The sequence below is a fragment of the Mytilus galloprovincialis genome, chromosome 11, assembly GCF_965363235.1.
Source record: "Mytilus galloprovincialis chromosome 11, xbMytGall1.hap1.1, whole genome shotgun sequence".
NCBI lineage: Eukaryota > Metazoa > Mollusca > Bivalvia > Mytilida > Mytilidae > Mytilus > Mytilus galloprovincialis.
In genome coordinates this window covers 9,577,423-9,649,511 of record NC_134848.1, presented here as the reverse complement: position 1 = coordinate 9,649,511, position 72,089 = coordinate 9,577,423, and the positions used below count along the sequence as shown (strand labels likewise).

At 33.1% G+C, this 72,089-nt stretch overlaps 1 protein-coding gene and 1 long non-coding RNA gene across 2 annotated transcripts; both read left to right on the top strand.

The window, feature by feature from the left end:
* Window positions 1–30,793: 30,793 nt before the first annotated feature.
* Window positions 30,794–44,057, top strand: LOC143050977 (uncharacterized). Its single transcript, XR_012970520.1, has 4 exons — window positions 30,794–30,933; window positions 41,219–41,288; window positions 42,678–42,752; window positions 43,640–44,057. It is a non-coding gene; the product is annotated as an uncharacterized LOC143050977 (long non-coding RNA).
* A 25,023-nt stretch (window positions 44,058–69,080) lies between these two features.
* Window positions 69,081–71,164, top strand: LOC143051613 (zinc finger protein 862-like). Its single transcript, XM_076224511.1, has 3 exons — window positions 69,081–69,780; window positions 70,530–70,680; window positions 70,956–71,164. Exons 1-3 carry the CDS (start codon window positions 69,126–69,128, stop codon window positions 71,023–71,025), a joined length of 876 nt encoding a protein of 291 aa, XP_076080626.1. The 5' UTR covers window positions 69,081–69,125; the 3' UTR covers window positions 71,026–71,164.
* Window positions 71,165–72,089: the final 925 nt, after the last annotated feature.

The window sequence follows — 72,089 nt, the reverse complement described above, 5'->3', positions numbered from 1 at the left end:
GGGTTAAAAATCATATGATGTGGAGCTTATTTTTCATGGACACTGTCAAATTCAGAACCCATTACGGGTATGGCTGATTTGCAGCAACAACAAAACGATTCGTACGGGTTATGTAAAAGGTTAAAGAGATTTGTAAAGCAAATGAAAAGGTTTTTAATGACTTTATCTGACAAATTCATGCTGTGCAACATGCATCTTTCGAGTCTGAATAGAAACCGGAAACGCGGATGTATCAATTTGATTGTAATATACGAAATGAATTCGGAATTACGATACGATATTTTTTTACAGGAAATATTTATAAGTTTTTACTTTTAAACTTTTAAAGTAATTCTAAATTATCGTTACAGCAGTACTCAAGTTATTTGCGATGAAATAATATTTAATGTTTTGCGTCTTATTTTGTACTTCTTAAAAAAGGGGGATGCTGATTGCGTAAGTCAAAATAAAGCACGTGTTCGACTTGTTAAACTGTTTTCTTTGTAACTGGATTATTAATTAATTTATTTAATCTAAATTATCATAATCATTTGCTGAAACTTAGTTGATTAATTCGACAAATGGATCGTCTATCCTCAGATAGTATTCTCCTGTCTGGTTTGTTGATCTACCTGTACAAGCTCAGGTACAAGTGATTATCGATCTTAATCCGAATATCCCTCAGGCGTTAGAACTGTGTTGGATTATAACATAAAAAGCCTAAGGGTTATGCAATTACATGCATTTGATTATAATTGATAAAAAAAAAAATGGCGTCGGGCTACAAAAAATGATGAAGTTTTGAACGATGGCGGAAGACAATTTAACGATGGCGCAAGACAATTTAACGATGGGGCAAGTCATTTGACGATGGCGCAAGACATTTGAACGATGGCGGGGCGCCATCGTTAAACAGGCCATGGAGATCCCTGCATATATGTATATACAAATCAAAATAAATTAAAAAGGTTAACTCATATACATGTTCAAGGTGGCCAGGTGTATTTACATCCTTGGTTTAACCCATACCACTACTAAAGAATGAATAGGTCCATAGGGAAACGTAGTGGTTTGGGAAGAAATGATGATTTAATGATTGACAAATGATAGTGACATTGAGTCAGAGAACACAGTCTTGCAAAAAAACTTTCATTCTGAAATAATGAAATGTATTTTGATGTGGTATTCATATAACATTACAAAATGCTCCTTTTATTAGGTACAATCAAAGCCCAAGTGTTATTATTGTGTGTGTGCCATAAATCATCAATATGTTAGATTTTCAGTTATGAATTCGGACAAGTGAGTTCAGAGTTCGGACAAGCTGATTTTCTTGCCACTTGTCCAAAGGGACAAGTTAGAAAAAATGTTAATGTAGAGGCCTGTTATCGCGTCCACACACTCTTCTTTTTTAATTCGAATTGATTCGAGTTAACTAATTCAAATTAGTCAATTCGCACTAGAAATAAGTTTTTGTTAATACGAATTAAAAGCTAACGTCGTTTGGACAGTAAAGCGAATTTGACGCACATTGTAATTCGAATTAGAATTGACGTGAGAACGTAAAACGTTTCGAATGCAAATTAAACTAATTCGAATTAGTTAATGCGTATCATGCGTAACTCAGCATGATATGAATTCACTTTGGCCTATTCATTATAATAACTTATAAATGAGTATTTAACTTAATTTTCTTTTTCTTTTAATTTAATCAGTACTACCTCAGCAGGGTTGAACGCACTGGATGTTATTTGAAACAAAGTCCTCTTGAAATACTTTCCACTGTGGAAATTTGGCTTACAGAAAGAAAATGAAATTTACTACAGTCGATTGCTAGTTGTAAAGTGTTAATTTCGGAACAGAATAGTTCATCATATAGCTGTGTTGAAACTGACTGACTCATTAAGGATTTTAAGCTTTGTAAAAAGTTATATCTTGTTGACTCAAGTTTACAGCACCTTAAAATAAAATGTATACGGTTCTCTTTTTCCAAGCCGCACAGCGGACATATATATTGTTCACTTGAAATTTACTAAATTTAGCTTTATCACATTGAAGTGTATACGCATTTCACGCAAGTTTAGATTAAATACAAGCACGAAGAGTCGAATAAGGATCCGATCCACATGTATTCTAGATGGAATGAATATTTCCAAATACATGTACATGTAGCATCATCACAGTTCAAAAGATTAAGAGATGATTTTCCTGATGCCTCAGATATTAGTTTAGCAGACCAGTAATAATTTACAGAGCAATCAATACAAACAATTTTTTCTAACTAGCTTTAGATGGTGGATGATTTAGTAAGTCGTATGGTGACGGGAGATCATAGAGATCTGTGATAGTAACGAGTTCACGAAACCAGCTGTTTGACGACTCTGTTTTCATTGCCAGTTGACGGAAGGCTAATTCTCGTTCAACAGAATTTTTATTATCAATAATGTTTTCTAAATATACCTAGTGTTCTTTTATGAAGCTCTGCTTCAATAGGAATTTGTCCTAAAAGTAGAATACGCTTAAGAAATTTTATAAAGTATGTAGAGAGATAACTAATGTCAGTTTTAGAGAGTAAAATAACCTCTAGCCCATATAACAGTCTTGGAATTACGTAGCAACGGATTAAATGAAGGGACACTTTTGGATTAACACCGTTGAGTCCATATAACCCAGCGCCCATGAGAGAATAAACAGTCTGTCGAGCTAATTGTATGCGACATGGGACTACATCCTTAGTTCCAGAACGGGAGAGCTTATCTCGCTGAATTCCTAAATGAACAGCATTAACTGGAGTATCCAAAAGTTCTCCATTGATGGACCAGTCGTGAGAGTCCCGACATCTGTAATTCTGTACACAAGATTTTTGATTGCTTATCAAATAACTGAATTTATTTGCATGAGAAGTATGTAAAACTAGCATAGTCTGTATTTCATATGGACAATTAGAAACTAATGTGACGTCGTCAGCTACAGTAGGCACGCCTACATAATGGGGCCAATATGCGAACCAATACGATATATATGTTCAAGGTTAAATTTGTTAAGGGTGGCCTAGTCCAAATAATTATGAAGTAAGGCGTCAAAGAAAAAAATCATTACAGCCTTTCAAGACGTCATAATTATTTCCAAGTAAGGCGTCAAAGAAAAAAATTATAATAGCCTTTCAAGACGTCATAATTATTTGGACTATTAAAGGGTGGCCTCGTGAATTTGTCAGTATTGTTTTTATATCTGTAAAAAAACAATTCTATTGATTTACCTTATATTTTATGACAATTTGATTTTAACATAACATACCTTTGAATGTGAACAGCTCTATTTATGTGACATATATGTATGTTTTCATATTGGCTATTGCACTGTTTTCTGGTTTTTGCGCCAAGCAACATAACGGAAGTTTAAGGATTTCCAAATCGTACCGGTATTTAACGACTTAAACGAGTCGCCACAAACGAAGTCGTCCTTTTACGAGGGTTGTAATGGGATTACCTCTTCTTCTTCTTCTTTCGTTAATTAATGAAGGATTTGTATATCCATCACATTAATGATGTGTCATCTAAAGCGCAGGAACTTGCTAACACCACGGTATTTCCGGACAAGTGTTTTAAAAATCTAAAGTTGTTTAATTTCTTACCTTCTTCTTCTTCTTCTTCTTCTTCTTTCAGTAACTTCCTCCTGTGGTTAGGAGCACATCAATTTCTTGATTTTACACAATGGGCTTATATTACACGGACTTATACAGCTAAAATCACTTTGTTATTTCACAGTATAAAAAGCAATTGCATCTATTAAAAGACGATGGGCTTATTTTACATGGACGATATTAAAAGTTATTCACTTTGATACTTCGTTAAAAATAGTCTAAAATCTAAAATGACACTGATTCACTTAATGATATTAGTAAAACCGTGGTCTGACACTATTACATATGACTCTATATTCTAGAAGGCATCAGCTACCACTTTGATACGGCAATTGTCTGTATATTCCGTATATTATTGATAATATCAACGTATTCCCAAGTACATATATATCTCAACTGTCCTCCATGTACTTCTCACTTCTAACTGTTCTGTATGTTCACTATTTTATGCTCTGAAAAGGATCGAAAGAAAGCTCAATTCCATGTTATTGTTAATGGATGTATATATTATGATAGAGCATTAATCTGACTTAACCTCTGTTGATGTAATTTATCACACAGATTCCTAGAAATTGTTTCAACCATATTTAAAAAATTGTTGTCGTTTGGAAGTATAGAACCCGCTAGTTTTCTGCAGTCAACAATTAATTGGCTTAATGTTTCCCTATTTTGAAAATTTGTTTTCCACTGAACGATCCCAATTTTATTTATAACAGCCTGTTTTAGTGGGGCATAAAAAGTCCTACGGACCCCTTCCAGAGATGGACATCAAGTTAGGAAATGTAGAAGGTTTTCAAGTTCCTCGAGTTTGCAGAGGGGGCAAATTGGGTCTGTACTTCCTATATTAAATTTAGATTTGGTTGCTTGTAAAAGGTAGGTCCCAGTTAGTATTCTAGCTTTTGTTATGGCTTTCTTTGTATCCCCCGGAATTTCTGTTGCTGTTTTCCAAACTGGATGTATTTCTCCTATATTGATAATGTCAGTACAGAGCCTAATCAGGGTTGATTTTTCTTTACTTAGAGACCTAAATTTATTACTCCAAAATGTATTGATAGCATGTCTAACGGATTGTTTCCACTTAATTTTTGTTGGAAGAAATATTAGAAGCTCATCAATGCTTGGTAGGCTATATTGAAGCAGGACATTTTCAGTTCTGTGTAGAAAAGTTCCATTGCAGATTTCTAGCCGATACTGACGCAACAAGATATCCCTAAGATTTTGATTTTCAGACGCTAGGATTGAATGCAGAAGGCTTAATTGTCTTTTGTGAAGCTCGGCCTCTATAGGGAGGGCACCCAGTAGTGAAAATACTGCAGCAGAAGCTGTTCTTGTTGGAAGAGCCTGAATATTTTTTAAGAAGGATACATGGAAGTCACTCAAGTCGTTGATTTGGCTGTTCGTAAGAGGCAAAACTTCTAGACTGTAGAGCAGACGGGGTAATATGTAGATTCTATAAATGTTATAGGAAATCCTTGGATTCAAGCCGTTTGTACCATGTACACCTGTTGACATAATTATATGAGTGAATAGGTTGTTTTTCGAGCTAAACTAATGCGGTCTTTCACATTTATTATATTTTCATTTTTTGATGATCTTATAATACCTAGATGTGAGGCCTTATCTGACTCTGCAACAGACTTATCCCCAAGAGACCAGGAGCATATGGATGATTTTCTAGAATTTGTGGAGTTTTCATTTTGTTTAATGAGAACACTCTTTTCAGGGTGGATATTATATTGATGTTCTTTCGAATATGAGTCTACTACATTGAGCATGATTTGCATTTCTTCATCCGAGTTAGATAAGAGTAGGATATCATCTGCGCAAGTAGGACATCCTGCATAGTTTGTGCCTAGATATAAACCAATATTTGAATCTTCTAACTGTCTTAAAAGGTCTTCAATATAAATTTTATAGAGATGCGTGGACAGGATACCACCTTGACGGACTCCCTGTTGAACTGGAAAGCTGTTGCTATGTTAACCCTTGAAGTAAGGTCATTGTACATTTCGTATATATATAGTTTCCCAAATCTCAGGAGGAATGTCTTTTTGGAACAGTTTATCAAGAAGGATGCTGTGGTTGACTACGTCAAAAGCTTTTTGAGTATCCAATGCTGTCAAGAAGAGAATTTCCTTCATCCTTTTTGCATTCATATGTGCCTCAGATATCAGCAGAGCAGCCATGGTGGGGGAGAGACCGGAGGTAAAGCCAAATTGTTGAGAAGATACATTCGAGATTGGATCTATAATTTTTTCCAGAAGTGCATGTTCAAATAGTTTTCCAAGAACAGATGAAACCGTTATACCACGATAGCTATTCATAATTTTGCCGTCTTTTCCTTTTTTACAAACTGGTGTTATTATGCCAGATTTAAAATGTTCTGGGGTTTTTCTGTCAGCTAATATTTGATTAAAAAGATTCTGTATGTATGGGATGATTACTTTATCAGCCAATTTTAAATGCTCTGCAAAAAGGCCATATTCATCTCCAGCTTTTCCTGAATTAAGATTTTTAATAGATTGAATTATTTCTTCCTCTGTAAAATTAATTTTAGTTTCTATATTATTTTCTGAGAGTTCCTTAATTATGTTACAACGGAGCTAGCACATACGAAGATATTCCTCCTTAAAATTTGTATCATCTTTTGGCGTGGCTAGATTTTTATAATACTTGGCCAGGACTTCTCTTTGTTCATCTGGGCAAGTAATGTCTTTTTCTTCATGACGGATGACTTGGGTTACAGAAGTTTTGTTATTGCCTAGATTCCTTTTTATGAGTTGGAAAAAGGTTTTTGATGAGGGTTTCTGTTCTAATTGACTAAAAAAGTTTTCCCTTTCCATAGCTCTTTCCTTCCGGATCATTTTCCTGGCATTATATTTCGCTTCCTTAAGTTGTTTAAAGGAGTCATCTAAGCCATTTTTTCGACCACCAATATCCCATATCCTGTGTTTTTGTTTACTGATGTTTAGCAAAATTTTGGTTTCGGCTGAGACCTTCAGTTTGGGGCCATTTAGTTTAATGATCCTTGACGGAATAGCAAATTTTTCTCCTTTTTTTAAACAGTATATTAAATTTCCAACCAGTTCAGTAGAGGTTAAATTTGGAGATTGGTTTTCTTGAAGTGTTTCTTTTAATTTTCCTTGGTACTTATTTAAATCCGCCCTATCCCATTCAATTTTAAACTTTTTCCCTGAATTAGAACTTTTTTTAATGTTGTTAGATTGTATTTTAGCTGCCAGGACGCAGAAGACTGGAACATGAGTTGATAGATTGTTTCCACAAGTGTTTTCTATTAAGATTTTATCTACTATATCCAAATCCTGAGTCAGTATATAGTCAATTTGAGATGAAGATAACCCATTGTGATGGAAAAAAGTATCGTTATCCAAATGATTGCCTTTATTTATCCATTTGCCTTGAGTTTTGAATGCTCTTAAAAGCTTATCATGGGGGTTTTTCCTTGATGTTTTGAGAGTTCCGTTCAAGTCGCCACAGAGGATATGAGTAAGATCAGAATATTTTTCGGTTATATGTGACACTATGTCTAGATGTTCTCTATAGCCTATTTGTGAATTTTGTGCCAGGGTTGGCATGTATGCATTTATGAGACATACTGTATGGTTTTCTAACTCTATCTTTATAGCTATTACTCTTGAATTACCATCTGGAAGTTTATGAATAAATTTATTAAGAGAAGAAGGCCACATGATTGCTGTACCTGCTTGTCCTCTGCGTGCTTTAAAATTAGGAATTGGATCATTGTCGTCATGGGAGCGTGAAAAAATGGTGTGTAGAGGAAAATGCTTTTCGAAGAAATTTGTTTCATATCCCCAAAGCCAGTGTTCTTGTAAACATATAATAAGATTATGGTCTTTAGCAAGGTCTTGGAGATAGTTAAAATTTGATTTTATCCCTTCAATGTTGAGAGTCATTATTCTAAGTCCCGGGTGCCTGTCCACTGGAACTGGTTTATATTTGGTGGTTTCTACGATGGAGGAAGATATAAAAAAAATAATGTGTAGGATCGGTATGAGCGACATCTTTCTCAGGAGACATAGTTTGTATTGAATCATTAAGCAGATCTAATTCATTGACTGATTTTTGAATTACATTTGTTGTTATAGGATGACTGGTTGATGATTTGATTTGGTGGTCATTTTGGATATTGGATATTGTGCTCTCAGTTGATGATTGAGTATGATGGTTAATTTGGGCCTCAGTCAGTTTAGCTTACCGTTATTCGTCTTTAACCTGCACCGTACGTGGAACACTACTCCAATATTTTTAGGAAAAACGACACATAAGAAACGTACAAATAAAACCACAGTGATCATAAAAATAACTACCAAACTTAAGAATAGTATGAACCAGGATTGAAAGCTATCGAACTAGCCATAGCAAAAAAAAAAATCAAAATCTTATAGTTGGTTACTTATCAATTAAACATCGTCATCATACCACCATGAACCTGTACCAAGTGAACCTCATATAATATATATATAACCCCTCAATGCTTAATGCATTTTTGTGCTGCTCGTGATAAAAAAAAGAAGATGTAGTATGAGTGACATGCAATTAGACAACTCTCAATCCAAGATAGTCTTAAGCAACTATAGTTTATGGTACTACCTTCAACACGGAGCTTTCAAGTGTGAACGCATTCATTTCTGTAATTTATGAACTTCAAGGTTAAATAGTTAGAAATAATATTACGTTTAAAAAAAAAATCATTTGTATTTAATCGTTCATTCTGACAGGGACGTATATGTATTATAGGTCCCTGATTCTGATAATAATAATTTCTCACTCAGTTCAAGTTTCACCATGATCGAGTGCTTATTTTATAGAATCTGTCAGTTAATTTGTTATTTACTGAATTATCTCTTTAATTAAACGAGTGTATTACTTATCTAATGCATTTGATTAACTAGGGGGGCTAGGATGAAATTTAAAAAAAAGGCAGGATGAGCAAGTGGGCAGAAAAAAAACCAGGATAAAGTTGTAAGAAAAAGGCAGGACCAAACATGGTGAAAAATAAAAAGGCAGGACCGAGATCACAACTAAAAAATATGCAGGACAAAATGTTTCATCCTAGCACTGAAACGACATATATGTCGCCTTGGCATTAAGAGGGTTAAATGGTTATGGCATACAGAAAATTATAAGAACATTTGAAACTAGTAGAGAATTGAAGGTCTTTCCACTAAAAGCTGCTAAACTGATCTATGAATACGAGAAGTATTTTTTTTTTATCATAGGCTGTGTCGTGGACGTGGTTTGTTGATAGTTAATTCGTTCTTATTGACGATACTCTACTACATTTCTGGTTGAATAGACCTTTTGTCTTGACCATACATCACTAGCGGATTTAGGGGGGTAGGGGGTTCGGGACCCCCCCCCCCCCGGTAGGAAATCTTAAAAATATTTTGACCAAAAATTTGTGAACTAACCGTATACCATTTTGGTCAAATATCAATTTCATTCAAATTTGATATCATGCAATAAATCTAATTATCAAAGTGGCATGTTTTCATAAGACTCTGTTATATACACAAATATCATAATCACATTAAAAGAGGGACAGTCAAACTCGTAAATCTAAAACAAACTGACAACGCCATGGCTAAAAATGAAAAAGACAAACAGAAAACCCCGCTGTATACCTGTTTATTAATTAGGCTATCAGCCTGGCTACAAAGGACTAAATGAATATGTCATTATTCCGTTTTAGGTAATGAGGTTTTTTTTTAATACAAAGAAAAATAGGTAAAAATTTTTGTTAAAGTAAGTCAACATGATGAACAAATTGTGAAAATGTCTTTAAAGGGCAATAACTCCTTAAGGGGTCGATTGACAATTTTGGTCATTTGACTTATTTGTAGATCTTACTTTGCTTAACATTTTTGCTGTTATAGTTTATCTGTATCTATAATAATATTCAAGATAATAACCAAAAACTGCCAAATTTCTTTAAAATCATCAATTCAGGGGCAATAACTGAAAAACCAGTTACCCAATTTGGCTGAAAATTTCAGGAAAGGTAGACCTAGACCTAATTAATACTTTAACTTCTTGTCTTATTTGCTCTAAATGCTGGAGTTTTTGAGATATAAGCCAAAAACTGCATTTTACCCTGTGTTCTATTTTTAGCCATGACGGCCATGTTTTTGACGAAATAAAAAACAAAACAAACAGTTTATTTTATACACCCTACTGATCATTCAGTTGAAGTTTGGTTGAATTTGGTTGAGTAGTTTCAGAGGAGAAAATTTTTGTAAGTTAGCAAATATGATGAACAAATTGTGCAAAATTGTCATTAAAGGACAATAACTCCTTAAGGGGTCAATTGACAATTTTGGTCATTTAACTTTTTTAAAGATCTTACTTTGCTGATCATTTTTGCTGTTTACAGTTTATCTTTATCTATAATAATATTCAAGATAATGACCAAAAACTGCAAAATTTCCTTAAAATTACCAATTAAGTGGCAGCAACCCAACAATGGGTTGTTTGATTCATCTGCAAATTTCAGGGCTAATAGACCTTGACCTAATGAACATTTTAACCTCATATCAGATTTGCTCTAAATGCTTTAGTTTTTGAGATATAAGCCAAAAACAGAATTTTACCCCTATGTTCTATTTTTAGCCATGGCGGCCATGTTTTTTGACAAAATGGAAAATAAAACACAAACTTTATTCTAGATACCCTATGGATCATTCAGCTAAAGTTTGGTTGTAATTGGTTCAGTAGTTTCAGAGGAGAAGATCTTTGAAATAATTTACGACGACGGACGCCAAGTGATGGCAAAAGCTCACATTTCCTTTTAGGAAAGGTGAGCTAAAAAGAGTAAACCAAAAGAAAGTTAAACATCAAATGCATGTTCATGTAACATAGGCAGGTGTTACCTGAAGAGCTCCCGAGGTTTTTTTTTAAAAGAAACCTTTCATTCAACAATTGTCAATATTGTTAACAAAGGTTGGGAACAAATCCAGGGACAAACTACGTATCTTGGTGCGATTGAACCTTTTTGTCATAGTGCGAATTGCCAGAAGTGGTTTCTACAGTTAGTGAGTACATCCGGAATTGAAAAAAAAATCGTGTAAGTGCAGTAGCTACTTGACACTTTTTTCCATAATATCCGGCTCCCTTTGGGAGCTTATGAACCTAGTATTGTCCTTACCACAATCCTCAGCTGGGCACAATAATTTACTTCTAATATAAGTTATAATTTTTATTTGTAAACACAAAACATGAAAAATATATAATACAGTATAAGGCACAATTCCCAAGAATTAAATAACACTTTTAAAGATGTATATATAACATAACAAGAGTGGATACACTGAAATGTCTTGCCTGTTCTAGTGTTCATAATATAATTTATGTTGAAAATTTAAAAAGAAGTATTATTTATGTTGAAAGTATATAAAAAAAGTTTATACCACAAACATAACATTAAATTAAAAATAACATTAAATGACCAATGTACATGAGGTCAAGGTCAGATAATCCCTTTCAGACAGACAGTTAACCTATTGCTAAAAGTATCTCCAAAATCAACCTCATAAAAAAATTAACTTGACCAATGAACCATTAAGATTAGGTCAAGATCAACTAACAATTGTTAAACAGACATACACATCATCCTACATTTATTCCCTACATCAAATGTAGTTCTGCTATCCCTAAAGTATCTGAAAATATACCAAATCAGAGAAATTTATTTTTGACCAATAACCATGAAAATGAGGTCAAGTTCAGATTATTATTACCAGACAGACATTTTCACCTTACAAACATTCCATATACTAAATATAATTGACTGGATGCTTATAGTATCTGAGAAATAGACCAAAACACAAAAATTTAACTTTGACCAATGAACTATGAATATGAGGTCAAGATCAGTTGATTATTGCCAGACAGACATGTACACCTTAAAAACATTTCATACACCAAATATAATTGACTGGATGCTTATAGTTTCTGAGAAATAAAGCAAAACACAAAAACTACTTTGACCACTGAACCAGGGATATGAGGTCAAGGTCAAATGACACCTGTTGGGCAAGTACACCTTACAATCATTCCATACATCAAATATGGAAGACCTATTGCTTATAATTTCAGAGATATGGACCTAACCCTGTAAACTTAACCTTGTTCACTGATCCATGAAATGAGGTTGAGGTCAAGTGAAAACTGACGGACTGACATGAGGGCCTTGCAACATACGCACATACCAAATATAGCTATCTTATTACTTATAATAAGTGAGAAATTAACATTGCAAAAAAATTGAACTTTTTTGAAAATGAAGTCAAGGAAAATGGTCATATGACAGACGGAAAGTTCATAACAAAATGCATCTATATACAAAGTATGAGGTATCTGGGTCTTCTACCTTCTAAAATTTTAAGCTTTTAAGTTAAGAGCTAACACCGCCATCAACGCCTTCACCGCCTGATCACTATCTCTAAGTCTCGCTTTCTGCAACAGAAGTCGCAGGCGAGACAAATACTTACAGAACGCAAGAAAACATATTTAATTTGACTCTAGTAAATATAAACTAGAGGCTCATGAGAGCTTGAATCACTCACCTGGCTTTGATAAGATTAATTGAACATTTGTATGTATTAATTACCCTTAGGGTCCTATGTTAAACAAACTCCCCCTGCTGGCAGCCATCTTGTATGATGGATCGGCTACAAAGTAACAACACTTAGTCAGCACCTTATAATGATCATTCATGCCATGTTTGGTTTCCATTTAGTGGCTCTCTAAAAGAAGTTCCTGATGGCGGCCATATTGGGTGATGGATCAGATACAAATTAACACTTGATCAGCACTTCATAAAGAACATTCATGCCATGTTTGGTTTCATACCATTTGGTGCTTCTCTAAAAAGGAGATTTGCATGTATTTCCTATAGGTTCCTTTGTTTAACTAATTCCCATGCTGGCGGCCATCTTGGATTATGGAATCGACTACAAAGTAACAATACTTAGTCAGCACCTTATAAGGAACATTCATTATATGTTAGGTTTCATTCCATTTAGTGGTTCTGTAAAAGAAGACTGTATGCATTTTCCATGGGATCCTATGTTAAACTAGGTCCCTGATGGCGGCCATATTGGGTGATCGATCAGATACAAAGTAACAACACTTGGTCAGCACCTCATAAGATAATTCATGTCATGTTTGGTTTCATTCAATTTGGTTGTTCTCTAACAGAAGACATTTGTATTTCCCATAGGGTCCTATGTTAAACTAAGCCCCCCTCTGGTGGCCATCTTTGATGATGGATTGGATACAAAGTAACAACACTTGGAACATTTATGCCATATTTGGTGTCATTCCATTCAGTGGTTCTCTAGAAGAAGTTAAAAATGAAAAAGTTAACGGAGGATGCACGCAAATTGATGAGAAAAGCTCACTTGACCTTTTAGGTCAGATGAGCTAAAATATAAAAATATATATGCAGGAAAGGATTCAAATGAACAAGTTTCAGATAACTTACTAAATTCTGGCTAATGACGCTAACAGCATAAGGAAAAAAACATCCGAAAATTTTTATTCAACCTTTTTTCATTAACTTAGAAAACTTATCTTTCTGACATTAAATCAATTTTTAGTAATAAAATCAAAACCATTTCTTGAATCTCAATCAAAATGAGTTCTGGTGTTACTTTCCACATTCTGGCTAATGACGCTAACAGTATGAGGAAAATTACATCCGAAATCTTTACTAAACATCTTTCATAATCTAAGAAAACTTATCTTTCTGACATTAAATCAATTTTTAGTAATAAAGTCAACATTTCTTAAATCTCAATCAAAGTGAGTTCTGGTGTTACTTTCCACATTCTGGCTAATGACCCTAACAGCATGAGGAAAGTTACATCCGAAATCATTACTAACATCTTTCATAATATAAGAAAACTTATCTTTCTGACATTAAATCAATTTTTAGTAAAAAAAATCAAAACCATTTCTTGAATCTCAATCAAAATGAGTCCTTGCCATGCATTATTATATCTATATTTAATCTTATTATGCAGTAGCATATTTTTTTCGTTGAATTTACAGAAAGTCAGTTCTGTGTATTTCTAGCTGTTTTGTTCTTCCTTCTTTTTGTAATTACCTAAAACAAACAAGAACAGATCTAGCATAAATTGGGTATTAAAAAAAACAGAAAACATAGCCCAAACAATTTAAAACATGTAACATTTAAATCAAAAACAGGAATTAAGTGATTAAAATATGGGCACACCTCTTATATTATATGGTCCATGACATATTTGAATTCAACAATGATTAAGTTACATTTAAAGTAAAGAAAAATATCAGCTATTCACTATCAGTATTCATAAAAAAATATATGAAGATGTGGTATGATTGCCAATGAAACCACAATGAACAGACAGACAATCTGTTGGCATGAACAATACTATATAATATATATACCCTCTCATTCTAGTTACCTACAGGGATAATAATGAACCATCACTATCATTTACTATCAATATGTGGAAATGTAAATGTTAAATTTTGATTGTGCTACTTGAATTAAAATCCATACCATATTGAATAAACACAACCATAACTTGTACCTTTACTTATTCCTATTAATATTGGAATTAAACTAGAGGCTCATGAGAGCCGGAATCGCTCACCTGGCTTTGATAAGATTATTTGAACAATTGTATGTATAACCCATAGAGTACTATGTTAAACAAAGTCCCACTGACAGCCATGGATGATGGATCTGCTACAAAGTAACAACACTTAGTCAGCACCTTCTAATGATTATTCATGCCATATTTGGTTTCATTCTATTCAGTGATTCTCTAGAAGAAGACATTTGTATTTAATTCCCATCTTAATTTCTGCAAATAGGTGAAACATTTTTTTGTGTTAAAAGTTTTTTGACTATGAAGATTAAAAGTCTCAGGCTAAAGCTGGAAAGTCAAACGCCGAGGAATTAGTTTGGCGCTGAAATTTAATTAGCGCTAAAATTTAAAGTTTACCGCTGGGGTTGTATAGTATTGCTCTGAATATGTTGGGATCAGCGCTGAAGAATTATAGTCTAGCTCTGACGATATTGAGATCAGAACTGACGATTTAATGTCCAGCGCTGATGATGGTAAGTCTTGCGCTGAAGATATAACTGAAAACTCAAGCGCTGCAAATATAAAGTTGATCGCTGTAGATATATTTAAAATTCTGCAATGGATATGGAAAGACTGGCGCTACAGATGTGAAATGCGCGGTGGAGATAAAGTTCAGCGTTAAAAATATAAACCCAAGGGCTGAAAATGTAAAGTATAGTACTGTAGATTTAAAAGTCTAGAGCTCGAAATAGGAGTATGGTGCTCTAAATGAAACGCAGTTGTGGATCCAAAAGGGGGGGGTCGGGAGTTGGACCCCCTTTTTTTGGTACGATCATTGCATTTGAATGGGGACGTATGGTTGAAACCCCCTTTATCCTGTGTTGGGAACTTGGGACCCCCATCCCCTTTTTAAAAATTGCTGGATGACTGCCCCTGTAACTTCTAGCGCTCGGTGTTTAACTTTATGTTTTTTTTAAACTGCAATGTATATTTAGTAATTATATAAAATCCACAGTGCTGTTTCGCCGATGTACAACCCACACACAAATTCTTTTATTTATATCTGAATTATGAACTAAATTGAAAGAAGTATTTTTATTATTCTAAAAAGGTCCTGTGTATGAGAGGTCACCTTTAACAAACAAGTTAATAAAGAAATGCAATTGTTAAAATACTTTAATTGTCAGATCAAGAGATTTAGTTATATAACGTGTTTTTGGATGGCATTTCCCAATACAAAGTCTTGTGTAAAACCCATATCTTTTACACCAACACGAAATTGTTCTCCCAATTATATTCACGTATACAAACACCTTGTTTTATTTTTAGACTAAGCGGGAAATATAACTGCTTTAACCCAACTAACATTATTTAGATGGTGTCGAAAATCGTTAAACGAGCGGGAAATATAACTGTAAGCTATATACATAATGCTGATTATGCATTTCTCACGGATATTTGATACAGCGAAGGTCGTTGTTTTATCATCACTCCTACATCATGTACATTCCATCCTCTAGTTTCCGCCGTAATTTATAATTAATCTGACAGTGATCGACATCATTTTAAAGTCACTACTACACCGACAAAGTAGTTTGTTGCATTTTAGATATGACATAAAAAAAAACATTTTGTCAATATGATATTTTATATATTAACTATTCTAAGACAACGACAATGGAACCATGACGTTTCTTAAAAATAAAAAATCATATTTCTGAAGTGAATTGAAATAAATATAAATTGTTTCTATTAGAAACATAAATTGTTTCTATTAGAAACAAGAACATTGATTTAAAAAAGTGTCATCCTGTGTGTTTTGGAAAAAGAAAGGTTTTTCCTTTATTTTTAATAGGAAAATAATGGTTGTCCCATGCAAGGATAACCATACCTACGGTGGCAGAATGCGGCCATGAAAGAAAAAAAAATTATGTTGTTCCCTCAAGATACTATGTCGTTCCCTCAAGATGCTATGTCGTTCCCACAAAATGGTTATCTCGTTCCCTCAAGATACTATGTCGTTCCCTCAAGATACTATGTCGTTCCCTCAAGATACTATGTCGTTCCCTCAAGATAGTTATCTCGTTCCCTCAAGATAGTTATCTCGTTCCCTCAAGATACTATGTCGTTCCCTCAAGATGTTATGTTGTTCCCTCAAGATAGTTATCTCGTTCCCTCAAGATGCTATGTCGTTCCCTCAAGATACTATGTCGTTCCCTCAAGATGTTATGTTGTTCCCTCAAGATAGTTATCTCGTTCCCTCAAGATACTATGTCGTTCCCTCAAAATGTTATGTTGTTCCCTCAAGATGCTATGTCGTTCCCTCAAGATACTATGTTGTTCCCTCAAGATAGTTATCTCGTTCCCTCAAGATTTTAAAATTGTATTGATATATGATTCATTTCGCCCTACGAAGCGGAACTGTAGACGTGGCCAGATCCCAAAAGTAGAATATTTGCATAACAATAATGATATAATAATTCTGTATTTAAAGAGAATAACTGAGAGAGGATATGAGGGGTCCTGATCCAGAAATCCCGGGCTTAAAAACACGAAATCTCGAAATCCCGAATTTAAATAAAGTAAATCCCGACGTCCCGTAATCCGAAAAAAAAGAATTCCCGGATCCGAAAGGGTCAATCCCGAAATCCCGAGCTTAAAAACACCCGATCCCGGAGTCCCAGTAAAGGTAGCACTCCACAGTTAGATGTGTAGTTTCGCATTTTGGCCCCTGAGGATTTTTCAAATATAAGAGCTAGTGTGCAATAAAATTCATTTTTGGATAGCTGAGTATTAAAATAGCCTTCGTATTGGGTTTATATGAACATCAAGATCATACAATGTATGTAATATAGGCTGTTTTCTGTATGACAGTCCGTATTTGTATGTCCATACCATACATTGGTCCGCCAATTTTTATAATGTTTTTTTCCAACTTTTTGTCGCACGAACTTTGTGATTAGATTTTACGAAAAAATGAGGCGAAAGACACCCATTTTTTATTTGATCATTAGGAAGATTTATGAAAACAGTTTCTAAAAAGGTATCACTCAAAGGCATTGAAATTCTAGTTTGATCCAAATTTTGGGGGGATATGTGACATGCATGTTTACCCCCTTTTTGCAATATTTTATGGTAAATAAATGCAGAATGTTGCCATGGATACACAGAAAAGGAATAACTTTTCACCCTATTAATATTTGAAAATTAAATCTAAGGAAGATACTGATTACATACATATGCACATGTACAACACAAACAGTTAGGTCAATGTATTAGAAATCCAAGAATAGGAGATGATAAAACATTTTGTGGCTCATTTTTAATTTTATTTTCTAAGAGGGTGGTAAAGGGTTATTTTCGTGCAACGTTTTCGGCCTTTTCATTTTACGTGTTTTCGTGATTTGGTGTTTTATTTCTCGTTTTCTCGTGTTTGGTTCGATATGCGTGCTTCGTATTTCCCCTTATTTATTTTCCGTGTTTCGTGTCGGTGGTCTTAATTTTTCGTTCTTGCATTGTTCCGCATTTGATTAAAAAGTGAATTGGAAGTAACTCCACGTCTTTACTCCACCGTTTCAAAGTTGGAAATAAAGAATAAATCAATATAATTGTATTGCTATGTTGAGGGAACGAGATAACTATCTTGAGGGAACGACATAGTATCTTGAGGAAATGAGAAAACTATCTTGAGGGAACGACATAGTATCTTGAGGGAACGAGATAACTATCTTGTGGGAACGACATATCATCTTGAGGGAACGACATAGTATCTTGAGGGAACAACATAACATCTTGTGGGAACGACATAGTATCTTGAGGGAACGAGATAATTATCTTGAGGGAACGAGATAACTATCTTGAGGGAACGACATAGTATCTTGAGGGAACGAGATAACTATCTTGAGGGAACGAGATAACTATCTTGAGGGAACGACATAGTATCTTGAGGGAACGAGATAACTATCTTGTGGGAACGACATAGCATCTTGAGGGAACGACATAGTATCTTGAGGGAACAACATAATTTTTTTTTTCTTTCATGGCCGCATTCTGCCACCGTACATACCCCCTTAAACAGATGAACTGCCGGGCCAAAATTGTATTTGGCTTTCATTTATTTAATTTTAATCATGCCTTATGAAAAGGTGATTCAGCTTTTAGGCTCGGAGAAGATTAGCTCATAAATATTATTCCGTACTACAATCAGTATCTTCTAAGGAGGCTAATTAGCACCACACATTTTTTTTAAATTTCTTCCTAGGTTTGCGTTTTCAATTCTTAATTTATTTTTGTATATGTTATTATCAGACACTATAATATTGGATTTACATTTACATTCATGATATAATTTTAAATTTTATAAATTTAACAAGAAAATAGATATGGTACAGCCAATTCTTATTGAAAGAGACAAAATAACAAAAAGGACGCGGGTATAGTAGATTAGAGCAAAAATAATGACAAACAATTGTGAAACTATAAGTCAAATAGAAACAATGATGTTTTTACTTTAAAATGAATTATTTAGAACAAAGATTTTTTTTAATTTTGATGTTAGAAAAAGTTTGTTGAAATTTCAGAATACGGCAGATTCTTTGTTATTTCGAAAATGTCTGCGTTATTCCGCAAAAGTTTGCGTTATATCGCAAAGGTCTACGTTATATCTCAAATGTTTGCGTTATTTCACAAAGGTTTGCCGTTTAGCACAAAGGTTTGCCGTTTAGCGCAAAGGTTTGCGTTCAAACGCAAACATACATGTAGGAAGAAATGTGAGGCGCTGATAGGCTTCTGTAATCTTCCGCCTATACATTAAATCTTTATTATAGGGAAATGAGTAGGTCCGGTAAGGGCCAGATTTGGCCTCAAATTTCAAGTTCATCTGACGAAAGATTTTGGACACTTTTTAAACACTTAAATGTCTATTTCAATTGATTCAATTATTTTTTTGTGAAAGATTTCAACTGATTCACTCATTAAAAACGCTCCTATTCAAGCTTAAATATGAAAAATCTATCAAATATGCCAAAAACTGTCACTTTTCATATGGTTTTTGTCAAAAATTAAAGTGGCCGCATCTGTGTTCATCCTCGACCTTTATACATGTTAAGTATTATCATCAAACACAACTTCTATTTCAATATCTAGAATGAACACGAATGCGGCCAATTTCATTTCAGACGGAAACTGTCTAAAATTTAACTAAAATGCTGAAATTGTGAAGATTTCAGTAATTTAGTATGACTTAATGATGCAAGTACCCGTTATATGTGAATTGTCAAAAAAACAGCCCATATTTATGTAGCAGAGGCATTATACCTTCCCAAAAATAACTCAATGTTTACATTTAAACAATTTTGTAAAACTGCTATATTTTGGGGCCGAAAAGGGGTCTTACTGAACCTACTCCTTTCTCAACTGGACATTCAGTTTGATTTATTCCACTCCCAATTATTTTATTACCTTTTAGAATAAATAGATGTAGATTGTGCGCTTATCCCAGAGATTCGGACACAGATCCAGAGTAACCAACAGTTATAAATAATATAACGCTGCAATATACCAAAGTCGAAATATAAGGCGTGCCGAGCGACTTTAGAAAAAGAGTTCTTATATTCAGTCATTGGCTGAAAAAGTTCAACCCCGCTGATACTTTTTTGCTCTACATATTTAAGCTTTGGTCTAAAGCATAAAATATGAGTAACACAAGCTTTACAAAATTAATTATTTTCATGACAGTATCGAATCGTTAATAAAAGGAGGACTTCTGTTCTATAATCCCTGAGAGTATCAAAACACATGTGTTTCGGTACTGACATACTTTTCACAATTTCGCCGATGATAAAACTTCGAAATTATTTTAATAGAAACTAGTGTTCTAACTCCATAAGGGATAGCTGAACTTACGTATATTTTTCTATTCTTTGTATGTTCCTTTTGGTCATAACGCTTAGCATATACCAATATATCTATACATTATAAAATTGAGAATGGTAATGGGGAACATGTCAAATAGATAACAACCAGACCAAAGAGCAGACATCAAAAGTGGCTTTGAACTAGCTGTCAGTAACTGTGAGTACTCTCAGATCTGTACTCAGTGTCTTTTTGTTGTTGGAATGTAAAAGTACACGGCCAAGTTCACTTGTATGTATAGTATTTGTATTTTTATCCATCTGATGAGTTAATAGATATAGGAAGACGTGGTGTGAGTGCCAATGAGACAACTCTCCATCCAAATAACAATTTATAAAAGTAAACCATTTTAGGCAATGTACGGCCTTCAATGCGTCCTAGCTTTGGCTCACACCGAACAAAAAGCTATAAAAGGCTCCAAAATTACTAGTGTACAACCATTTTACCGGGAAAACCAACGGTCTAATCTATATAAAAAACCGAGAAACGAGAAACAAGTATAAATTCATTTACATAAATACACGACAACTACTGTATATCAGTAATCCTTTTATAATTTTCAACTGATTTTTTATATTTGTTCTTATGTTGTACTGTTACACCACTGTCCCAGGTTAGGGGGATGGATGGGATCCCGCTAACATGTTTAACCCCGCCACATTCTCTATGTATGTGCCTGTTCTAAGCAAGGAGCCTGCAATTCAGTGATTGTCGTTTGTTTCTGTGTTACATATTTGTTTTTCGTTCAATTATAGTACATAAATTAGCCGTTAGTTCTCTCGTTTGAATTATTTTACATTGTCATTTCGGGGTCTGTTATATATATATAGCTGACTATGCGGTATGGACTTTGTTCATTGTTGAAGGCCGTACGGTAACATAAAGTTGTTAATTTCTGTGTCATTTTGGTCTCTGGTGGAAATTTGTCTCATTGGCAATCATTCCACATCTGCTCTTTAATATCAGCCGAAGACCACCAATAGGTCTTAGTTTGCTTTCAAAGTTCTGGTTCTGGCCCGTTCCTGATAAAAGTCATTGAAGTAAGGTGCTTCAGATGTAGACTTTTATTACCCTGTAGAAGACTTTTAGTTTAATGTGTTGCTGGATTGGTATATCATCTACCGTGGTATGTCCCTCATCGCCTGTTATATGCCTGTTATATACGTGTTTAAGCTAAATAATATTACACTATTAATTATAATATCAAAAAAATACAAAAACGGTAGTAGACATCGTTTTTGCATGAACATGCAGGTACGATGGTAAAGCCTTTCTTAACTTGATCGAATTCGAAATAATTTTAAATCAACGGACAATCGTTATACTTTTAATAAAATCGTTTCACTTTAATACATTTCAATAATCAAGATAATAAGAGAAAAGAGACAATAGCGTAGTCAGGGGCGGATCCAGCTATGTTTCAACCACATGTCCCCATTGGAAATGCATTGATTCTCCAAAAAAGGAAAGTTCCAAACCCCGCCCGCCCCCTATTTTGGGATAATCCACTAGTACTACACTTAAACCTATCGCCATTCGTATTTACTTGTTAGTTTTCAGTTACAAGGGTTGATTTCAATATCGTAGCAGCTACACGTAGTGCTACGTAGATTTTGACTATTGAACGTGTAGCTATAGACTAGTTGGTACAGAGATATTGATAGCAGCTACGTAGCCGATACGATATTGAACTCAACCCAGTATCGTAGCTGCTATCAATATCTATGTGACAACTAGTCTATTTAATAATCAAAATCTACGTAGCACTACGTAGCTGCTATATGATATTGAACTCAACCCAGTAGTTTATATTAGATAGACTTCTAAGTACAATTAACCCCAACTTTGTAAGGGGTATAGAAATATGGTTTCACCTGAGCCGCGTTCAATATAGTAGCTGCTACATAGTGCTACGCAGTGCTACGTAGATTTTGACTATTGAACGTGTAGCTATAGACTAGCTGCTACGTAGCTTCTATGATATTGATCTCAACCCAGGCTTTCACATTTCTTGATCGATGTAAGAGAAATATTTCCCATCACTTGTGAAATAGCCCTGGTTTGTGATCAATATCATAGCAGCTAGCATAGCCACTAACTATGTCTTGGGTATCTATCTATGTTGAACGATCAGGGTTGGGTTAGATATCGTAGCAGCTATGTAGTGCTAGGTAGATTTTGTCTATTGAACGTGTAGCTATATACTAGCTGGGTTATGTTCCATATTCGTAGCAGCTACGTAGCGGCTACGTAGCTGCTATCAATATATTTGTTACAACTAGTATATAGCTACACGTTCAATAGTCAAAATCTACGTAGCACTACGTAGTCGCTACGATATTGACCGCAACCCTACTACATAAATATTGATAGCAGGGTTGAATACAATATAGTAGCAGCTACGTAGCGGCTACGTAGCTGCTATCAATTGTAGCAGCTAGTCTATGATCAGTCTATAGCAACTCGTTCAATAGTCAAAACCTACGTAGCAGCTACGATATTGAACGCAGCCTAGTTACGTAGCCGTTAGTAGCAGCTACGATATTGAACGCAGCCCAGTTACGTAGCCGCTAGTAGCAGCTACGATATTGAACTCAACAATGCTATGTAGCTAGCAAAATGGCGTCATTAGTAATAACCTTCCCGACGCCATTTTGTATTCGCTAAATAGAATGATTGGTTAATTGGGCCAGAGTTCAGTTTAATATCGTATCAGATACGTAGCGGCTACATAGTTGCTATCAACATCTATGTAACAACTAGCTATAGGTAGCTACAAGCTCAATAGTCAAAATCTACGTAGCACTATGTAGCCGCTACGATATTGAACTCAACCCAGCAGTTTATATTGGATAGACTTCAAAGTACAAATGACCATAACTTTGTAAGGGGTATAGAAATCTACTTAGCGGCTAGGCTAGCTATACGTGCAATAGCCAATTTCTAGGTAAATTTAGCGCTTCGTAGCAGCTACGATATTGAACGCAACCTGGGCGAATTGTGAAAAATGCCGGGTTGGGTTCAATATCATAGAAACTAAGTAATGCTACGAAGATTTGACTATTGAATGTGTAGCTATGGACTAGCTGGGTTGAGTTCAATATCGTAGCATCTACGTAGCTGCTATCAATATCTACGTAACTGAAAGTCTATAGCTAATACTCACACTATTCACTGATTAATCTTCTTTTTGTCAAATTTGATTGAATTCTCAAGGGTACAAATAGTCTTAAAATGTCTGATGTTGATGTTCGAGGACAAAGGCTCGTTAATCATTATATTGAATTAAACAAGTGAATCTGTGAGTTGTAGACTTCTCACTTTAAGGACACCTCCGTCCACTAAAAGTATATTAAGGTAAACAGGAAGTTGTTGTGTGATGAATCTGAAAACATATCCGACTCATATAAACTTTAAAACCGAATTTCAGAAATCTTTGTAATGTAGTTCCTGAGAAAGATGCGACGAAATATATTCATTGGACGGACGGACAGACCGAGGTAAAAAAGTATACCCCCATTTTTTTTAAAGCGGAGTATAATTACTCGAGGTGATAGCAAGCGATAACATAAATATTACATATTTTATATATCAATATGTATAGAACACGGTGATACATAGCTGGAACCTAGTCTACGTCCGGTCGGAATGGGAACGTTATCTCCGAAAAGTTTCTCAGGCTCCTTACGTTAAAGAACATTTGCAAGAACTCTTTGAGAGCTGAAAAAAGTTATGACTATTTTATATTTTTCTTATAGTATTTGTTATGACATATTGTATAACAATTGCATTATGAATTTATGTTCTTGTATTTTCAAATTTGCAAAAGTATCACCTCCTCCAAAACATCTTAATATATAGTCTTATAAAATATGAATGTTGTTTAAATTTCAATATTGTATGTTTGTAATGATTGTCATGTTATCCAATATTTGGATTTTACACAAGTAAAATGATTTGAATCATAATTAAACTTCTCTGTTTATATGATACAATGTATTCATGAAAGTCATGAAGTGTGTGTGTACACATGTTTGCATTCTTTCACTTTCAAATGTCAGAAGGTGCATTTTAAATGACAGATTTTATTAGCTTGGCACTCTGAGGCTTGGCAAGAAATAATTACAAATCCAGTAGTTCATTACTGATAACAAAATTTTAGTTGTAACGGGCTGTGTGTTAGAGTGTATATATTATAATATATGCATTAAGGACTCAACAACCAATTTTGTTAATTAAAACAGTTGTATTTGTATTACACGTACAAATTATCTACTTAGGATTTATACAGTTTGGATTAATCGGCTGTGCATTGATATTAATCTATTTATGAAATAATAATTCACTTTTGAATCAATGATTGATCGATTTTTGGTTGCTTAACGTCCAGTCGCATATATTTCATGCATGTTCAGGACGAGAACGTCAAGTTAACAATAAAAACAATGATGATGGTCGGGGAAATTTGGACCGCCACTGGAAAATGAGGTTGTATTGGATAGGTACAGAAATTGTGCTTTGCAACATACCACCTACGGATCACTCAAAAATCAAGTATTAATCTATTTACACGAGGCATGCCCATTCTGACGATTGCATCGTGACTGCAAACTTGTACATCCGGCACAGCCAAACGAACGCCCTACTTTGGCAAGCCTTTTACTGCCGGTCGGTCGAAGACCTAGTGACAATATTTCTTTTCCCCAGTCACCGGAGGGGGGGGGGGGAGGGGTGGGAGGGATTTAATCAAACACGACACATGATATTTATCAATTGTAATTGGAGTGACAGTTAAATTGAAAAAATGGTGTTTTCCTTCGTGTTGCAGATAACGTCAAGTTCAGATATACCGCCAACATTGCGCAGGGGCGGATCCAGCCATTTTAAAAGGGGGGGGGGTCCCATCCCAGAGTAAAAGGGGGGTTCCAACTATATGCTCCCATTCAAATGCATTGATCGTCCGAAAAAAGGGTGGGGTTCCAACTCCCGGACCCCACCCCACCCCCTGGATTGTGGCGATTGATTGATTGTTAAGACAGAATGCTAAAATGCTTGGTTAAGATTTTTGTCATGAAATATACTATATATACAGTCCTACATCTAGTAATAATTCTATTTCTACGGGGTTTTTTTCGAAGTACATTCGACTTGATCTAACAAAAAAAATCATTCCAAACCTGTAGCGTTATCTATTGTTCATTAATATAACTGAATTCTTATTAAGAGGATGTTGATTTATAAGTAACAGGTGGGATTATCGTGTGTTAAATCTAAGACTAGACATTCTAGAATTTCGGGCCCATTTTAATATTACATGATTATACAATCATTGACATTTGATTGAGGTTGATACATACAGATTAATAGAAAATGATAATGCTTAGATTATCAAGTTACTGTAAAACTAATGTGTAAAATTGAAGTTCCTTTTCTATGTCTTTTATTCTTTTAAATGTATAATGTGTATAAATAATCTATTGAAGTTGTCCCATCATCACATATAAAAAAAGAAGATGTGGTATATGATTGCCAATGACAGACATTAACAACTATAGGTCACCATACGGCCTTCAACAATGTACAAAGCCCTTACCGCATGTATATTATTTTCTTTCTTTGGATGGTTATCAGAAAAAACTTAAAACCTCTATTATTATTACGTTTACTGTTTTAATAAAATGAACGGTACTAATTTTCTTGCACCAGATGCGCATTTCGACAATACATGTCTCTTCAGTGATGCTCGTGGCCAAAATAATTGAAATCCAATTATGCATGTTACTATCTACATGCCATAACAGATTTATAGCTCTACTTTGCCATTTCAAAACTGAGAAAATATATGAATTGTAAGCTGTAACATGTAGATTTTGTTTTCACAATTCAAGACTGTATACCATTGAAAGTAAAGTTTTTCAAAATACTTGACAAGTCACCATTCTAAATTACATCACTTCGCTCCTTTGATGAAACTGTTGCATATAAACTTTTATCAATACTGAAATGTTACTAATATTATCTTTGGCGTTTTTCTGATGATATAAGTGCGAGAAATACTATAGACAGTGCATCATTTAACTGAATTGACCTGCGTAGGCGTAAACGGACAATAAAGCTGCCATTTCACTTATCAAGCATTTAACCACTTAATCATTTCACCATGCTTGCATGATGTTGAACACGCGCGTCTTATCGATCAGCCCCTTTAACAAATACCGCTGCTTTAAAAGAAATAAAGCTTCTTTCAGCTGCTATCATTCTTATTAATTTTAACTAAAATATTTATTTCTTCCGAATTATTATTAACAAGAATGTGTCCACAGTACACGGATGCCCCACTCGCACTATCATTTTCTATGTTTACTGGACCGTGAAATTGGAATAAATTCTCTAATTTGGCATTAAAATTAGAATGATCTTATCAAAGGGAACACGTATACTAAGTTTCAAGTTGATTGGACTTCAGTCAACTTCATCAAAAACTACCTTGACCAAAAACTTTAACCTGAAGTGTAACAGACGGACGAACGGACGGACGGACAAACGAACGGACGAACGGACGTAAGACCAGAAAACATAATGCCCCTCTACTATCGTAGGTAGGGCATAAAAATGCTTTGCTATGTATACAATCAATAGGTTTTTGTCGGACTATAGTTAAACTCAACATTTTGATTGCAACAGGCGATACACGTATTAATTAATAAACGTCTCTTTATATAAGATAAGATAAGATATATTTTATTTCCAATAGTGGACCCATTACAGGCATAATCAGTACATTGATTTTTTATCACACAATTGCAATAGACAATAAACAAAAATAAAAATAGAAATACGTTTGACAAAAACATGAAATATAAATTGAGTTAATAGTACATGTAGTCACATGTATATCAAAATCTATATATTTAGTGATTATTGACCATGCACTAGAACCAGCATGACATCCATTATAGAAAAGAAAAACACTTTGAGTTAAGTCCTTCCTCGTGGCTGGTGCAAATTAGCAAATAGTATTGTTGTTCATATTATATGGAATGTGATATAACTATTGTTTCTGCCCTTTCTACATATAGTTTCTTCGTATATTGCATCAACCCGTTTAAGAGCATTGTAAATGGTATATTTTCGATCTAATTTTCTTAGATGAATGTTTAATTATTTTGAGAACAAATGTTATTTTGAGGGTGACAAACAAATTCTGTCGCACACGTAATTTTCCGTATATCGTCAAGTTATACGGAATTCCTATGGCCGGCACTAAGTGTGCACCGCTTATTGGGGACCTGCTTCTGTATTGTTACAATTTATTACGAAAATAAGCAAAGACCTTTAAGAAATTTATCCTGCCGAACTGACTTTAAATAAAGATAATGCTGTTGTCTGTTCTATGGTCGGGTTGTGTTCTCTTTGATACAATCCCCATTTCCATTCTCACTTTTAACAATGAACACTACACCCTTTCCTGGATCATGATATCTTTAACGGGAAGCTCAGTCATACCAAAATTTATGATAAAAGAGATGATTTTTCATTTCCCATTGTAATGTTAATTGTCCATTGTTACCATTGTACCTTTGTCACCATCTTATGGTGTTTATATATATCAACTTGTTCGATTCGCTCGTGTAGCGTATTTAATTTCAACGAAAGACATCTCTGTATTACTGAAAAGTTATTACACCAAGGATTTTCGATATCACAAACTAGTCTACATTAGTGTAGAGTAGTATGCTGATCGGAACTGGAACCGCATGGGATTTTGTAGCCTCTGGCCTTTGATAGTCTTGTATATTTTTAATTTTACTACATTTATATATTTTGAAGTTTAGTGTGACGTCCATTTTCACTGAACTAGTACACAATTGTATTAAGGGCCAGTCGAGGACCACCTCCGGGTGCACCGGGAATTTTCTCGCTGACGGTTGAAGACCCATTGGTGGCCTTCGGCTGTTCTCTGCTTGTTGTCTCTTCGAAATATTCCCTAATTTCCGTTCTCAATTTTATCATAATATTAGAAGAGTTATCTGTTTATTTATGATTAAATTAAAATTAAAAAAAAAAAATCTAGTTTATACCCTCAACATATTCCTGTGACAGTCCTTACCTCGTCAGTTTTTGTCTTAATAAGATATTTAATCCGGAGAATATGGTAATGATGATAGATATTTGATGTTAAATTATGTTTAATTATAACCTTCATATACTTGAGGTAATTTGCATGTGTAATTGTTTAAAATCCTACATTGATAAAAGCTGACTGACGACCTATGTCGTGTATTCTTTTAAATAAAATTGAGAATGGAAATGGGGAATGTTTCAAAGAGACAACAACCCGACCATAGAAAAAACAACAGCAGAAGGTCACCAACCTTCAATGTAACGAGAAATTATTAAAGTATTTTGTTGAAACACTATAAATCAAACACGGCTTATCATATTTTCCGAAACCAAACCATTATGTTATGCATTTATCTTTTAATCGTGAACAACAGAAGTCTTTTTTTTTAAATCTCTGATAACCAATTTCTCTTACACCCCATTTACACTGGCAACGAAATTGGAGCGATCTTTATTTGAATTGATCTTAAAATGACCAGTTCGCGTTTACATTGCACAAGCAAGATCGTCTTAGTTAATCCAGTGCGTTTACACTATAACATAAAAAGCACCGATCTGACCTTTATTTCCATATCTAACTATAAGGGATGACATCAAAAAATCAATGAAGGATGAAAAACTTAATTCAAATAGTTTGGGGGTAGGGGGTCAAATTGCTGCAAGTTTTGTATAAATTGATATCGATTTTACATATATCCTTATCGGTCAATCAATTTTTCTCAAATTAAGTTAATAGGGGGGTAGGGGGGTTAGTGAAAAAACTATATGAATTAAGTTTTTTATCCTTCATTGAACTTTTGATGTCGTCCCTAACATTCACCGGGAAAAAAAGATCGATCGCAATCAATCTAAACGTTTACACCAAAAAATAATCGATTCAAATAAGAATCTTTTTCAAACCACCTCAAGAGGTACAGTCGGTATATAGGTATAACCCTTTTCCGTTAATATTTCCTTGCGACCTGTCAGATACTGACAATATCAATTCAGATAGTGAAATATGCTGCATGTAACCTTTTATTGTTAGACCATAACGGAAAGAAGTGTTACATTTTGTTAATTAGGTCTTTCCACTTTTCTGTGGAAAGACCTATTGTTTTTCTTCTGATTATTAAGTCTTTCCACTTTTCTGTGGAAAGACTTATTGTTTTTGTTCTGATTATTATTATTATTATTATTATTATTATTTTTTTTTTTTTTCCGCCAAATTTTGTTCTTGCGATAAATGTTTGTTTCACAATATGTCGCTTAAATATTTCTAATATTGTATCGTATAGTTTATGCGCTTTTAAATTTCACCCTGCTAAGCCAAACCATTTACTTTGTAAGAGTTATCTCCCTATTCACTGTTTATCTTCAGAGCGCATCTCCTTCGTAACAAAAAAAGATATCGACGAAATTCTTTCTACAAATTGTTTGTTACATCCTATGGATTTTTTGGCTAATTTGGATTGAAGCGGTTCGATGAAATTTTATAGGAGTAATCTACCTTTACGGAATAAATTTGTCGGTATGTTTTTTTAACTCATAAACCGTTAACCATATAACCCTGGAATGTTTTTATTTGAGTCCCCTGGGTCCTAACTTAGAAAATTAGGTCAAGGTCAAAGGTCAAGGTCATATTTTAGATTTTCATATGTCTTTGATTTCCCTATAATTCTTGAATGGTTATAGATACAGAAAATTTAAGCAGTGAAAAATGCTTAGTACTTCAAGGGGCAACTTTGTTACAGTATGACTGTATTGGTTTTACCATTATGTAAGGGACATAACCCCCATTGATGGTTTATAAAAAACCATTATTAGGCAAAACTCTTAAACAAAAGGTCCTTGGCCCATAGGGTCTTTTGCAATGACATTGTAAAGCAATGACCTTGATAAAGGTCACAAGGTCAAAGGTTAAGGTCATCTCAAAGTGTCGATTTGGCTACACCCGGTTGGTGATTTAACCTGGAGCCGATTTGGGCCTGTTACCTGTTACCTTATCTGTAATTTCCGCCTCTGTCAGGCGCATCATACGGTGTAACTTGGGTGTTGGTCAACGATTTTACCGTCAAAATTTTCTTCAGGGAATTTGTTAGACACCTCCTCCTTCCTACGCCCTTTCAATTTATGTTAGAAATGTAATTATAATTTATACTGCTAAATAAAAGATCCACTATTCTGTTCTGTTTTTGTAGTATTCCTCCACTATCTTGGAGAACCGTTGTTTATTATAAATATTTGTATAATATACAACGTAATACGTCCACTACTGTTCTTCTTTTGGACTGAAACACCACCTAATCGTCTGAGGAGATACTTATTAATAAAATAAGATATAGATACTTATTAATAAAATAAGATATAGATACTTATTAATAAAATAAGATATAGATCCAAGAATTAAAATTATTATATAAACAGAAATGCAAAGATCTTCATTACAGAATAACATTAATTTTAAAGACATGACAAATCCGGAATTTATATCCAGACAGGCCCGGGGTTGTTAAAGTATTAGAAAAGTTAGTCCGGTTTCCACATCCGCTTGCATGCTCGCTTTGCATACAGACACTGACTTATATCTCACAGGGTTTGACATTTCGAAGTTAGTTTGTACATTATTGAAGAAACAGTTTTCTATCGTCATTCATCCATCGTTCTTAAGTTTAGGTAAGCACAACGAAGTATCCGTTCACTGGTTATTGTCAAGGACGTGCGTATAATTCACGCCCACAGACACAGGCATTTGTTTATGAATTTATAATTCTTTGTTAATATCCATGGGAAGGTCGACTAACTATATAAAACTTCTGTCTATATCATATGGACAGTTGACCTTCCCATGGATAAAAAGGGTCCTTGTTATTGTTAAGCTTTTTGACATTACTGCCATTAATAGGAAATAGAAGCGACTATACATGTACACCTTGTTGCTAGATGCTATGAGGTATCAGGTCCGTTTGTGCCAAAAACACTTCCGCAGCCTACACATTTACGCCTTGCATGTTCCCACCAAAGGTCTGTTCCCACTCTCACGTTTGCATCCAATTTTAAAGAAAATTCTAGTTGAATAATTAGAAAAAAGGGATTGTTGTTTTTTAAATTTAAAAGGGCTCTCCACGGTTAGTTCGGCCATATTGGATAGGGGCAGATTTTGTTGAAAGAGGTGGAAATAGTATGAAAGTATGGGAAATCCTATGCGTGTTTCCAAGCAACAGCTCTGTTTTAATTATGTTTTCCCGTATTTTTCACACCATTTTAACCTCCATTATAAAAATCTGCCCCCTATCCGATATGGCCGAACTAACCGTGAAGAGCCCTATTACGTTGATGTAAATACTGCATGTATCCAGATATAAACATTGGTAAGTTGTTCACCTAGGGACATTTTTTTCTTACTTTTTCTGAAGACTTAGGTTTGATTTTTTTATTACCATGTATTACATGTATTAAATTGTCAAGATTGGTTACTTTAAATTCACCTAATCGCTATTTATTCCATTCCGAATAAGTTCTAAAATTACACAACTTTTTCATCCAGTTGAAAATATAAATAAGCTTTATTTAGAGTTGACAAGGTATATAAACATAGACAAACATAAGCTCTAATGAGCTTTAATGAGCTTTTAACCGACATATGTCATGTATTTGAATTTTTTAAGAATACAACATTTATAACAAGGCACTGGCTACGGTTACATGGAAATGTAACAATAATAAAAATATTATTGTTACATTGGAGACTAATTCATTGTAATTGCCGGAATGCATTGTTGGGTAATTAGGAACCGATTAATTACGAATGTAACAATAATTATTGAGGCTACGGTTACATGGCGTTATTGTTACATGTTGAAAAATAGCCAATGCACGAGGGGGCTAGTAATATGTACTAATGATAATAAAAGTTAAAGACATTTATTTTATATACAATATATACAATAATAACATGAATAACATACAATTTCTTGATTTTTTTTATTTACAATGACAGTTTCTTCATAATCAGTCATTGAAGTGGTTTTTGGAGCATGTTCAAGTCCGACAAATTTTGATGAAACAACTCCAAGCAATATTCGTATATATAGGTATATTGGTTAAAAAAGGGGGAAAAATACCTTTGGTTTGGGTGAGCTCTATCTGATTTTGAAACGAAATTGTTGAATAATGATATTTATTATTTATTATTATGAAAAGTATTATTTAGTGCATATGAAAAAATTTAGCAACAAAACTATAGAAGATTTAAAGGGATAATTCGCGATTTTTCACTTTTCATCGTATTATGTTCATAATACCATAAAAAACATATTCACCAAGTTTTATTTTGATATGAAAAGTAATAAAGAAGAAAATTGGGAATTACTAATTTTATTTCTTCAAAACTGCCTGACTTATGTGACGTAGTTTAAGTCTTTTGCATGCCGGGAGTGAAATTAATCTCATTTAAGTCTTGTTCGTTAACCATCTTATAACGCTATTTAAAGCGCATCGACGACTTTTGGTGTAGCTATTAACCAACGAAAAGTAAGTGATAGCCATGCAACTTTGAAAATTAGATTGAAGGATTTATGTGTGGATTTTTTTATACGAATTTTAGTAATTAAAGTAAATAATACAATAGATCATTTTTATGATTTTTTTTCTACAAATACTTTAAACAAACATATGAAACTGACATGATCGATAGTGTATTAAAAATACATGTTTTTGCTTCATTCCAGCAAACATTTTCACTTGCTTGTACTGTGGAAATAAAATGTGTATTAATTTGTGACACTTAGTGAATGTTGAATGCGTATTAAAAATCAAGGTAATTAAAAGATTAGCATTATATAATTCTAATCTTTTGATCTTCATTCAGTGACATCTAGGCGTCACGGTTCACCATTTCAGGTGTGAACAATATTTCGTAAGAATGATATACGGGAGTCAGTTATAAGAATCAAGATTAATTTACGGGAGTAATAAGGTCGCACAATAACTGAATAGCTGTTGTATATTTTTATATATTTTGCATAAGCTCACTTTTAAATGAATTATGACTTCTGATTACTTTTGTAACAATAAAATACTGAATTATTTAATTGAATAAATTTATAAATAAAAATAGCCTTCTTAACACGAGCGTATGAACTAAAAATTGTACTTTTTTAAATTAGAATCTGCAACCTTTTATAATTCAAACAAATCATTAACAATTACAATTATATAAATTAGTCCATCCAAAGCGATCTTTATTTCGGCGTTTTGCATTTGCGCCGATCTGCATTTCATTTGCGCCGATTTTTTCTTTCATTTGCGCCGATTTTTTTTTTCATTTGCGCCGATTTTTTTTATAGGTAAATAACAGGTAAATTACAGGTGAAATGATATAAGAAGATATGGTATGAGTGCCAATGAGACAACTCTCCATCCCAGTAATGTTATTTTCATTTATCATTAAAGACCTCTTCCGTTAGCCAGTTGTACATATGTTATGAATTGTCAATCATAACATGTATAAAACTGTTGTCTTCTGCTTAAAATCAAGAAGTAAAAACCTAAGACAAAAGCACTTTGTTTATACTTAAATGACGAATTAAAAATATATGTGCAGCATTCAAATCCATAAAATCGGAATACATTCAAATCATAAATCTGTTCTTGCCGAGTATGTTTAGGCAACACATCTAATATATTCCTTTCTTATGATTTCGCATCTTCTATATTTGGCGTATTAGTTGACCGTTATGGAATGTGTACTTGCACGTTGTCTAAGAATGTATGACATTTGTCATCAGAAGGAGCGGAGCGTCAGACAATGTCAAACGTGAAGCAGTCATCGATTTCATTTAGGGAAAGGAATGGTAACCTGAAACATTGGGATAACCATTTACCAATTGCAATGTCACTTGATTTGTCTTTATACTCTGTGCTCAGCCAATATAAAAGTATAAACTTACCTGTAACTTACCTGTAAATCCAATTAGGAAAAAATATAAAATCGGCGCAAATGAAAAAATGAAATTGGCGCAAATGAAAGAATGAAAATTTTCAAAATCAGCGCAAATGTCATACGCCCCTTTATTTACCTATTTAGGAATTAATGTTCTCATCAAAATATTTTAAATCTCACAACGCATGAATACGTCAGCTATTTAAAAAAAAAAAGATGTTTTAAAAAATTGACAGGAAATTTAAGGATCTTCTTGGAATGGAATAGAAAAATTACGAATAGATATTCTTTTCAAGTGTGAAAAACGTCAACCAAATTTATTTATAATCGGGAACGTCCTTATTCAAATAGTCTTCGTCTCACAACGTATAATACTGTAGCTATTTGACCAACGATGTTTAAAAACAAAAGACAACGAATTTAATGTCATCTTTCCCTATTTTTGAATTTAATTATAAGTCTGTTCAACTGGCAAGAATACCCCAAAAGCGGACAAGCAGTTTATTCTTTAAATTGCTGTCATTGAATATCAAGAAAGAAAATAAATCCCGAAATTGATTTGAAACTTTAATATTCAATAGTTTTCCTAGAAAATATTCACATCCCTTGGGGAGTATTAGTGTACGTCCAGTTGCATATATATTACATGAATGTCGGAATAATTGTGATGATGACGAATTTCTTCCTTTATTCGAGAACAATCTAATTGTCATTGATATATAAATCTGTGATTTTACTATGTTCATAACTTCGATGAACAAAAGCAAGTTATATATCGACCTGTATTTAAATCAAATTGGTTCTCTCCTTCTTCTTCTTCTTTTTGGTATACAATAGTCTATCGAATTCGTTGATTACATATACTGTTGGCATACGTGGACTAGTCTATTTACAGAACTTTTACCCCAATTTACACAAAATGTATGTTTCTTTCTTATGTTCAATGTGTATACATGTATATATTTTAAATTGCGCTATATTTCCGTAACTTTCTATCCAGGCGTATAAACGAATCGTCGACAAGAGCGTACATTTTTTTAAATCAATATTTCTGGTATGTTCCAATCTGTCCTGTACTATTGACAACGAGTATACATTACATTTTCACAAATTAACCCTTGGAAAAAATATGTAAATAGATTTTTATTTCTTCAAATCTTTTTTTTTTTGGTATTATTTATATTTTTATAAATAATATTCTATACACCAGAAATGTTATTTATAAACAAGCGTATGAGTTAAGTAATGACTAGTATATTATATCACTTTCGACACGCAAGACAGAGATGTATATTATACACCTGATAGTTCAAAATGGAAAGTTTTAAGTAATCGGCCGTGTACACTGATCAATACCTACAGGAGTGAAACGATGCATGAACTTGCAAGCCCGACAGGAAATCGATTGAATACCTGGACGTGTCACCTCACACCCCTCACAATACCTTGGGAAGTAATACCTTTAGCCATGCTGGTGATCAGATGAGGGAAGATCCGAATTTATTTGAATAAAGTTTATTACTTTATAGAATTATGAACGAATAAGATTTTCGAAAACAATTTTCACGGAACACTTATTTATGATTTGAACTTTGACTTTTTTAACTAATTCAAATATTACAGTTTAAAAATAACAGACTATGGTTATTTAAAAAAATAAAAACATTTTCCGTATCAAGTTAGTTAGTCAGATAAAACAACCGTACGATTGACAAGATATCGACAGGCAATTACGACTACATCGGTTACTGTAATTTTGGTCCTTTGTGGTTTATAGACATATCGTAATTTTTAATCCGTGAAGATGACAAAATGGCGGAACGTAGAGAATTGATACTCAAAATTTAAAATCGATGGTGATCTCTTATCTAGCGGAATAAAACTAAAATATCTATAAATTTGAACATTTTTATACAGAATGGACATAATATCAATTTTTGATTTTTTTGCGAAGTTTCCCTTTAAGTTTAATAAATCTAGCGTACATTGCTGTCATATTTTGATGTAACAATAACGCAATGTAACTGTAGCCTCAACTTTGCAACTTTGCATTCCGGCAATTAGTCTCCAATGTAACAATAATATTTTTATTATTGTTACATTTCCATGTAACCGTAGCCAGTGCCTTATAACAATACAACACATTGTATCTTTTCCAAAATAAAAATATTCTTTTAAAAGTTTGCCAGGTTTGTTAAAAACTTTGGTTTTAGATAGATTAAGATTGACCACTAAACATTATTTAGTACAAAATTTTGGTAAATCATCAAGTCGTTTTTGAAGACCTGCCATGGAACTAGAAAAAATAACAATATCATCTACATACATGAGGCAGTCAATCCTGTGACCGTTTATATCAACAGCATCTTAGCTTTCCTTAAATGCATCCGGTAAATCATTTATGAAAATCTTGAATAGGTTTGGACTTAAAACTTGCTTTTTGAGAATAAAAAGTAGGAGTAAGCACATCACCTCCATTTGTATTTTCACGCTTTTTTGAAATAAAAAAAGCAAGCATAAAGTTTCCCACCTTTCATACTGGTGTACTTATGCATTATAGTTTTTGATACAAACATGTGATCCGATGTCCTACTTTTACTTGAAAAACCAATCTGACATGTATTTTGTCGTTATGTATGACGTCATGAAGTCATAATGGATTTCAATATTGACCCTCAATATACATGATATACATAGAAATAGAGATATTGCGTCAATATACCTCATATGTACCTTTATTCTCAATTTCATATTGTCTTCTGTTCTCCGGACAATATGCAGTAGCGTCATGACTATATGAATTCCAGTCAATGTTTGTTGTATGATAATACTCTTTACATTTCAATGAAGTAAGAATTTATAAGTAGATATACATGTAGGAAGATGTGGTATAAGTGCCAATGAGACAACTCTCCATCCAAGTCACAATTTATAAAAGTAAACATTACAGGTCAAGGTAAGGCCTTCAACACGGAGCCTTAGCTCACACAGTACAGCAAGCTAAGAAGGGCCCCAAAAATTATTAGTGTAATACCATTCGAAAGGGAAAACCAACAGTCTAAACTTCATAAAAACTAGTAAGGAGAAACACTTATGAACGACATACAGTCAGGGGTACTATGTGTACAAGTTTTTTTTATTTACTTGAAGAAGTGAAAAAAATATACAAATTATATTATAAGTAATTAAATGATGTTTAAATAATCTCTCTTTAATTTTCTCAAAAAATTACTTGTATAATAATAATAGTTTTTCTTACAATCCTACAAAAATTTTCAACTTATGAGATGTGAAATCAGGGCTTTAATGATTTTTCCCAGGTAAGCTCATATTTTTTAATTAGAGTTCAATGTTTTATCTCATTTATCAACTGAAATTACGATTATCCCAATATGGTGATGGTAGATATAGGTAAAATCTTTTCTTAAATGTAGAATGTTTTTGTCAATAGTTACTCAGCTGCAAGGTTTATCTATACCATTTCATCATATTTAAATCGTAACGGTGCACTGGAATTGTCTAAGCGCTTTAAAAATTGCCATTGAAAAATTCTGGATGATTATCGTAACTCGGAAAAAAGATAATCGTAATTATGGTATTTAAAAATGAAAAGATAATCATAACTGGAAAGTGTTTTATTGATATTGACACTAAAAACGTATATCTGATAGCATATTATGAAATTATGGCGATGAATTATTTATGAAACGTTCCAACCAAGGTTGGGCGGTAAATACCACCCCCGGTATTTACCAGTGGTATTTACCGGTATTTACCGCCCCGGACAATACTCCCCAAGTGGTTAATACTGGCAAATACTGGTCAATTGAAATTTTCATGGTTGTTTCTACTATTAATTGAAGTAAAAACTTGATAAAAAGTCAAATATACTTAAACTTTAATCTTTATGCATGTGTCAGCTTATAAAATTAATGAATTGGATATGTTTTATTCATTTATAACACTTATTCTTACTGATTTAAAATTTAGTTATTATGAATTATGATATTGCATACTTAAGATATATATATACAAATTTACATTTTATTTCAACATTTTTAAATTTATATATTTTTATTCAAAATGTATGATTTTACAGGTAATTAAAATTAAAGGTAAATTAAACTACAGGTAAATGAAGTTACATGGGTCTTTTTACCTATCACCTGGCATTGCTAGGTGTGAAAATTTAATTACTAAAACAACAGCCTCCAATAAAAGTTGACAGTGCATGGGTTGAAAGTAATAAAATTGATATATGAAGACTCCCTTAAACAATAAATTATTTCCTGTCTATTTAAGTGTGAGATAAAAACCTTCTTCATGCAGGAAATGGACATTTGAAGAAGGGACAAAAAGTCTTTCTTTTACTATAATATTATGTACACATTAATCAATGTAGATCCCTGTTTGAATTTACAATAGAATTAGAAATAAAAGCATTTAAAATGATTTGAACACTTTCTTTATGAATTAATTATTAATAGTAATTATAAATGACCAAGTAGATAGTGGTTTTTATAGTAATGACCACTCAAAATTCAATCGACCAGTATTTGCCGGTATTTCCCAGTATTTGCCAGTATTTCCCGGTATTTACCGGTATTTACCACTGGCATGGTCAATACTAGTATTGACCGCTTTTTTGCCAACCTTGGTTCCAACATCTTATGACATTTCTTTTTATGCATATATTATTAATAGTTCTTATGAAAACGGCTACATACTAATATATCATAAAATTGGAAGGGTGAACAAGCTTCAAGAAATTTGGAAATGGGAAAAAAAACGAACTATTTTAATATACAGAAATCTAAAAGAACTAGGTATGCCACAAAATATGTGAATGAGCGATGGAAATTATGATACATGACAATAATTGTCAGGCGACAGGCGTGTGTCACCCTACACCAGATTTCTGATTGAGACAGTAAATAAGAATTAATTTATCCTGAAGTAAATGATATAGTTAATATTGTTTAAATTCATACATTGCAGGTGGCTATATGGGCTATTTCTGCTCCCGGGAAGCCACTGTTGATTTAATTCTAGAACATATCCTATTATGCCATAACGAAGAAGGAAAGGCATTTAGTATTCGTCAAAAACAGTTTGGCGAGAAATTAGGGGCTACAGTTTTCATGACACTTTATTTTTCATGGATGATAACACAACTTAAAAGTCATAAAGAACAAGGGATAACTTTGAAAATTAACACAACCGACAAAAAGATTAAAATTCATACATACTCGGTATATATATGTAAAGTATGCTGCATACATATGCATGGAAGATATTGTAGAGAAAAATATTGAAGGTACTTAACAAGGAACATTTTTGTATTTGCATACTTGCCATATAATTAGTACTTTTCTAGTAAATGAAAACAAAAAATATTTAAAATCATACATGTATTATATCAGTATAAAAGAGAAAAAAGTGAATTCAAGGGTAAAAATATGGACGGCAATATTTATTGAATTATAAGGAAAAGGGAAATATGAACACTCATATCTCCCGATAAAAGTATCAACTAATAAATCTGATAATGCAGTCATAAAGTTATTGATGGAAACTTTTGTTCATTTCGCACATAATTTTAGTATAAACGTATATATTGGAGGCAAAAATATGACATATGAAAATGTGGTATACGTGACTTTCAATTTGAGCAATGAATTGAAAGGATTGCACTTTTGGGATATGGGATATAACTTATCCATCCTTTTTCTCCCCGCCCCTCAAAAAGAAAAACAAAACCAAACAACCAACAAACAAAAACAAACTTAAAAGCGTACACAACATTGAAACTTTGAAAAAAAATAAGGATATCTACTCACCACAATAACTGACTTTTCCATATATCTTTAACAGGTACATGTATATATCAAAAGATTATGCATATCGTTGTCAGTTAATATGAATAAAAATGTATAGGTAAATTTGTCCTAGATATTAACCTGGAAGTTTCTTTATTTATTTTTATATGCGTTAATGTCATTGTTAAACTAAACATTTGCATTTTTAACACACAAAATACCATTGAAATACTGAAAGACACATTCATTATGTTCATGATGTTTCAGTTACTTTTATCATGTTTATCCGATAAAGAAAATTACGATTATCAAAGAAGAAAAATACTATAGAGTTATGATTATCATCCGGAATTTTTCAACAGCTATTTTCAAAGTGCTAAGACAATTCCAGTGCACCTTTACGATTCAAATATGATGTAATGGTATAGATAAACATACATTTAAGAAAAATGAGTATTAAGATTTTTCCTATATCTATACCGTCGCCATATTGGGATAATCGTAATTTCAGTTACGATTATCTCTTTAATACCAGTGATTAATTCAACAAAGAAACTAATTGCATAAAGATCTGAAGTATTTGCGCAAGGTCTTCAAAAATTGCTCCTTGGGGGCTTGTAAATGAGCAGTGTTCTGAAGATAAAACCAGGAAGCAATTCCCCTGACATATTTTCTGTATGCAAAGTGACCTCAGTGTGACCCATCTTGTAAAATTCCCATGATCGCAATACGCATGGATGTCCTTAAAATAAAGTTAAACTATTATCTGAATTTTTATGTTAAACACGTTCTCAATTGCCATGCTTTTTTGTTTGTATTTTGTCCATTGTTTACGAACTGGTGACAATCTTTAAACTTTGGGTTCAAAACACGAACTTCAATTACCTGCCATATTTTCACAACACAGACCGATTGAAAAAAAAAATTGACAATTATACGAAATTTACACGAAAAAAATGATAACTGTGTGCTCAAAAGACTAAGTTCATGATTTTTGTATCCATTGGTTCAAGAATTGGAAGACCATTATTTTTTACCGGTCACTCCTTTCTTATGACTTTAAGTATCCTACAAATTTACTTATAATGTGTATATTTTTTTTCTACTTCTAAGTAAATAAAAATAACTTAAATAAGTAGTACCCCTGACTGACATAAATAAACCATAAGATTCATTATGTTTTCTTATTTATTTTCAGATAATTAGCATTGGAGAATAAGCATTTGACTGGTCTTATGGTCACAGTTGGTTGCATCCTGTATAATTTAGTAAGGATAATTCAAGAACAATGTAAAACATTAGACAAATCTTTTCATACCATCAGGTGCACATGACAGATTTCTTAATTAAGCACATTCATGACATTTGAGACCAAAAATCTAAAAAGTTGCCAAAAGATCATAGTCATTCAACACATCTGAAACCAAAAATTTAGAATACAAACAATTAATTTCATTAAACACTTTCAAAAACCAAAAGTTTAGGCAGCTAACAAAAGTAAAGATCAATAATATTGAGAATGGAAATGGGGAATGTGTCAAAGAGACAACAACCCGACCAAATAAAAAAAAACCAACAGCAGAAGGTCACCAACAGGTCTTCAATGTAGCGAGAAATTCCCGCACCCGGAGGCGTCCTTCAGCTGGCCCCTAAACAAATATATACTAGTTCAGTGATAATGAACGCCATACTTATTTCCAAATTGTACACAAGAAACTAAAATTAAAATAATACAAGACTAACAAAGGCCATAGGCTCCTGACTTGGGACAGGCGCAAAAATGCGGCAGGGTTAAACATGTTTGTGAGATCTCAACCTTCCCCTATACCTCTAACCAATGTAGAAAAGTAAACGCATAACAATACGCACATTAAAATTCAGTTCAAGAGAAGTCGGAGTCTGATGTCAGAAGATGTAACCAAAGAAAATAAACAAAATGACAATAATGCATAAATAACAACAGACTACTAGCAGTTAACTGACATGCCAGCTCCAGACTTCAATTAAACTGACTGAAAGATTATGATTTCATCATAATCAAACACATTTGAGATTATTTTCAGAAAGCAAACAAATATGTTGGTAATTTTAAACAGGAAAAACATAGTCAGTGAGGTAATAAGACACATTTGAGACCAAAAGTTAAGAAAGCAAAGAAGTTTTAAGTATTCTTCCTTGGACACAAAGGAACCCTTGCCCACATTGACAAATTTGTTTTTTTATTAGTGTCTTTCTTAATATCCTGGGTTAATTATCAATTGAAAATCCAAACTTTGTAAAGAAATATTCAGTGTAGTATTGTCCACTCTTTAATTACAAATATATAACAATATGTCAAAGCTAAATGGTATTTTTATCCCAGTTGCAGTAACTACTGTAAATTCAGAAATTAATGCGAGGGTTTTATTATTGCGAAAATTGCGACAGAGTTGTAAACGCAATAAATTAAACTCGCATTTTGAAATATTTTATTTGAATTTAACAGGAATTTTCTCAAAATCGTAAAAATTAAAATCGCATTTAAGTCTAAAATGACAAAATCGCAATATTAAATGCACGCAACAATTTCTGAATTTACAGTACTATTTTATATTGATACTGAAAATATTAGTGTTAAGAATTTGTCAGTTTTATTAACTTTGCATTTTGATTTTCAGATCACAATATAATTACTGGAGAATTTGCAGTGAAATTAGCTAAAGGTCACAGTTGGCTGCCTACTTTATATCCTGGTAAGGATAACTCAGTCAGAACAAAACAAAGATTTGTGATAAAACAAATCCTGTTATGCTTGCAATATGCACATGACTGGTTTCTTACTCAAACTCATGTAAGACCAACAGGTTAAACAATGAAAAAATAAATGGTGCCTACATTTAATACATTTAACGCCAAAAGTTAAGAATCAGACATGTAAAGGTACAGTATTCTAAGGACATACTGGGATTGATAACTTTGAGAGGCATTGTGTCTGACATGACAGTCTTAAGGACAGACACAAAAACCAGGTGTGATATCATGCTGTTTAGTAATTAAGGTTACCTGAATCATGAAGCATGAATGATAAACTCTTAAAAGTCTTCATCAAACACATTTTTATTATCAAAAGATTTAATAGAAAGCAAACACATATAATATGTATAAAGTTACCTCCACCTATGTAATAGCAAAAGATTTATGAATTCAATAATACTTAATTTTAATTGTAATATACTGATTGGCATGTCCACAACATGAGTCTAAAATCACATCTTTTACATCACCTACTACCGGGCTACAGTCCATGCTTAATGCAATGTTAACTGAAAAAAATGAACATTCTTTACCCATTGGTGCTTACAAGCACTTTTATTAATGTTTTGTCCCTTAATAACCTAATAGGATATTTTTTTTCTGTTCTCTTACTTAAGTTTGTCTCAACTAAATTTAATAAAATGCATCTATAATGTTTGTGAACACTGAATTAACCCTTTATAATGTTATATGCTAGCTGGGGCAGCATCTGTGTCCCTATGGACACATTCCCTAATATTTATCAACAAATGCACAGAACTTAAAACTTTAGTCATGATTGTAATGCCAATGTATATGCTATACTTAAAAACTTTTTCTCTTATAGGTCACAGTGAAGTCCTTGAACTATAAATCTGGTTGTTATTCCTGGATACATAAACAGATTAGACTTGGTAGGAGTCATTTGAAAACAAAGAAGAATATATTGTAGATGTATATAATATAATTTTGTTTGATCTTAATTATGGATGTAAATTACCATGAGAAGAAGGGAAGGCTTACATGTATGCCCTTGCCCATGTTGCCCCAGAGCAAATGAACATTTTAAAATGATACATCTTTATGTAAGAAAAAAATGTTTGTTTTGATTACTTCATTGCCACTATTAAGGAAAGAGCTATTTCAGTATTATGTATGGATTCACATTGATATGAGACACAACAGTGTTACCTAAAAAAATTGAAATTATAATTATACATTGCTCTTCAACTTCATACTTGGCCTTTATAAAAAAAAATATTATAGCATCACTGTTGAGTTTTTTTTTATAGATGAAGTGCACGTCTGGCACAAATATCAAATTTCAATCCTGGTATCTACATTTATGATGAGTTTATTGTAAGGTCTTCTATGATGAGATGGATAAACTTCAACCCAAATAAAAAAAAACAGGATTGAACTTTATAATATAGCAATATTATCAGGCTTGTTGTGAAAAAAGTGTAGTTAACATGATTAATGAATGCTATTGTCATTTTATATTAAAGCAGACTAACATCTCCTGGCTTCTCCAGTGACATTTGAATGTTAAAATTGTTTTTCCATCCATTGGACAATGAGTTCAACCCATTGAGGCTTTTTTTTTTTACTTCTTCAACACTTACTCATTATTTTTTATGCCCCCCACTAAGCGGAGGATTTTATACCCCTTGTCTAAGCCGAGGGGCATTAAGTTTTACCCTTCAGTACATCCTAAAGTGGTTTTCCTATCTCTAACTCAAGTTTGCCTCAACCAAATGTTATGAAACTTACACACAATTCTTATTTTTAGCAAACTTAGATCAAGTTTGAATTTTTGTGTCGCAGATGTCACTTTACCACTCTTGAGTCATGCCCTTTACAAATTGAAAATTTACACAATTTTTTGTTTGGTTTCTGTTCTCCAACTTCAGTTTCCTCAACCAAATGGTTTGAAACTTTCACACAATGTTTATAAGCACAAAATACAGGTCAAGTTCTCATTGTGGTGGTATTGCTTAAACCGTTCTAGAGTTATGTCCCTTTACAAATGGAAAAACTGCTGAATGGTTGTTTCCATTTTCTTACTTAAGTTTGTCGAAACCAAATGGTATGAAACTTATTCACAATGGGTATTACCACAAAACACAGTTTACCCTAGAATTTTGGTGGCGTCATATTTTCTGTTCTGAAGTTATGTCCCTTTACAAATAGAAAAATTGCAGAAATTTTCATTTCCCTTACCTTACTTTAATTTGTTTCAACCAAATATCAATTTACTTATACACAATACTCAGGACTTATAACCTTGTAACTCAGATCAAGAACAAATTTGCGTCACTTTTACAGTCATAAATGGTTATGTCCATTTATAACTTTATATGATATGCAAGTGGGGGTATCATCTGTGTCCCGTGGACACGATCCCTATTTACATAAAGATAAAAAAAAGTATAAATATCCTGTACATACTTGACATTGATGCCTTATGATTGGAAAATTTTGTCATGCATATGTCTTGTTTATGACTGCGTCAAAAAGTACTGGTATAGGGTTTTTATGAGCAATCTTTTATGGGATCATCGATGATAAGTTGTCTCTATTTTACATTTATATGTAGAATCATTGCAAGGTATATATGTTATCACAGGGAAATTGTAAATTCTTAGCATACTATACAGTTGGATATTTGTGGTACAATCATGTAGTTTCATTTTTGTCTTTCGGGTTTTGGTGGATATATGTCTCATTGGCAATCAAACCATAAATAACACATTCTTATAGTTTTTAATTCTAGGGAGTTGTGAAACTGTAACAACACTATTGTTGGCATGATTATTCTTATTCTTCCTGAAAATGCAGGAAATATTTGCTACTGGATATTAAGCATAAGACTATCAACATAATTATACTTCTTGTCATCTTTAAATGGTAACATTAAGATTAAAAATCTAGATAGTTAAATATGTTCAAAACACCTCTAAACGAAAAAAAATATGGTTTACTACTGTGTGTATAACTGTTTGCTAAATATCTGTCAAATTGTAGTTTTCAGGTATATGAGAATTAGAGACATGGGAACATAAGTTGTCTATTGACAATAAAATAAAGAACTATATTTGATGTGCAACAAGTACCAATTACAAACTATCAAACATAGATCAACTGCAATAAAGTTGACAAACTACAATAAACTCATTATAGATACCAGGATTAAATTTCGTATTTAAGCCAGACGTGTGTTTTGTCTACAAGTTAAAAGACTTCAGTGATGCTCAATTCCCAAAGAGTTGAAAGGCCAAATAAAGTACTAAGTTAAAAAGCATTGGTGACCAAAGCCACTGTATACTATGCAACAATGATATAAACACATACATTAGTAATCATTAAAAATAACATGATGCTTTTATGAAAATGATTGTCAGTCTGCAAAAATGATGACAACAAAACAAACTTTTTAAGGAAGCTAATTTACTTTCAGGTATAAATTCCCTGATTTTGAATACAATATTTGATAGCTCAAGAACGATTCGGTGCAATAATTTAACTGTTTAGTATCCAGCGTTGTGTAACTGATAAATTACAAATATATTTTACTCCTTCACAACTTGTTTTCGTTATTTGAGAAACTAGAATATACGATATTAAATAATTAAATAATATATTAATTTTCTTTTTCAGATAATGCCAAAAAAAAGCAAAAAGTCAAGAAGTACAAGGGTGAAAGAAAATAAAGAAAGACAGAGAAAAGCTAGACAGGAAAAAAACAACAATCTTAGGGATGGTCAGTGCAACAACCAATCAAATAGTAAAGATCAGAGCAACACCTCTCTAATCTTTCAAAATATAGATCAGAGCGTCATCTCTCAAAACTGTCATGATTTAGATAAGAGCGTCATCTTTCAAAACTGTCATGATTTAGATAAGAGCGTCATCTCTCAAAACTGTCATGATTTAGATAAGAGCGTCATCTTTCAAAACTGTCATGATTTAGATAAGAGCGTCATCTCTCAAAACTGTCATGATTTAGATAAGAGCGTCATCTCTCAAAACTGTCATGATTTAGATAAGAGCGTCATCTCTCAAAACTGTCTTGATTTAGATCAGAGCATCATCTCTCAAAACTGTAATGATTTAGATCAGAGCGTCATCTCTCAAAACTGTCTTGATTTAAAGCAGAGTGTCATCTCTCAAAACTGTCATGATTTAGATCAGAGTGTCATCTCTAAAAACTGGCATGATTTAGATCAGAGCGTCATCTCTCAAAACTGTCATGATTTAGATCAGAGCGTCATCTCTCAAAAATGTCATGATTTTGATGTAAATGAGAGAATTATATTAGAAAATGAAATTGAAAATATATTAGAAAATGAAATAGAAAATATATTAGAGAATAGAATTGAACATTTATATGAGAATGAAACTGAAAAACTAGTTCAGAGCGTCAGCTCTACAAACTATCAATACAAGAGAAATAAATATGATGATAATATATATCAGAATAAAAGTGATATACAAAATCAGACAGAAAAACTAGACCAGAATCAGGTTGAAAAACTGGATAAAAAGCAGATTGAAAAACTGAATAAAAATCCGAATAAAAAAATTGTTCAAAATCAGCCAGAAAAACTGGATCAAAATCAGATTGAAAAACAGGTTGAAAATAGGATTGTTAAAAAGAAGTATGAACATTTTATTGAACAACTAGATCTAAAACACAATTATCCATATATAGAAACTGAGAGTGAAATAGTACTTATGAATAAAGTTCAATTGGAACAATATCAAAGTAAAATAAACAACAACACTTCAATCAAAGCACAATGTAACAACAAAATAAACACAGCTATGGTTAAGGATTGTGTAAAGGTTAGTAGACCAGGTATTAGAAATACATTTGTACAAGGTAGTTTTCACCAAGGAGATTTAAGGTTTGGTTTAAACAGTGGTAAGCAATGTGTGGCAAATTGTTGTTCAGCTCTTGCTTTTAGTAAATTGAAAGATTTAACCTATTGGGATCAGACATATTTAGATAAGGTTCTGATTTATGGGAATGATTTATATAGCCGTGTTAGTGGTAATAATCATCACTTATTAATATCCGACCTACCACCAATATTAGATATATCAGGAAAATTGATGCAATTGTCACTAAAAGAGTCGATAGCTGCTGTAATAAATACATCAGAAAGTATTGATTTTAGTGAATTTGGTAATTCTTTGCCATTAGACCAAGCTTTACAGGAATCCCTCGTAGATTATGATGCTTGCTTTATATGTGCATATGATACTTCATTTTTAGCCTTGAAACATGGCGTAGATTTATTTTTGTTTGATTCACATGCAAGAAACGAGTTTGGTTTAAAGCACAGTAATGGCAAAAGTTTACTTTTAAAATTGAGCAGTCTAGATCATCTTTATCAATACTGTTGCAACATGGTATCAGGAGCAAGTCAAAATCAGTGGTTTGAAGTAACTGGAGTAAGCATATCTATAGTTGGAGAACCTGTAGTGTACAATAATGGTGATAAAAGTCCTGAAAACCATAAAGAAATGAACATCAACTATAGCAATATTGGAAATTATGAAACAATGAACACCAGTGACTATGAGCTGCCTGAAATTGTTGAAGTAGAAAACAAAAAAGGGTCAACCCTTACAAAAGTATACGAAAAAATAAATGTAACATTTGACATCTATAGCTCTGAAAGTAATGCCAATAATAATATCAACAAGAATGAGTCTGATGTTGAAATTGTGTCTGCAACTGACATGTCTTATGATTTTAAACCAATCAACACTATTGCAAAGAAAAAGCTTTGTCTCAGTGTTAAGATACCAACTAAGCATATTCACAAGCAAATCACCAATACTATTTTTGATATGGGCCCCCCATCTACTACAAAATCTATCACAGGTGATGGAAATTGTTTGTTTCGAGCTATTTCATATGCACTTTCAAATAGACAGGAGTTTTATGGAAATATAAGAAAAGCTATAGTTGATCATTTGATAAAAAATGCAGATATGTTTAAATCTTTTTTACAGCCAAGATTCAAAACTATCACAGAGCACATACATTCTCTCCAGATGAAAGAAAATAATGTATGGGGAACTGAGTTGGAGATTATAGCATGTGCAGACCTGCTAAAAACTGACATTTACACTTATTACAATGATTCGTGGATTAAATATTCTTCATCTCAATTATGTAGCAAAAACAAAATTAATGTTCAGGCAATCTATCTTCAACATCTAACTGGCATCAATCACTACGAAGTTGTCACAGCTGTAAGTCAAAAGTCAAGGTATCAAAACAGAATGCAATCTAGTCAAGTTGAAAGGGAAAAGTCTGAATTGGATAGGAAATGTGAGGTGCTAACATTGAAAATTAATGATTCGGATAACTCTTCGGATGATGAATCAAAAGTCTTATCAAAAGCTGAAAAAGAAAGGATTAGGTACAGGAAAGATGAGGAATTTAAAGCAAGAAAGATTTCCACTCTGAAAAGAAAATATAGGGAAAATGAGACATACAGAGATATTGCAATACAAGCAGGTATCAAGAAATATCGAGAGGACCAAGATTACAGAGATGCTTTAAAAGAATCTGGAACTCAGAAATATAAAGAAAATGAGGATTACCGAGATAACTTAATACAATCTGGAATTCAGAAATATCAAGAAAATGACAAGTACAGAGAAAAATTGAAACGAGCTAGTGTATATAAATATGAAGAAGATGAACAACACAAGAAACATGTCAAACAAGCAAGTGTTCAAAAGTATAAGGAAGATGAAAAGCACAAGGAACTTGTAAAACAAGCAAGTGTACAAAAATATAAGGAAGATAAAAAGCACAAAAAACTTGTGAAACAAGCAAGTGTACAAAAGTATAAGGTAGATGAAAAGCACAAAGAACATGTGAAACTAGCAAGCGTAAAAAAGTATAAGGAAGATGAAAAGCACAAAGAACATGTGAAACTAGCAAGCGTACACAAGTATAAGGAAGATGAAAAGCATAAAGAACATGTGAAACAAGCAAGTGTACAAAAGTATAAGGAAGATGAAAAGCACAAGGAACATGTGAAACAAGCCAGTTTAAAAAAGTATAAGGAAGATGAAAAGCACAAAGAACATGTGAAACAAGCAAGTATACAGAAGTATGCAGATGATGATTCACACAGATGTAAAGTTAAACAACAAACAGAAACACGTCGTGAAAATTTAAAACAGGAAAACAAACAAATAACTGAAGTTATCAGAAAATTTAAGGATGCGGTTAAGAAAGGTCCAGAATGTGTTTGTTCTTGCTGCTTGAGGCTTTTCTTTGAAAAACAGGTTCTAATCTGTAAAAAGGGGTCCTATGATAGTTCTATATATGATTCATGCACAACAGAGAAATATAAACACATATGTACAGATGACTGCAATACTCATTGTGCTTTTGAAGGAACATGCAGAACAAGTCTATGGATTTGTTATACTTGTCATCGTAAAATGATGAGAGGTAAAATACCTGCCGATTCGTTTTCAAATGGTTTAATGCTTGAAGATGTTCCATTAGAATTAAAACAGCTAAATTCAATAGAGCAACAACTAATAGCCCTGAATATTCCATTCATGAAGATAATGGCTTTACCAAAAGGAGGACAGAAAGGTGTTCATGGACCTATAGTTTGTGTGCCATCTGATTTGAAAAAAGTTACTACGATACTACCACGATCAGAAGATGAAAGTCTTTTACTTAAGGTTAAACTGAAGAGAAAACTTAACTACAAAGGCTATGACAAATACCAATATGTTAGACCAAACCATTTGGAGCAAGCACTTGTGTATTTAAAGGATAAAAACGTGTGGTATAAAGATGTCGCTATCAATGATGAATGGATAAACCCTATCCCTGAGGTAAATGATGATCAAGTAGTGAATGATGAATCCGATTCTGATTCTGATGATACTAAGATGATGGGGAATAAAGAAATACAGAAAGATGAGTTAGAAAACATTTCAAAGTCTTCGAAAGTAGACAATGAAAGAGAGGTAGAAAGCGAACAATATAGCTATATTGATGATAAGTTACGTGGTGTTCAATTAGATACTTGTTTACAACCTGCTGACATAGGACAAGAGGCTTTAGATTTATGCTTTGATCAAGTATTTAATTTAGCCCCTGCAGAAAATAACAATCCTCTTAGTGTTCTAAAAGAACCAGGTATTGAAGCTAAAACTTTTCCTGTGCACTTTCCATCAGGTAAAAATACTTCGGATGAAGACCGTGATGAAAAACTGACAATTGGAAGATACTTTAATCTTCGATTAATGAGTGTTGAAAACAGATTTGCTAGAGATACCAACTACATATTTTTCAGTCAATATTTAACAGAGCTCAATAGTGTGATTTCAAACGTTCAGATATCTCTTAGAAAACAATGTCCTTTTTCGAAAGAAGGAAAGAAAGTTACAAGAGAAATGCTTTGCAACAAGGAAACCTTAAAAGAATTATTTAAGAAAGATGAAGCTATAAAATATTTAAAACCCATTCGTGGAACTCCTCCCTATTGGCAAAGCTCACAAAAAGATATATTTGCAATGATAAGACAGTTAGGAGTCCCCACATTCTTCTGTTCTTTTTCTTCTGCAGACTTTAGATGGTTAGAAATTATAAACACAATTTTAAAACAGCAAGGTGACACGAGAAATAGTGAAAATATGACATGGGATGAAAAATGTAAAGTTCTGTGTAGCAATCCTGTTACAGCAGTAAGAATGTTTGATCATAGATTTCATATGTATCTGAAGGATGTTATCATGTCAGAAGCTCAACCAATAGGGAAAATAATCGACTATTTTTACCGAGTTGAATTTCAACAAAGAGGTTCTCCCCACACACATTGTTTGTTTTGGGTAGAAAATGCTCCAAAATTTGGCGAAGATGATATTGATGACATTATTACCTTTATTGACAAGTACATAACATGTGAGATACCTGATGAAAAGGAAGACAAAGAATTGCATGACATTGTTATGGCAGTACACCAACACAGCAAAAAACATTCAAAATCTTGTAAGAAAAAGGGAACAGTATGTCGGTTTAATTTCCCAAGACCTCCCTCATCTAGAACATTTATCTCAGAACCAAGTGATCCAGATAAAGATTCAGAGGACGATGAAGAATTAGCAAAGGAAATATTGTCCGACTTATGGGAAGTTATAAAAAATCATGAAGATGAAAACTTAGATGTTTCTGAAATTTTCAAGAAGATAGGACTTACTCAAGAAAGCTTCGAAACATATTATCGTTTTATCACCAATCGCAATACAGTAGTTCTTAAACGTCAGCCAAATGAAATATACACCAATCAGTATAACCCACATCTTTTGAGGGCTTGGGATGCAAACATGGACATACAATATATTTTGGATGCATTTTCCTGTGTTGTATACATTATAAGTTACATAAGTAAAGCTGAGCGAGAGCTAGGATTACTTCTCCAACAGACTAAAAATGAAGCAGAAGAAGGAAATCTAAATGCTCAACAGACTATGAAAAAAGTTGGAACTTCATACTTACACCATAGAGAGATAAGTGCACAGGAAGCAGTGTTTAGAGTAACTGGATTGAGATTACGAGAGTGTTCAAGGAAAGTAGAATTTATACCTGTTGGTGAAAATCCATGTAGAATGAGCGTTCCTTTGAAAGACCTAGAGAAGCAACAAAATTGTAAGTCTTCTAAAAGAAAAAGACAAAATAGTGACAGTGAAGATGAAGATGAAAATAGTACTTGGATGAACAACATTGTTGATAGATATAAAGGTAGACCACACATTGATATCTTTATCAAATTGTGTCTTGCAAGATTCACTTCTGAATACAGTGTTATACTAGAATCACAATTACCACAGAAAATTAATAAAGACACAACCTTCAAACTTGATGGCTCACTTGGGTATATTAGAAAACGCACAAGAACTTCACCTGCAGTTATAAAATATCCACGTTTCTCTCAGGAAAATAATCCAGAAAAATATTATCAAAGCATTTTGCAACTGTATTTGCCATACAGATATGATGAACAGTTAAAACCACTCTTATTTCAAACATATGAGAATTTCTTCACATGTGGAAGAGTTAAGTTTCAAGGGGATAACACATTAAGTTCTGTGAAAGAAATTGTTATCAAAAACATGTCAGACTTTGTGAAAAATGGTCATGATTTAGAGGAAGCAGAAAAGCAATTTCATGAAAAAGATCCTAAAGAAGATGCTTGGTGTGAGTTATGCCCAGAAGCAGAAGTGAATAGAAGAGAATGTATAGATGAAGGGAAAGTATCTAGTGTGATTGAGGAGGATTTATCAATACCAGATTTGAATGAAAAGAGCTCATCATCTGTTGGAACTAATTTGCTGTCTGTTTCTCTCACAAAAAATGAAATTATTCCAAGGCTAAGAAGTTTGAATGTGAAACAGAGAAGAATTCTCTATAAAGTAAGAGATTGGTGCATTCAAAAATCAAACGGAAAAACACCAGAGCCTTTACATTTATTTATCACTGGAGGAGCTGGAACGGGTAAAAGTCACTTGATCAAATGTATTCAATATGAAGCAACTCGAATATTAGCACAAACAACAAATAATCCAGATGATCTCACAGTTCTGTTAACAGCTCCAACTGGAACGGCTGCATTTAATATCCATGGATTGACAATTCATAGTGCTCTTGGAATTTTCAAATCACTCTCACCTGATCATGCAACTCTTGGTGAAGACAAAATTAATTCGCTCAGATCAAAGTTAGAACATTTGCAAATCTTGATAATTGATGAAATTTCAATGGTCAATAAGAAATTGTTGTTTTTCGTTCATGAGCGACTCAGACAAGTTAAAAAAAGACCAGACAATTGTTTATTTGGAGGTGTTTCAATAATTGCTGTTGGCGATTTTTATCAGTTACCACCTGTTCGAACAAAAAGGGTAGACAAATTGTATGTAGATGACCCTTCTAATCCCTCAAATCAGCTATGGAATGGCTTGTTTGAAATTGCCGAGTTGGATGAAATAATGCGTCAACGTGAGGATGGAATGTTTGCTGAACTACTAAATAGATTGCGTGTTAAGCAGAAAAATGAAAGTTTGTCATCATCTGATAAAGAAACATTACAACACTGCTTTGGTGATAGCCCCGATGAAGCCTTGCACATATATTCTACAAATGCAGAGGTTGATACCTTTAACAAGGAGATGATAATGAAGCAATGTACAGAATCAAAACTAATTGAGGCACAAGATTTTCAAAAAGACAAAACTTCAGGGAAATTGACTCTGAAAAAAGTACATTGTTTAAAGTCAGATGTATGTCTCCCAATATCTATTCTTTTAGCTGAGGGAGCAAGAGTAATGCTAATCAAGAATGAGGACACAGCAGATGGTTTAGTAAATGGTGTAATGGGAACTGTTATATTTATCAAAGACTTCTCACCAAATTCCCTCCCAAGTACAATATATGTTCACTTTGACAATGAAAGAGTAGGAAGAAATGCAAAGGTACAAAAACTCATCAGTGGAAAACACTGTGTTGGATTGAAACCTTCAAGTGAAGACATTCCTTTAAGCAATTGTGTAAGAAAACAGTTTCCATTGAAGTTAGCCTGGGCCTGCACAATTCACAAAGTTCAAGGATTAACAGTTGAAGAATGTGTTGTTGATCTGAATAAATGTTTCACATATGGTCAGGCATATGTAGCCCTTAGCAGAGTTACATCAAAATCTGGTTTACACATTGAAAGCATAGAAGCTGAAAAAATTGACAAGAAAATCTTCTGCGATCCTGATATTGTAAAGGGTGTTTCAGAAATGACAAGATTCTTGCCTGAAATTGAGAATACAGCAGAGGAACATACACAATCTTTTCAGATAATGTATCACAATATTCAAGGTTTACAGACTCATGCAGAAGATATTAAACAAAATCCAGACTTTAGAAGTGCGGATTACATTTGTCTTACTGAAACCTGGGCTAATCAAGAATTCACTTGCTTTGAAATGGTGGGATATGATGGTTTTCATTTGCCCAGATCTCTAGCTTTTCAAGAAGATGATTCTTTTTATTCTTCTTTAAAGGAAATGCAGCATGGTGGTGTGTGTGTTTTTCACAAGCTTTCTTCAGAAACAGAATTGTGCAACTTGACATCAAACTTAGAATGTATAGTTTTCAAGATTCCAAGTAGAAATGTTTTTGTTGCTACTGTTTACAGAACCCAGAGGTATAATCTAGGAAAATTTTTGGAGAACATGGAAACATTAATCTGTAAATTGGAAGACTTATCAGAAAGAGTTGTTGTAATTGGCGATTTTAATCAAGATATTTTGAAAGGTAGCTGTACAGTATTAAGTTTCATGTTATCAAAAGGTTTCAGACAACTTGTTAGTAGTCCAACAACAGAAGGTGGAACTCTTATTGACCATGTGTATGTAAAAGGATGTCATGATACACAGGTTACAATTATTCCAACATATTACAGCTATCATGAGGCACTGAAAATAGTTGTTCCATATGACTAATGAGGGTACGAAGAAACAACATGTAGAACCAAAAAACAACAACCATATCGTCAGTATTAAACGAATGTCAGTTTTAATTTTGATTTTAAGAATGACATAAATTAAGAAAATTGTGCCTCCTGAAGTCCAACCCTTCGTCCCCGTCGTAGGAGGCGGATGTCAGCACTGAAACATGACTTAGCGCTGACAACAAACAGGGCTCTGGCAACAAATACCGTAGATGACCATTGTAGTTATTTAGGTGTTTGGTCATCCTGAATATGCATGAAACATTTGCCACTGGATGTAAAGCAAAAAAAGATCCAATCAATTAATCAAGATAAATGACTAGAATAGAAAATTTCATAAAGTGTTTACACATATGTGAATGTTTATTTCATAATTTTATGTTGTATTCCTACAGTGACCATTTATGACTAACATTTGAAGATTAGTTTTATCAAAAATATGCAGCAGCATCAACATACAACTTAGACATGAATTCTTTATAATTAATTGATCATCAATTTATATATTTTACAGAATGAAAATTAACATTCTACAGAAATTTCAATTGTTTTAGCTCTTGTGCATTGTTTAATATTTAAAATACAACTGCCATGAGGTGAAATAGTTGATAATGACTAATCATCAAAGAAGGATGATGTGACTTTTAGCATGGTTGTTGAATCTATGGCTTTTAGTAATGGTAAGTCATATATATTATTATTATAGAAGATAAAAGTATATAGAAACTTTATATTTTTGAAATCAATCTTAAAGAAGCTTTCATATGAGACTGGAAGAAACTTTACTTCACCTGAAGTAGCACATTATCACCTTATACGAAAAAATTGCTTCATTTCATAATTTCTTTGATGTGGAAAGACTTTCAATTGTTCTCTGAACAATTGGTTTTTAATTATTATTATTATTATTATTATTATTTTTTTTTTTCCGCCAAATTTTGTTCTTGCGATAAATGTTTGTTTCGCAATATGTCGCTTAGATATTTCTCATATTGTATCGTATAGTTTATGCGCTTTTAAATTTCACCCTGCTAAGACGAACAATTTTCTCTGTAAGAGTTATCTCCCTATTCACTGTTTATCATGTGTGTGCATCTCCTTCGTAACAAAAAAAGATAGCGACAAAATTCTTTTTACAAATTGTTCGTTACATCCTCAGAAAATTTTGGCTAATTTGGATCAAAGCGATTCGATGAAATTTTATAGGAGTTATCTATCTTTACGGAATAAATTTGTCGGTATGTTTTTTTAACTCATAAACCGTTAACCGTATAACCCTGGAATGTTTTTATTTGAGTCCCCTGATTCCTAACTTAGAAAATTAGGTCAAGGTCAAAGGTCAAGGTCATATTTTAGATTTTCATATGTCTTTGATTTCCCTATAATTCTTGAATGGTTATAGATACAGAAAATTTAAGCAGTGAAAAATGTTAAGTACTTCAAGGGGCAACTTTTTTACATTATGACTATATTGATTTTACCATCATGTAAGGGACATAACTCCCATCGATGGTTTTTAAAAAGCCATATTTAGGCAAAACTCTTAAACAAAGGTCCTTGACCCATAGGGTCTTTTGCAATGACCTTGTGGAGCAATGACCTTGACGAAGGTCACAAGGTCAAAGGTCAAGGTCATCAAATTATGTGGTTTTGGCACTATTTAAACAGTTTTATGTGTGTTTGAATTTCAACCAATCAACCAACCAACCAATCAATCAATCAATCAATCAATCAATCAATGTTTCCGTTTCATGTGTTTGATACGGGATTCAAGGTCTCTTTTTTTTCGCTTGTTTTAATTGAGCCTATCAAACGTGTTTAACCAACATGTTTAACAAATATGTTTAACTAACGTGTTTAACCAACATGTTTAACCAACGTGTTTAACCAACCAACCAACCAACCAATCAATCAATCAATCAATGCATGTTTCCGTTTCATGTGTTAAATACGGGATCCAAGATGTTTTTTTTTTCGCTCGTTTAAATTGAGCCTATCTCACGTGTTTAACCAGCCAACGTGTTTAACCAACGTGTTTAACCAACATGTTTAACCACCCACCCAACCAATCAATCAATCAATCAATCAATGCATGTTTCCGTTTCATGTGTTAAATACGGGATCCAAGATGGTTTTTTTAGCTCGTTTAAATTGAGCCTATCTAACGTGTTTAACCAGCCAACGTGTTTAACCAACATGTTTAACCAACGTGTTTAACCAACTTACCAACCAACCAACCAACCAATCAATCAATCAATGCATGTTTGCGTTTCATGTGTTAAATACGGGATCCAAGATGGTTTTTTTCGCTTGTTTAAATTGAGCCTATCTAACGTGTTTAACCAGCCAACGTGTTTAACCAACCAACCAACCAACCACCCAACCAATCAATCAATCAATCAATGCATGTTTCCGTTTCATGTGTTAAATACGGGATCCAAGATGTTTTTTTTTCGCTTGTTTAAATTGAGCCTATCCAACGTGTTTAACCAGCCAACGTGTTTAACCAATATGTTTAACCAATGTGTTTAACCAACATGTTTAACCGACATGTTTAACCAACGTGTTTAAACAAACAACCAACCAACCAACCAACCAACCAACCAACCAATCAATCAATCAATGCATGTTTCCGTTTCATGTGTTAAATACGGGATCCAATTTTGAGCCTATCCAATGTTTTTAACCAATGTGTTTAACCAACGTGTTTAACCAAAGTGTTTAACCAACCAACCAACCAATCAATCAACCAATGCATGTTTCCGTTTCATGTGTTAAATACGGGATCCGAGATGGTTTTTTTTCGCTTGTTAAAATTGAGCCTATCAAACGTGTTTAACCAACGTGTTTGACCAACGTGTTTATCCAGCCAACGTGTTTAAACTACGTGTTTAACCAACATGTTTAACCAACGTGTTTAACCAACCAACCAACCAACCAACCAACCAACCAATAAATCATGCATGTTTCCGTTTCATGTGTTAAATACGGGATCCAAGATGTTTTTTTTTTTCGCTTGTTTAAATTGAGCCAATCAAACGTTTTTAACCAGCCAACGTGTTTAACCAACATGTTTAACCAACGTATTTAACATGGTTAAGCAACGTGTTTAACCAACCAACCAACCAATCAACCAATCAATGCATGTTTCCGTTTCATGTGTTAAAAACGGGATCCAAGATGGGTTTTTTTTCGCTTGTTTAAATAGAGCCTATCCAACGTGTTTAACCAGCCAACATGTTTAACCAACGTGTTTAATCAGCCAACGTGTTTAACCAACATGTTTAACCAACGTGTTTAACCAACCAACCAACCAATCAATCACTTAATGTATGTTTCCGTGTCATGCGTTTAATACGGGATGCAAGGTCTCTTGAGGTCCTTTTCCCCTTGTTCCAAGTGACCCTATCAAACGTGTTTAATCAACCAACCAACCAACCAATCAATCAATCAACCAACTAATCAATCAATCAATATGTATGACTGTTTATTTATGACAGTTTATTGAAGGAACAAACTCTCAATTATTCAAGAAAATTTTTATTTTATTATTGTTCTTACGTCTCTTCTGAAAAAAAATCCACATATTCTCTGAAACTACAAGTCCAATCGACCTGAAAATTTGCAGTCAGCAGGGCATACATGTACTGAAGGTTTATAAAAAAAAAATTTGCAGAAATCTCTCAAGACTTTTCCTAGAAAAAAGAAATGGCAATGCAGTAAAAATCGCTTGCTAGGTCCGTCAATCTCAGTAAAAACCTACAATAAAATGTCCGCTCCGAGATTGAAATACTAATCTGTGTTACAAACAGGTGCTGAAAAATGGAAATTATCAAAAAATAATCATTAAATGTGTTTTAAAGTTACACCGGAACGATTAAATCCAAAACATGCACTGCTGGTGAACTGTGATCAAAATGTCAATTTCCTACAATGACAAAAGAAATTACATTGTGTACATTCCATCTCTATAGATGTTGTCTGTTCAAAGTCCCGACCTAAAAAGAAATAAAAAGACTAAGTTTTTCTTAATATAAACCCGCGTCACGTGATGTCTCCTCAATCTTGCGCGCGCGCTGTATCTAAAATAAAAGAAAAACTTTCCAAACTAAACATGAAACTTCTCCGGTAACATAATAATATAGACCCCATACCAAAGCAAACAAACAAACAAATAAACAAATACCCCCTCTCCCCCCCCTTTTTTCCAAATCAATCAATAAAAAAAATCAATTATCCATTCATCATAGGGGAAAGACTGCCTAACAATTGTTTTTGAAACAATTGCTTTATATTTTTTTTTTTTTTTTCTTCCGCCTAATTTTGTTCTTGCGATTAACATTTGTTTCGCAATATGTCGCTTAGATATTTGGTATATGATATCGAACAGTTTATGCGCTTTTGAAATTTACCCTGCGTAAACGAATACTTTTCTTTGTAGGAGTTATCTCCCCAAACACTGTTTTCCTTGTTAGCGCATCTCCTTCGCAACCGTAAAAGATTATGACAAATTTATTTTACAAAATTGCTCATTATATCCTTCGCATGATTTGTCCTATTTTGACCGAAGCGATATGACCGCTCCATATGAGAGTTATTTCCCCTTATGCATCTGATATAAGTGATATGAATTTCTATCTTATAAATCGTAAGTGATAGAGACCTAGGATCTTTTGATTTGAGGTCCTTGGTCCCAAAAAATGAAAATTAGGTCAAGGTCAAAGGTCAAGGTCATATTCTAATATTTGAATTTGGCTTATTTTCACTTATATCCAAAGACTGTATAAGATATCAACAAATTATTTTTACTAAATTGTTAGTTGCGACATGTCGTAAGATGTAAATTTTGATTGCAAGCGTACGTTGAATGTAAAAGGGAGTTTTCTCCCCTCTTGTATTTAAAAATACGCGTTTGGTGATATAACTCATTAACTAAATATAATAAAGACCTATGGTCTTTTGATTTGAGGTCCTTGGTTTATGACCTTGAAATTGATCTCAAGGTCATAACTTAATTTGACGTTCTAGATTTTGACCTTTGCTTTTATTCTATATGTATACATGATAAAGATATACAACTTTTAGAAAAAGGTATCAAACCATTTAACCTTGTAAAAAACAACCGGAAGTGACCTTTTTTAAACCGGAAATATCTATTTTTTTGTACTTTATTAATATAAAAGTATATAGAACCAGATATTTTTGGAATCAGTGTCAAGTAAATATTCAAATATAATCGGAAGTAACATTTTTCAAACCGGAAGTAACAAATTATCTCCCTTATTTAAAAAAAAATGTATGGAAACAATATATTTTTGGAATCAGCTTACTAGGAGCTATCATTTGACGATTGAAATGACATTTTAAACTTAGTTTCACAACTTTTCATATCAAAATACATTGTTTTGATGGAAAGACCTTCAATTGTTCTCTGAACAATTGGTTTTTAATTTTATTTGCTTTGTTTATCTGTACTAATATGTTTGCATTTTAACCCGCCAGGAATTCATGTTTTGCGAGATGTTTTGCAATAAAGATTATTTATTTGATAAATTTCCTTTTTTTTTTTAACTTGCCTATGTCTGCCGAAACATAGATGTAATAGTCGAAACAATTTAATTAAAGGGAGATAATACTTTCTACTCGTCTATATTACAAATATTCGTAATAAAGGTCAAATTACTTGTTTAAGTAATAGTACCCATCCAAATAATATTACACGAATACTTTATATCACGAACTATAAATGAGGATACACAAAATAAAAAAACTAAGCGAAATTGTGAATCCCGCATTGCACGAAAAAATGTGTTGTATTTCAGTAAATAACACGTGTTTTGGTTGATTGTAAACACGTAGTCATTGTGACTCATTTACTGGATTGGTAAAAAAAACTAGGTAAAAATAAATTGCGACACATGTAAATAAACAATTACATGTGCGAGAACATAAGTATGCTAATTTATGCATTTCCATATACATTGTAAGGTAGTGGTCCCGACCTGTTTAAAGTGTTTACGATGATTTAAACGTGTCTCTTCGAAAAGTTTTATGCACAATAGCTTAGGGAGCTACCATTTGATTTTTATGGGGGGGGGGGGGGGGGGGGGGGGGCTAGGATGAAATTAAAAAAAACAAGGCAGGACAGGATTTTGAGTAAAAAAAAAGGCAGGATGAGTAACTTGGCAAAAAAAAAAAGGCAGGATGACATTTGTTGTAAAAAAGTCAGGATAAGCTAAGAAAAAAAGGCAGGACCGAATAGACTGAAAAATAAAAAGGCAGGACAGAGATTACAAATAAAAAAAAGGCAGGACACAATTTTTCATCCTAGCCCCCCCCCCCCCCATAAATATCAAATGGTAGCTCCCTTAAACTGGTTTGTGACAACTCTTCGGGTGCTCCCAGAAAGGAGGAAAATATGACTCAATAGAAAAAAACTGGGTTACACTAATGACTGGACCGAATGACAGGACCGATACCAAAATTTTTATTTTTTTTCTTAAATCTATTTATCAAATGATGAAATCTTATTATATTTCATATTTGAGATCAATCCTTTAAGAAATGAAAAAGTTATTAGCATTTTTCATTTGGTCCTGTCATTCGGTCCTGTCATTCGGTCCAGTCATTAGTGTAACCCAAAAAAACTGGCGCAAAAATAGTTACTTCCGTCTGACTTTATCTGTGTATCATTTACCAAAGTGGCTAAATTACAAAATTTATCCTTTTTTTACCATTAATAGGATTGAAGACTGCAAGCTGTTCTTTAGAGAGGTAATAAGACCTTTTAAGTACAGGTCCGTGTAAGAGGCAAATCAAATAAAAACTGATAAGTCCATAAACACGGAATATGGTGAAATTTTGGGAACTTTGTTAGATATGTCCAAAAATGTGTCCTAATAATACCACATCAGCATTTGTAACTCCTACATGAGAATGGTTACAATAGGTAACAAGAGTAACAAATACGGAAATGCTGAGTGACAATACTTGCATTAGATTAAATCATTTATCAGGAGTACTGTTTGATCAACATGTTTCATTATCAAGTCCAGTTATAAGGTAACAATGGTTACCCTTTAGCATGTTTAGTATCACTAGATTACACCTATATAAGAATCTTGAAATTTCTTGGTTTCATTGGTTACATGGTAACATAGGTAACAACGGTTACTCTCTCTTTAAACATTTATTAGAAGTACTGTTTTATCAGGTTAGAACGGTAACATAGGTTTCAACAGTAACATAGGTTACAATGGTAACATAGGTTACAACGGTAACATACTAGTAGGTTACAATGGTAACATAGGTTACAATGGTAACATAGGTTACAACGGTAACATAGGTTACAACGGTAACATCGGTTAAAACGGTAACATAGGTTACAACAGTAACATAGGTTACAATGGTTACTCTCTCTTTAAACATTTATCAGGAGTACTGTTTGATCAACATGTTTCATTATCAAGTCCAGTTATAAGGTAACAATGGTTACCCTTTAGCATGTTTAGTATCACTAGATTACACCTATATAAGAATCTTGAAATTTCTTGGTTTCATTGGTTACAAGGTAGCATAGGTAACAACGGTTACTCTCTCTTTAAACATTTATTAGAAGTACTGTTTTATCAGGTTAGAACGGTAACATAGGTTACAACAGTAACATATGTTACAATGGTAACATAGGTTACAACAATAACATAGGTTACAATGGTAACATAGTTTACAATGGTCTATTGACTTTCAGACTTTTGCTTAGTTTTCATGTATTAGTTTGTGATACGGTCGGTTGTGGGTTGAATACCAAAATTTATGACAAACGCGATGATTTTAATTTTCCTATAGTCAACTTTCCATTTTTGTGTAGCAACATCCCAGTGGCACCAGCATATTGAGTAAATGTGTCTCAATTGATCTGTTACTCTAACTAGCTCAAAGTACATGTACGTTGATTTTGTTGAACGAGGAATACTGCTTTCTCGAAAGTTGCTAAGACAGGGCTATGAATCAATCAAATAAAGGTCATCATTCGAGAAATTTTACAGTCACCAACATGAGCTAATTGGCCATTATGACAAAAGTGTGTCAGAAATCATATCTGATATTCTTCCTCAGTCATAATAACCTTTCTTCATTACCGAACTGAACAAAGAAATAACACAACGGGTGCCATATACTGTGCAGGAAATGCTTACCCTTCCGGAGCACCTGATTTCACTCCTGGTTTTTAGTGGAATTCGTGTTGTTTCTTAACTATTATTTATAACTGTTGATAAAAATGTCCTTTGGTTTGTGAGTTTTAGTTTACTGCTTGGTTTTGATTGTTATTGTCTTAATGTTTAGGTTTGGTTAAAGGGAACTTCTTATGATAAGTCAATGGTTTTTGGTACGCAGTTGTATTAGCATTGGCACATCTCATTTCCATGGAGATTGTTTAGCCATGAACCTTTAGCCATGGTTTATTGACTTTGAATATTTGCAAAACTTGCATGTTTAATTGTTGCTATTTTAATATCAACATTTGCATTATCGAAATTACAAAAAAGCAAGCCATATCTCTGTGATAACAGTTTATTCATAAAGATCTGATATGAATTTCAGAAATTCTTGAGTCCTGGAAATTTGCTGCCGAAAACTGTCTAGTTGCAAATGTTGGATGAACATTGACACATAAATATTTCTCATATCTCGGAAATTATTTACTGTATTGACTTGGGGTATTTTTCATACTTTACATAGTATTGTTATTCTTCAATATTTGCATTTTATTTTTCAAAATTTGAAGTAGGCAAGACATACTTCTATTTCAACAGATATTTTAACATATAAACTTTACAATCATTTAAAAATTGGTGGAAAATGACTGAGTGGAAGGTGCAAAATAAGCCCTTAGGAAACTAGTTGTCAATGACCAAATGCTGCAAATGGTGAGATTCCCAATGAGACAAGTATCCAACTGTGAATAAATGATATTACATATAAACTTTACAATAATTTAAAAAAATGGCAGACAATGATTGAGTGGACGGTGCAAAATACACCCTTAGGAAAATGCCGAAATGAGTTTTACAAATGCTGCAATGTGGTGAGATTCCCAATGAGACCAGTATCCAACTGAGAATTAATGAATTAAAGCAACTGTTAGTCTTTATACAGTTTTGAGGATTGAACAAATAAAGTACATAGCAACTAATCTATAAAACTATTGAAAGACGTTGCCATGACAAAGGTTAACAATTCAAACTCGCAAAAACCAAGTCTTATATCTAATCAAAATAATAATTAACAAACTGACAAAAAAAATAAAAATTTACGTGGACTCATCACAATAAGACAAAGCAACAAAAGAAAAAACGATGACAAAAGGACTAAATACACTAGCCCCCAGTAACTGAAAGCTATAGTTCAAGCCAGGAACAACAAGAAATATTGTAACCAGTTGATTTAAATGTTTAAAGTAAGAGTAACCATTGTAACCTATGTTACCATTGTAACCAATGTAACCAATGTAACCAAGAAATTTCAAGATTCTTATTTAAAGTGTAACCTAGTGTTATAAAACGGTACTTCTGATAAATGTTTAAAGAGAGAGTAACCATTGTAACCTATGTTACCGTTGTAACCTATGTTACCCTTGTAACCCATGTTACCATTGTTACCTACTAGTATGTTACCAATGTAACCTATGTAACAGTGTAACCGTTGTAACCTGATAAAACAGAACTTCTGATAAATGTTTAAAGAAAGAGTAACCATTGTAACCTATGTTACCGTTGTAACCTATGTTACCATTGTAACCTATGTTACCATTGTAACCTATGTTACCTATGTTACCATTGTAACCTATGTTACCTATGTTACCATTGTAACCTATGTTACCTATGTTACCATTGTAACCTATGTTTCCGTTGTAACCCATGTTACCTATGTTACCGTTGTAACCTATGTTACAGTGTTACCGTTGTAACCTATGTTACAGTGTTGCCGTTGTAACCTATGTTACAGTGTTGCCGTTGTAACCTATGTTACAGTGTTGCCGTTGTAACCTATGTTACAGTGTTACCGTTGTAACCTATGTTACAGTGTTGCCGTTGTAACCTATGTTACAGTGTTGCCGTTGTAACCTGATAAAAAAAGAACTTCTCATAAATGTTTAAAGAGAGAGTAACAATTGTAACCTAAATAAAAGTATGTTACTGTTGTAACCAAATAAAACAGTACTTTTGATAAAATCTTTAAAGAAAGAGTAACCATTGTAACCTATGTAAAATTTGTAACCTACTGTTGAAAATGATAATCATTGTATACCAGAGAAAACAATAAATTGTCACCAGTGTAACCATTCTCATGTAGGAGTTACAAATGCTGATGTGGTATTATTAGGACACATTTCTAGACATATATGAAAAAGTTAATCATTTATAAAAGTGACAAAACCATAGTCTTACATCGATGTATGCCATATTTGTCTTGAAAAAAATAAGTTGAATGCATTCGCCGTCCGCATATATACAACAGTGTAATGGCATTGAAAGTACATGAAGTAGGTCAACAACGATATATTTGATTTTCTGTATAAAACAGCAGATGCTAGCACACAATTTTTTTTATATTTGAAATCAGTTGATTCATATCTTCTCTTTCAATGAATAAAAAGTTTGGAAATTTTTATTTGAAAAATGTTATTCACTAAAGTAAAGTCATCGAAACGCATCATTCACCGTATTGTTTATCTCCCTTGCTTGGTTACCTCTTTTAAAAAAAAGGCGCGTAGTCTGCACAATAACAAATGGCAGACGAGATGGTCCCGCCAGACATGAAGGGCAGTATAAGTCTGTCTTAACCCATTCATGTGGGATTTAATCCTGTATGTAATCAGGATAAAAGTGTACAAAAGCTCGCTGAATGTAATGAAGACATAACGCCGCGGCATTGACAGACCTCAGACTGCATGGAGGTTGCCAGACTATCCATGAACCAGCCGTGGACAATGCCAATGAAGGAGAGTTGATTATGATATCACTGAGATGTGTTTTTTTCAGGTAAATCAATATGCTGTCTCTGTCCCCACAATCTGTTTGCACAATAAGTAATACCAACTGGAGTCTTCAACAAAGAGCCTTGGCTCACACCGAACAACAAGCTATGAAGGGCCCCAAAATTACTAGTGTAAAATCATTCAAACGGGAAAACCAAAATATGCTTATTTGTAAATCATGTATAAGGTTGTTCTGAGTTTGAGACTGTTTAGCAATTTTTTTATATATATAGAACATGATCAATTGGAACTTTATATAATTTTTCATTGTGTTCTGACATGTATCACACTAACTATAAAAACAAAAAATTCCTTGATTTAAGATTCTAATGGAATAGATTCTTATGAAATGAATATAAATAAATGTACATGTAGTCTTTTATTTGGAATGAATTCAGTATCAATTTACATCTATAAAAATTGTCTTGTGCATTTCTTTTTCAGCATACAATTTTCACCCATGTTTTAGAATCTGTGAAACAGGATTGGTCGTGTGTGGCTTCACTTCTTGAGAATTTTATAATGACTATAAATATCAACTTCTTTAAAGTAAGACGTTGTTCTTCTATCAGATAATGCAGCATGCTACATGTACCACTGTGGACATATCTGGTTATGCTTACAAGAAGTAAGAGAAGTAAAAGAACAGGTAACATACAATGTATATATTACAGAAAACATTGTGCTAAGTAAATATATGATTTAAAATTTTAGTTTCTTGTGTATAATTCAAACGTCCATTATCACTGTACTAGTATGCATATTTTTAGGGGCCAGCTGAAGGACACCTACGGGTGCGGGAATTCTCGCTACATTGAATACACATTGGTTACCTTCAGCTGTTGTCTGCTCTATGGTCGGGTGGTCGTCGCTTTGATATATTCACCATTTCCTTTCTCAATTTTATATGGTAAAAGCAGAAGACAACAATTGAGAATTAGCATGATTAGGGTCGAAATCAAAAGTTCAATGTAGGATAAACACTGACCCCCTTACTCTCCTCTTAACTTAATTTGGGAAAAATAGATTGACCACAGGAAAGTATAAAATCATTTCAATTAAAGAAAAATTGCAGCAATTTTTACCCCCACCCCAAACTATTTGAATTAAGTTTATTATCCTTCATTATTTTTTTTATGTTTTCCCTAAACATGCTAAGTGACAGTAGTTCAATGTTCATCTTACAGCTAATTTCTTGTAGCGTAGAATTTTGATTTTGAAACGTTTACCCAAGCTTTGTACAACGTAAGACTGACATCTTCATACAATAAATATAGGCAAACGTAAACCTGTAAATATAATGGTTAAAAGCAATTGGATGTTATCTAAATTACTATTGTACAATATACAAACAAAGTAAAAAAAGTCTTGCCCTTCATGCATTAGGAAATTAGCTATAATCTTTATTTTTATTAAAGCACATATGTTTCTTGAGACATTGCTTTGGAAAAAACAACCTAGAGATATCATTTAAGTTTAAAATATATCTATAAAATAATATAATTATAGTTTTGGGAAAACTAAAGTAGTAAAATTGTTCACCATGTCAAAAGCTTTCTAACAAGAAATTTAATCAGACAACACTTGAAGGGTTATTGCTCTTTTTCTAAAGAAAATTTGGGTGCATTTTGTTATAACCTTGATATAATTCTAGATTTACAAATGTACAAATGTTACGTACAATGTACATGTATGTATACTCATAAACTTATTTTATGCCCCATGCCATAGTGGAGGTGCTTTAAGTTTAACCCTTGTTTATAAAAAAAAGAAGATGTGGTATGATTGCCAATAAGACAACTCTCCACAAGGGACCAAATGACACATAAAGTAACAACTATAGGTCACAGTACAGCCTTCAAGAATGAGCAAAGTCCAAACCGCACAGTCAGCTATAAAAAGCCTGGAAATGGCAAGGTAAATCAATTCAAAAGAGAAAACTTACAGCCTGATAAATGAACCAATAATGAGAGAAAAACAAATATGTAACACATAAACACAGTCTGCGACGTTAATCGGTAGCCCGAAGCCCGTGTCTAGTTTAATTAAGCTCGGACTAGTAAAAGTACACTGCCGATAGTCCGACCGGTCTAGTCATGCTAGTGCATATCTGTGTGCATTTTTTTAATCGTTACCGTAAGTTAACTGCCGAATGTGTCAATACAACGCCATCGAGATCAATAAACTGATACTCACTTCCTTGCAAAAGTAGCGTAAACCAGTTTTTACGGTCTCCCTAATAACCGATTGTTCAAAATAAATAAAAAAAGCGCAAAAACGGTCAGTACCACGTGTTTTCAAAATTTCAAATTTCGGTAGTTATTGGTTTATTTGTGTTGCATAAACTAAATAAAGTATAATCATAACAGAAAATAAAAAAAAAATGTTCATTTTTGCATCGGAAGACATTAATTCGTAACTGTCCACTTGACATCTTGTGTATTTAGACGATTGGTTATTAGGACGACCTCGGTGACTGGTTACCGTTAATTTTATGAAGAAGTGGTGCCAGTTTTGTTTTCATATCGAAAGATAAAAGTACACACATAATTTTACATCGTTACATGGCTTCATTGTTGAGGTGGTTGGATAGTGCGAGACCTGGAAAGGCACCAAAAAGACCGTCTCGCACTTCTGACCAAGTTACAGAAGCAAAGAAAAAATACGAGGACAAGCGCGTCAGAGAGTTCAAAATCCATTGGACGGACGGTCGTCCCTGGCTCAAGTATGATAATGAGAATTCCGTTATGTATTGTACATACTGTAAGGAGCAGGGAAAGGGAGGGAAATTCGTATCTGGGTGTACGAATTTTAGGATTGACACCATCCAAAATCATGAAGTCAGTTCGCCTCACATCAGTGCAACATCTGTTGCCGAGAGGCCACTTCCTCAGAATTCACTGGCTGCAAAGGCCATTAACTCTATAAAACAAACTGAATATGACAGACTTAGCATTCTCTTTCGTAATGCCCATGCTGTTGCTAAACATTATCTAAGCTTTAAAACTTATAACGTTATATGTAAACTGGATCAAGCTAAAGGTCTTGATGTTGGCAATAGCTACCTGAATGACAAAAAGGCCTGTGAATTTGTCAAAAATATAGCCTGTGTTTCCAGAAATGAGACCAGAGACCTTTTGAAAAAAACACCATTTCTGAGCCTCACCTGTGATGGGTCATCTGACTTCATGGGGGATGAATATGAGTCATTGTGGGTAAGAAGTGCCCAAAATGGAAAGATAATTGAAAAGTTTTTAGATTTGGGTACTGCTGAATCTGCAGGATCTCAGGACATATTTAATTACATGAAAGCTGTTTGCTTTGAAAATTCAGAAGACAATACCAACCAACTGTGGAGTAAACTTATTGGCTTTTGCTCAGACGGTGCATCAAACATGCAAGGTAAATTTATTTTTTAATTTATTTATTATGTAATATACAATGTGGATGGGGTTGGTATGGGCTTTGCTCATTGTTGAAGGCTGTACGGTGTCCTATAGTTGTTAATGACTGTCAGTGTCATTTTGGTCTTTTGTAGATAGTTGTCCCATTGGCTATCATACCGCATCTTCTTTTTTATATTTACAGTAGAAAAAATGGTATCCATGTTGTAGACTGTACTATGACTTATAATGGTTTACTTTTACAATTTGTGACTTGGATTGAGAGTTGTCTCATTGACACTCTGACTCATGCCACATTTTCTTATCCATATAGATAAAATAATGAGGTGTAGATACAGTTATTTATTTTCACCTCAGTGTGCTTGGTGCGTAGCAAATATGTGTATGTTCTCTGTAGCTATATGTGTGACAGTGTATGTATGTACTAGTTTATAAACATGAAATCCTTCATTCATCATGTTCATATAATATAAAGAATACAAAATAATGGGTATAAAGAAAAGACAAATGACCTAAAAAATTAAAAGAATATTATACTGAAACATGTGTAATGAAAGAACCTCAATCTAGACCTTCATATTGATTTAAAGTAAACATGGACCGTGGTAAACATATAGAATTTGAAAAAATTCTAAACATGATAAAGGAATTAAAACATTTTTACAGTATATGATTAAAATTAATTTAATGTACAATGTCAATGTAATGTTACAAAAAAAGTTTGTTTTAAAGACATATTTTTTTCAGGTATAAGAAATGGTGTGGCTGCTTTGATGAAAAGAGAAAACCCAGAAATAGTTGTTACTCATTGCTTGGCTCACAGAGTTGAGTTAAGCTTTAAGGATGATATTAAGTCATCTAAATTGTATGATAAAACCATACACAACTCTTCTTCTTGGTAAGTTGTTATGTTTGGCAATAAAACAATTAATAATTATCATGATTAAAAAGTCCTAGTTCATTCAATTCAAATGCATTTAGCTTATTATATTTTACATTTATGCATATGCAATGTATGTCATGCATTGATGTATAGCAATTTAATGTCAAAAATTTATACATATACACCATGGCATACATTGTACCCTTATTTATTAATCATGTAAATTTATTTACATAAATTTGTCTTACTGAAGATGTCTTAAGTCAAATTTTCAAATAACTATTTTACAGGTCTTTACTACTTGTACCGCAGAGGTCCCAAACAGAAGAAAGCCTTAAAACGAGCTTTCAGTGCACTTAACATGACGAAAATACTTCCAACCCGTGTAGGAGGAACTCGTTGGATGCCACACATGCTTAGAGCAATAAATGTTATTATCAAAGGTTACAGGGGATTTAAAGCTCACCTAGAAAGTGCTTCACATGAAAATCCAAAAGCTGAAGGACTTGCCAAAATTCTAACTGATGTAGCGGTTGTCACATTCATGTTAAATTTAAAGGTATACATGTAGAATAATAAATCATTATTAAAAACATACATTTAGAAGTCAAAATATTTTTAAGATTGCTTTATTGATTTTTGGTTTTCTTTATCTTGACATGTCTGTTTTGATTTTTGACAATTGTTACTACTCTTATATGTACAATGTAATTACTGCTTTACAAATAATGAATGTGAATATGAACTGCATATTTAAATTTCCATGTATATGACGAACTTATATATGTATTGAATTTTAATTCTGATTGTACAGGTTATAATAAGTAATTAAATAAATACCTGTAATCATCAATATCTCAGTCTATAAGCAAATTGTGTTTTATGGTGCAAGCAAAAATATGTTTCTCATTTTTTAACATGTTTAATGAATAATTTTTTTTGTCATTTTAGAGTACGGGGACCATGAGATTCATCTTGTAAAGAAAAATCTCAAGTCCACCTTAATAAGGTCAGGCATGGATATAGAGGAAGTTAACACAGAGTGGGCCATTTTGAAATCTTTAATATATCAAAGGTAATTAATGTTTCTGCTCATTGTTTGGGTTGTTGTCTTTTTGGCACAATGTTTCCATTCTCTATTCTATAAAAACTAATTTTAGCTTAATGTTACCTATAGGGTAAACAACTCCTAACTCTGTATTCATTTACTCCAATTTTTTGCCTTGAACATCTTAATATTTTTAAAAATAAAATATCCATATATGTCTGATATTGAATATTTACAATTTTGTGTATTTATTTTTATGCAGTTAATCTGCATTATGCGAGCACCCTAGATTTGTGGTCTACCCAAAAAATGCTGAAATACTTGCCATTGTTATTATCTAGCTGGCTACTATGTTTATATATAACTAATTGAACAC

Excerpts from the sequence above, each read along its gene's own strand:
- LOC143051613 (XM_076224511.1), top strand. The coding sequence starts at position 69,126 with ATGTATTGTACATACTGTAAGGAGCAGGGAAAGGGAGGGAAATTCGTA. Across the intron at positions 69,781-70,529 it reads CGGTGCATCAAACATGCAAG|GTATAAGAAATGGTGTGGCT; the intron begins GTAAATTTATTT and ends TATTTTTTTCAG. Across the intron at positions 70,681-70,955 it reads ATACACAACTCTTCTTCTTG|GTCTTTACTACTTGTACCGC; the intron begins GTAAGTTGTTAT and ends ACTATTTTACAG.